We start from the raw sequence: 72,089 nt of genomic DNA on the forward strand, positions 1-72,089 counted from the left end.
GGGCTGTTTTGGGTTAGTTAATTAAAAACTATGATAAACTTTGATTTAAAAGTTGTTATTCTGAGAAAATGATTTTTATTATGAACATGAAACTATATCCAAAAATTATGGTTAAACTCATAGTGGAAGTATGTTTTCTAAAATGGTCATCTAGACGTCGTTCTTTCGACTGAAATGACTACCTTTACAAAAACGACTTGTAACTTATTTTTCCGAATAGAAACCTATACTGTTTTTGTTTAGATTCATAAAATAGAGTTCAATATGAAACCATAGCAATTTGATTCACTCAAAACGGATTTAAAATGAAGAAGTTATGGGTAAAACAAAATTGGATAATTTTTCTCATTTTAGCTACGTGAAAATTGGTAACAAATCTATTCCAACCATAACTTAATCAACTTGTAATATATATTATGTAATCTTGAGATACCATAGACACGTATACAATGTTTCGACCTATCATGTCGACACATCTATATATATTTCGGAACAACCATAGACACTCTATATGTGAATGTTGGAGTTAGCTATACAGGGTTGAGGTTGATTCCAAAATATATATAGTTTGAGTTGTGATCAATACTGAGATACGTATACACTGGGTCGTGGATTGATTCAAGATAATATTTATCGATTTATTTCTGTACATCTAACTGTGGACAACTAGTTGTAGGTTACTAACGAGGACAGCTGACTTAATAAACTTAAAACATCAAAATATATTAAAAGTGTTGTAAATATATTTTGAACATACTTTGATATATATGTATATATTGTTATAGGTTCGTGAATCAACCAGTGGCCAAGTCTTACTTCCCGACGAAGTAAAAATCTGTGAAAGTGAGTTATAGTCCCACTTTTAAAATCTAATATTTTTGGGATGAGAATACATGCAGGTTTTATAAATGATTTACAAAATAGACACAAGTACGTGAAACTACATTCTATGGTTGAATTATCGAAATCGAATATGCCCCTTTTTATTAAGTCTGGTAATCTAAGAATTAGGGAACAGACACCCTAATTGACGCGAATCCTAAAGATAGATCTATTGGGCCTAACAAACCCCATCCAAAGTACCGGATGCTTTAGTACTTCGAAATTTATATCATATCCGAAGGGTGTCCCGGAATGATGGGGATATTCTTATATATGCATCTTGTTATTGTCGGTTACCAGGTGTTCACCATATGAATGATTTTTATCTCTATGTATGGGATGTGTATTGAAATATGAAATCTTGTGGTCTATTGTTACGATTTGATATATATAGGTTAAACCTATAACTCACCAACATTTTTGTTGACGTTTTAAGCATGTTTATTCTCAGGTGATTATTAAGAGCTTCCGCTGTCGCATACTTAAATAAGGACAAGATTTGGAGTCCATGCTTGTATGATATTGTGTAAAAACTGCATTCAAGAAACTTATTTTGTTGTAACATATTTGTATTGTAAACCATTATGTAATGGTCGTGTGTAAACAGGATATTTTAGATTATCATTATTTGATAATCTACGTAAAGCTTTTTAAACCTTTATTGATGAAATAAAGGTTATGGTTTGTTTAAAAATGAATGCAGTCTTTGAAAAACATCTCATATAGAGGTCAAAACCTCGCAACGAAATCAATTAATATGGAACGTTTTTAATCAATAAGAACGGGACATTTCAGTGTTGTGCTTGTGATTTTATACGTTCGTGGTCTAATCGCTTTGCATTCCTTAGAATGGCGACTGGAAATGGGATCGAGACGAACGATGCTAAGTTTAACGCTAGAGTTGCGGTCGCCGTTACGGAGCAAATGAGTGCGTTTCGAGAAGAAATGGATAGGAAGTATTCCGAACTTCAAAGTAATGGTGAAATGGAACGTTGTCTTAAGAGCTTCATGAGGACTAAACCCCCGATGTATGACGAGAAACCGGATCATTGGATAAGCACAACTTGGATCTCGGATGTCGAATGGTGTTTTCGTACTATTGATTGCCCTCCCGAGAAGAGGATAAGACTCGCTACTAGTTTGTTGCGGGGTAGGGCGAGGGATTGGTTGGATGGAAAGATTGACCTTGTCGGTGTTTATGGCCTTATCGTGGAACGAGTTTAAGGAGGAATTCTTCGAGGAGTTCCGGACTTCAGCCGATTTGTGGGAATTGCGTAATGAGTTGCGAAATTTGCGACAAGGATCTATGGATTTGAATACTCTCAAGACGACCTTTATGGCGAAGGCTCGTTTTTGCCCGGAGTATTTGGGGAATGATCGTTTGTTAATGGGGGATTTCTATCGGACCATGAATGATGACTTGAAAAATAAAATTAGTCGGGGTCAAGCGAAATTGTTTGCGGAATTATTCAACTTGACTAGAGGTTTCGAGTCGTATTCACGATCGAAGAAGGGTGAACCTTCAAGTGGGAGCAGGATTGTTTCGTATGGTGCTCCGAGTAAGAGGACTAAGGGTCCGAGTGTGAGCACGGGTGGTACACGGACGGGTATACTAGATTCTAGTGCATCTAGATGTTACAATTGTGGCATGAGGGGTCACAAGTCTTGGGAATGTTCGGTACCAAAGGGTGATGGCATGGTGTGCTTCATTTATCAAAAAGAAGGACATCGTAAGTCAGAATGTCCCAAGTTAGCGGGGATGGGTGCGGCAAGGAGACGTTAAGGTATGTTTCGTTTAAATAAATATGTCCTTTGACTATTTATTAAGTGCCGTTTGAGTTTGTGTTGTAAAATGCCTTGTGTTGTGCATATTGTTGTTATGGGTGACGTTCCTAATGGAAGTACCCTATGGTGACGTTTGATTGTTGGGCGAAGGGCGTAAGAATTGGTGCAACCAAGCGTTCCTTAGTATTGGGAAATGTTTCTACCAAGCCATGGAAATGGGTTTTGGTGTTCGGTTGTTAAGCGCGTGTTCGCTTTTGTGTTGAAGTTGATGAACCATGAGGTTCGATGGGTGGGATGAAACCCGAGAAATCGAGTGTTGATCTCGATGTATGTTGGTAAGGGAGTGTACGTGAGCGACATTAGGTGCCTCTTTCATACCTACTAGCGTGGTGTTCGACTCCGATTGTGTTGCGGTTACATTGTACTTGGGGTACCAGAGAGAAACCCTTAGGTACATGAGTGACCGAGTGAAATTTGACAAACTAAAGCAATTGGATGATTGCGATTGTATAGTTTGTGTAATTAGTGGTGCACTTTTTGTTCGAAGTGTTTAAGGATTGATTGAAATCCTTCGTGTGCTCAAGGCTGGAGCAAGATATGGTGATGGGTCGTGTGAGCCCAATCGTTTGTAAAGTCTACCTTTGGTAGCATTGTACGGTTGTACGAGTTGTAGATATGGAACGTAGTTCCAAGTGGGGGAGTTACACTCCCGCACGAGGAAGTTTTAGTGTGAGATTTCAGATGATGCTTTTGGTAGATCCGGAAAATGTTGTCGAGACCTGGTTTTGGTCGATTTGTGGTAGATTACAATTTCGGATAAATTGTACTTATGGTTTGAATTTGAATTATCACCGAGGTGGTAATGTGGTAAATCTCGTTGAGAGATAATGGATGTGTTTGGTGAGCAAGGTGAAATCCTTCTGTTAAGGGAGGTGTGTGTCGGATTCTCTTCTAGAAAATTATTATTTTGTGCCTATGTTTGATATAGGTGGTTCTTGCTCGATTGTGTGAATGGTTAGTGGTATCCGTCAGGGTTCACTATAGTGTAGCAGAGCGCGATGTTGCACTACTCGTTGTTCGAGGCCAAAAGTGCGTATGTGATTGGTGAAGCATGACCTTCGGGGTCCGCTAACTTCATCATGGTATGTGATTGGTGAAGCATGACCTTCGGGGTCCGCTGACTTCATCATGGTATGTGATTGGTGAAGCATGACCTTCGGGGTCCGCTGACTTCATCATGGGTGTAGTGTTATATCGGTGGAGCATGACCTTCGGGGTTCGCTGACTTCATCCGGTGTCGAGATTTGGGAATGTGGGTCGCGTATAGTTTTCGGCCAGCCTTCATGATGTGTGATCTATCGGTTGTTTTATACACCGATGGTGGGGTCGTAAGGACCATGTCGTTGGATCTATTGGTTGTTCTATACACCAATGGTGGGGTCGTGAGGACCATGTTGTATGATTAGTGATGCGATAGCCGTGTTTCGCTCACCTGTTGCTACGGGTGTGACGATAGTCGATTTTGTAAACCTTGGGTTAGCGTTGCCATGGTCGTTTTGGGCGCTAACAGTTTTAGCCGTTGCTTGTAATGTTGTACGGTAGTTGCTTATTGGTCGTATTGCGCATTACAAGGGATGTTTAGTGATTGGTGTTATCCGTAAGGATTCGCTTCTATTCGGTCTTCGTCGGTTTAGATGGTTAACTTTATTTGGATGTGCGGTTGTTACTAGCGAGGTACTTGGTATGGTATGCTAAGGGTTGATATCTCGGTTAGAGATTGGATGAGTTTTCCCGATGCGAGGGAATTGAGTAGGGTTTTAGTGCTCGGATTGTGGTTTTGATAAATCGCGGGTGACGATTTAGTTGTTAAGGGTAACTCTTTGAGGAGAATTGTCTAAGGGATCGTTGTAGACTTCGGTTGTTGCGGGTATTGTACATCTCGGGATGTGAGCAAGTGTGTGATATGTCATTGGATTAACCTTCGGGTTAGTGAAATTGTGGTAGAAGTCGATTTGAAATGCATGTTCGAGGACCATTGAGTGTGGGTCCATTTGGGTTCGTGACTAGGATCACGAGGATGTGATCGAATTTAAGTGGGGGAGAGTTGTAACACCCCGTTTTCCTCGTATATGAGTTATAGGTGTATTGTGTATGTACGATAGGCGTATGAAGGGTTCGGGACATGTTTGGGTGTTGAGGTCTTGTATGCAAGGAAATGAGTCAGACCACGTTGAACGTCGCGGCGTGACAAAGGAGGCCGCGGTGCGGCATTTAACTGGAATCTAGATCAAAATCTTGATAAAAAATGATCCCAGAACTAGGCAAATGTCGCGGCGCGACATTTAAGGCCGCGGCGCGGCATTCTGGGCAAACTGGTGCCGGATTTTTGTAATATTACATGAGAAGCAAGGACATTTTGGTCTTTTCACGTTTGAGCCAGATTTGAGGCTTTAACCTCATCCACTCATTCATTTTCCTAATTTCATTTTCCTTTTCTTTTCATTTTTCTCTCAAAACTCAAACACCCATTTGATTTCAAAGGGATTTTTGGAAAGGAAGAAGCGGGATTTGATATCACACCCCCAAATAGGGCCTGGGGTAATTGTGACTAATTATATCAAATCACAGTTGTATAAACGAGAACGACTCTACATGAGACGTTTTGTTGAGTTTTGCAGGGGAAGATAAATATGTCTTTAATTGATATGATATGTAATGAAGACTCCAAGCAAAGCAAGCAATCATCATCAAAGCAGTAGATATACAGCGGAAGCAATATTTAAGTACCTGAGAATAAACATGTTTAAAAAGTCAACACGAGGTTGAGTGAGTTCATAGGTTTGTCATAAATAATGATTTCAGTAATAGTGTTAGACCACAAGATTTAGTTTGTAAAGTAGATCCGCAAGATCCAAAAGTTGATCTCCCGCAGGATCAAAAAGTTATGCCAGTGCGTGATATTTAGACTAAACGTTGTTTGCCCCGTGACAAGTTGTTATGTCCTTGTCGTTTAATTTCATTATCAAGTAATACAAAGACTTAGTCAAATGTATCGGGGACGTTACTCCCGATAGGCCTATCCCCAATAATTAAGAATACCGCAGCAATTAAAAATATCACTGTAGGGACTTAGTCGGACATAGCCGGGTATAGCATAGTTTAATAGTTGGTACTGATATTTAGACTAGACTTTCAAGTTTACCCCGTACAAGTTATCGTTTATACTTGTCGGTTGGGGACTTGCTGGTCATAGCCCAACATATCACAGTTTAATAGTTGGTACTGATATTTAGACTAGACTTTCAAGTTTGCCCCGTACAAGTTATCGTTTATACTTGTCGGTTGGGGACTTGCTGGTCATAGCCCAACATATCACAGTTTAATATTTGATACGTGTAAAACAGCTATAAAAGTTGCGCATGTATTCTCAGCCCAAAAATATATAAAAAGGGAGCAGATGAACTCACATTAAATAGCAGTTGAAGTATTCCACGCAAGAAGGAAAGTAAAGCAAGTAAGTGATCTGGATATCAACTAGTAGTAATTCTTCAAAGAGAGAATGAGAGAAATTTTTGGTGTGAGTTTGAATGAGAAATGAGGGGTATTTATACTTGAAAAAATTAGGTAAAAAGAATAAAATAATTAAAAGAAAAAGAAATATTTTAATTTTTAATGGGATTTTAAAATTCAAAAGTATTAAACGTTAGGTCATGGGATAATGCACAAAATAAAATAATAAAATTAGTTTTCCATTATAATTTTTAATTAAAAAGTAATTTATTTATTTATTTATTTATTTTATTAAAAAAAATCATTTATTTTAAGGATTTATATATATATATATATATATATATATATATATATATATATATATATATATATATATATATATATATATATATATATTTAAAATAAACAAATTGATTTACTACTTTTCCAAGAATATTTGTCAATATTTTTTTTATTCATAATAACAATACTGATAATAAAGATATTAATTATTGATATCTTGTTTAAAAAGGATATTAATAATAATAATATTAATATATCAAATTAATGCGTAATTATTTACAAATAATTGTTCGTGAATCGTCGGAATTAGTCGATGTTAAATGAAATCATATAAAGATTTTTGTTTAAATTTTGCCGGAAATTTACGGGTTGTCACAGTATCCCCCTGTTAATAGAAATTTCGTCCCGAAATTTAGTTGTTGCCATCAGTCGGCGTTGTTTGTAAACAGGTGAGGATATTTTCGTTTTATTTGGTCTTCACGTTCTCAGGTATACTCGGGGCCTTTCGTGAATTCCAACTAATAGGATATTGTTTTGTTTCTAGCGTTTAAATCTTACGATCCATAAATTCTACGAAGTGCATTTTATTATTAATGCGGAGGTTATCTAAAGGATTTAACAAGAGTGTCATTGATTAGGTTTTCCTCAGAAAGAGATGATGACGTTATACAAGCATTTCAATATACATGAAATGTGTGATGAATAATAGTGAACTTATTTAAACCTTGAGCGTTTATGCCACAATATTAGGGTAGACAAAATAGAGAGGAGTTCATGAAAATCATAATCATGAAATTTGATAGAGATCGTCATTCTTTACAACAAGAATGATGAATATGAGTTGAAAAATAGAGTTTTATCGACATTAAATAATATGGATAAAACGATTCGATTATAGAAAGAGTATAAATGAAACTATCACAAAAGAGTGAAATGAGGAAATTAAATGTTCACCTTAACTTTTGATATGGTTAAAGTTGATTTCCAGAATTCAAGGGATTTAAAGAAATCATCATAATCTTTATAAGATTTGATTCTCCGGTAATTAAGAAAATTAGGATTTTCTTTAATTAAATGCGGTGAATTGTCTCGATTGCTGTGTCTAGAAATTCGCTATAAATTAGCTTCTTCTGTTTCATTATCTTCACCACTTCTATACTTTCTTCCTCAATTCATACTTCCAAAAGGTTTCGTAATATGCTCAATCTAGTTCTTGTTCTTGACCTTATATTGGTTATCGCCACAATCTTCCTTCTTTTCCAACTCTCACCGGAGGAGTGTGTTTACTTCTATTATGCTCTAGGATTTATCGTGTTTTTAGTTCTCCCGTGTCTTTATATTGCTATACGCATTGATATACACGGTTTGTAATTTTGGTATTGTTATCAGGCTTTATATTTTCCCCTATTTGTCGAAGCTCTTTGCCTTTTTATTCTCCTCTCGACTCTAAGTAAAGCGAGTAATGGTCCAGAATTTGTAGGTATGAAGTTTCGAATGAACATAATGTTCTAAGCAGGAAGGAACGTAATATCATGATTTAATTTGTTATATTACAAGAATTACTGAGGATAGAACTATCAAGAATATATGTTCTTGATATGTTCAGAGATTAAGTAGAATGTAAGAGTCGTGTAACATGGCAAATGATGATTAATAAGTCTATGAATCATCATCTTCCATTAAAAATTTAGCATGACTTACTGTAATATAATCACATTGGCCTGGCGTCATTATATTATACTAACTCATGTTTAATTCCCAACACTTCTTCAGAACATTTATAATTTAAACTTGAATTTTACATAATATAGAAACTAAAATAGTTTCCTTTATTATGTAACAAAGATATCGCAAAGAGATAATTTATTGCGGACAAGAATAATTATGAAGATATCTTCAGAAACATCGAGGATATTTATGACGAAAGATACGATGATATCTTAGAATTTTCTAAGATCAAATGATAATGAGGAAAGTTCTTCTGTAAGGATTTAAGATAAGTAAGGAGCAGGGTAATTGCTAATGATTTCAGCAGATACTAAATCATCTAGATTCTTTGAATACAGGTTTAGTCCTTGAGATTTGTCCACAGCTTCCTTCATGTTTTGCTCAATCCGTCTTTCAATACCAGATTTTCTTTTGAGCTTTTCCAACGCACAATTCTTTATTATCAAGCTTCTGGTCATTAAGACCATCTACGGCCTTTGCTGCTTCATCGGCATTATTAGGGTTAACGAATCTGAATCGTTGGTTATAGTTCTAAGGTGTTTTCAAGAATTTTGAAGAATGTACAATATAACATATTAATGTGAGATATAAATATTTCTCGGGTATTACCTACCCGTTAAAATATTTTCACTATCAATAGTTTGTATAACAGAATATTTAATTACAATCTTTATGATAATATACGTACATATATATTTTTCTTCAGATGTAATCATGAATTTAATGAGTTAATATAATATTAAACTCATTTGATTTGAGGTTGGAACAAGAATAAATAATCTCCAAAAACTTTTAGAAACTACATATTCTCTGCAGAGTATTTCTTCAATGTAGTTATGAATCAATACTTCTTCGTTTGTTGTTACAGGTATTCCTTGGTATCTATGGTGCGTATGATGTTGATGCTCGTGGCATAGACTGTGATGTTGAGGCTTATGATGCGAATGTTGTTGTTGATGAAGCTGATGGTGCTGATGCTGTTGCTGATACTGATGCAACTACTGGTGCTTATAATGCTTACTGTGTTGATGATGTTGGCGGTACTGTTGAGGCTGTTGCTGATTCTGGTAGTGCCGTCGGTGCTGGTGATGTTGACGATACTGCTGGTGGTGTTGCGGTTGCTGTTGGTATTGCTTGTGGTGTTGATGATGTTGGTGGTACTGATGGTTCTGGTTATGTTGCTGGTGTTGCTTGTGGTATTTGGGTAGTAGGTGTGAGCCTAGCTTCCAAATCGTGCACTGTTTCCTCCAGGGTTTCTACTTTATGCTCGAGTCTATGGATTTGTTCTACCCATTCCTCCGTAAGGTTTGTCAATTCTTGATATTTAGTTCGAAGTCTTCTAACTTCTTCTAATAACCCTATCTGGTTAGAGTTCGGGAGCAGAGGACGAATATTGTCTTGGGCTACATCGAGTTGACCTTCGAGGCGGAAAATCCTTGCGAAAAGAGTGAAAACGGTATTGCGAACAGGTTCGCCGGTAAGCGGATCGAGTACTCCGGCGTTTGGTGGTAAGTTTGGCTCATGATAAGGAGTACCTTCTTCATTTCTCCATAGGGTAAGTATTTTGCTAACCCATCCCCATTTTCTGAAGAAATCACGGTAATTGATCGGTGGGTGTGTTCCCGTCACGCTACATTCGGAGCTAGAGGAACTTGAGGAATCAGGTGAGAAATCCATTTTATGTGTTTGGAATAGGGTTTGATATGAAATGGGTGTCGAATATTGAATGATATATTCGTCTCCTTGAATACGTATAGATAGCAAAAGATTTCTGTGATTTACGGAGGAAATTTAGGAAAAGTTTTAGACAAAGTCTATTAAGATAGATATAATAAGATATGATAAGATATACTCCACGTATGCAATAATGGCAGTATGACGTGCGCATTTAAATGTGGTGGCGGAATTGGATAGTACTTAGGAAAGTGAGCAGAGTTCTTAGGTTGGCTCGGCATTCTAAGATAAGTAAAGTTTCTAAAGTATAGTGTAGCATTTAACAGTTAAAGGCAACAAGTAAAGGCACTACGGTCAAGGAAAGTTGTAGTCCTACATTGCTAAGGTACCTAATTGTATAAGGCACACATAAAATGCAATCCTGGTTCTCTACAACAACCTGCTCTGACACCAATCTATCACACCCCCAAATAGGGCCTGGGGTAATTGTGACTAATTATATCAAATCACAGTTGTATAAACGAGAACGACTCTACATGAGACGTTTTGTTGAGTTTTGCAGCGGAAGATAAATATGTCTTTAATTGATATGATATGTAATGAAGACTCCAAGCATAGCAAGCAATCATCATCAAAGTAGTAGATATACAGCGGAAGCAATATTTAAGTATCTGAGAATAAACATGTTTAAAAAGTCAACACGAGGTTGAGTGAGTTCATAGGTTTGTCATAAATAATGATTTCAGTAATAGTGTTAGACCACAAGATTTAGTTTGTAAAGTAGATCTCGCAAGATCCAAAAGTTTATCTCCCGCAGGATCAAAAAGTTATGCCAGTGCTTGATATTTAGACTAAACGTTGTTTGCCCCGTGACAAGTTGTTATGTCCTTGTCGTTTAATTTCATTATCAAGTAATACAAAGACTTAGTCAAATGTATCGGGGACGTTACTCCCGATAGGCCTATCCCCAATAATTAAGAATACCGCAGCAATTAAAAATATCACTGTAGGGACTTAGTCGGACATAGCCGGGTATAGCATAGTTTAATAGTTGGTACTGATATTTAGACTAGACTTTCAAGTTTACCCCGTACAAGTTATCGTTTATACTTGTCGGTTGGGGACTTGCTGGTCATAGCCCAACATATCACAGTTTAATAGTTGGTACTGATATTTAGACTAGACTTTCAAGTTTGCCCCGTACAAGTTATCGTTTATACTTGTCGGTTGGGGAATTGCTGGTCATAGCCCAACATATCACAGTTTAATATTTGATACGTGTAAAACAGTTATAAAAGTTGCGCATGTATTCTCAGCCCAAAAATATATAAAAAGGGAGCAGATGAACTCACATTAAATAGCAGTTGAAGTATTCCACGCAAGAAGGAAAGTAAAGCAAGTAAGTGATCTGGATATCAACTAGTAGTAATTCTTCAAAGAGAGAATGAGAGAAATTTTTGGTGTGAGTTTGAATGAGAAATGAGGGGTATTTATACTTGAAAAAATTAGGTAAAAAGAATAAAATAATTAAAAGAAAAAGAAATATTTTAATATTTAATGGGATTTTAAAATTCAAAAGTATTAAACGTTAGGTCATGGGATAATGCACAAAATAAAATAATAAAATTAGTTTTCCATTATAATTTTTAATTAAAAAGTAATTTATTTATTTATTTATTTATTTTATTAAAAAAATCATTTATTTTAAGGATTTATATATATATATATATATATATATATATATATATATATATATATATATATATTTAAAATAAACAAATTGATTTACTACTTTTCCAAGAATATTTGTCAATATTTTTTTTATTCATAATAACAATACTGATAATAAAGATATTAATTATTGATATCTTGTTTAAAAAGGATATTAATAATAATAATATTAATATATCAAATTAATGCGTAATTATTTACAAATAATTGTTCGTAAATCGTCGGAATTAGTCGATGTTAAATGAAATCATATAAAGATTTTTGTTTAAATTTTGCCGGAAATTTACGGGTTATCACATTTGATCTTTGGCGTAGTTGACTAGGTTGTTCTCCTCGTTCTTAGCTACACGGTGATACTAGTGGTAAGCTCTAACTCCAAATTTCATTTTCGTGTTCATCATTCAAATTTGGGGCTTTTGATTGTATGATTCATAGATGGAACCCATTTAGTTGTTAATTGGAGATTAACACCAAGATTCGGGTTTATAAGTGTTAAAGGCGGGTTTTGGGTTGGTTAATGATTTAACCATGTTTAAGACTTGTAAATGGTGTACAATCACTAGCATTAGTGATTATTGGTGTTTTGGAGACTTTTAGGGTTTTCGTGGTTGACTAATTTTGACTAGAGTCAAAATTAGGGTTTGTTGAGGATTATGACCCGAATTTCGATTCGATGAGGTTTGTAAACTTAAAATGGATTAAGTTGAAGTATAAAACCGAGTTAAATATGTTTAGGTGTCAAAACTTGTAAATGGTGAGATTTTGACCTTATGGGTCAAAATTAGGGTTTATGGGCGATTTTGAGAACGATAAGTGTTTAACACTTGTGATTGGGTTTAATGGGCATATTAGGACCATTCTCACTTGTGTTAGTAATTATTGGATAGTTTGGGCGCGGTTTGTACTTGGGAGTGCATTTGGGTCGAAATTGCACTAAGTGTCAAATTGGGTTGGTTTGTAAATCCAATCTAAGTGTGTTGTTAAATTTGTGATGATGGAATAGGTACTTTCCATTGACGAGTTGCGGATTACTTGGAAGCATTCATCGAGGCGACAAGGTGAGTGTTAATATCCTATATGCATATGTATGTGTAGGATGGGTGCGGGTCGGGTGAAGAGGTTCTCGATTATAGAGCTCACTTCTCATATAGGTGGAATTGTTGGACTTGTGTATAGGTCCAATTGGCACGGTTGTGCGTTTTGGTTGACTACCTTGGCGAGGTGCACACTTTGTGTGTACGTTATCACATGGGTGTGTGATGTGGATTATATAACCCCAATGGCGAAGGGTTAATATTGTGAGTGGAATGATTATGCATATGTGTATATAATGTATTTACTTGTACGAGATTCGATGTGGGTTTAAGTTCGGGCGGTCGATACCACATCGGGTCAATATATGATATGGGTTTAAGTTCGGGCGTTCGATGCCATGTCATATATGTGTGTGGGCGTGTAGTGTGGGTTTAAAGTTCGGGCGTTCGATACCACATTACACGTGATGGGTGGGTTTAAAGTTCGGGCGATCGATACCACTCCGGGGTTAGTGTTATAATTTGTTGTGCACTAACGGTTGTTGGGAACACCAATGGGAAATTCGAAGTACCATTCCTTGTACTATTGGTTAACCATGGTTATTGTGTTGTAAGCATAAGCAAATTTATGTTATTCGAGATATATATATATATATATATATATATATATATATATATATATATATATATATATATTGTATACGTATAATGTTGTATTGTCGTGATGTAGCTAACCCTCTGGGTGTAGCTTATTGGCATTGTTTACATCGTCGTTGGTGAACTTATATTTTGTTGATGTATCTTTAGCTCGTTGCTTAGTGATCTTACGGTATGCTTAGACTAGCTTGCCTTTATGCTTGGATGCTCCAGTATGCGGTATTTGGTTATTTGTGTGGCGTGTCCATTTTATGCATATATATGTATGTAGTATATTCTCACTCACTAAGCGTTAGCTTACCCTCTCGTTGTTGATATTTTTATAGGTTCGCATGCTTGGTGGCTCGGGTAAGCTTGGGGATTAGAGATCTTGGCTAGGTTGCTTAGAAGATCTTGCTTTTGTATTCGATTAGGATTTGGGTAGCGTAGTCCCAAATCACCATGCTCGGTTTTGGTAGGAAACTAAACTAGTCGGGTCGTGTATGTCCGTTTGGACAATTAATCAATGTATTAAATGTTTTAAGGTTTATTAAACCTTCTGTTGTATTAAAGATGTTTATGGAAACACAATTGGGACCTAAAGTGTTATTTAAAGCATATTAAAAGGAAAAAATTTTATGGGCCGGTTTTAATACGGGTTGGGTCATTACAACACGACCATTACATAATGGTTTACAATAGAAATATATTACATCGACATATGTTTCTTGAATGCAGTTTTTACACAATATCATACAAACATGGACTCCAAATCTTGTCCTTATTTTAGTATGCAACAGCGGAAGCTCTTAATATTCACCTGAGAATAAACATGCTTTAAACGTCAACAAAAATGTTGGTGAGTTATAGGTTTATCCTATATATATCAAATCATAACAATAGACCACAAGATTTCATATTTCAATACACATCCCATACATAGAGATAAAAATCATTCATATGGTGAACACCTGGTAATCGACATTAACAAGATGCATATATAAGAATATCCCCATCATTCCGGGACACCCTTCGGATATGATATAAATTTCGAAGTACTAAAGCATCCGGTACTTTGGATGGGGTTTGTTAGGCCCAATAGATCTATCTTTAGGATTCGCGTCAATTAGGGTGTATGTTCCCTAATTCTTAGATTACCAGACTTAATAAAAAGGGGCATATTCGATTTCGATAATTCAACCATAGAATGTAGTTTCACGTACTTGTGTCTATTTTGTAAATCATTTATAAAACCTGCATGTATTCTCATCCCAAAAATATTAGATTTTAAAAGTGGGACTATAACTCACTTTCACAGATTTTTACTTAGTCGGGAAGTAAGACTTGGCCACTGGTCGATTCACGAACCTATAACAAATATGTACATATATATCAAAGTATGTTCAAAATATATTTACAACATTTTTAATACGTTTTACTGTTTTAAGTTTATTAAGTCAGCTGTCCTTGTTAGTAACCTACAACTAGTTGTCTATAATTAGATGTACAGAAATAAATCGATATATATTATCTTGAATCAATCCACGACCCAGTGTATACACGTCTCAGGCTAGATCACAACTCAAACTATATATATATTTGGAATCAACCTCAATCCTGTATAGCTAACTCCAACATTACTGCATATAGAGTGTCTATGGTTGTTCCAAATAATATATATACATGGGTCAATATGATATGTCAAAACATTTGCATACGTGTCTATGGTATCCCAAGATTACATAATATATTAGAATACATGTATAATACAATATAAGTTAGTTAGGATATGATTTGTATAGATTTGTTAAACATTTCCCGTAGCTAAAAAGATCAAAAATATCCAATCTTGTTTTACCCATAACTTCTTCATTTTAAATCCGTTTTGAGTTAATCAAATTGCTATGGTTTCATATTAAACTCTAATTTAAGAATCCAAACAGAAAAAGTATAGGTTTATAGTCAGAAATTTAAGTTATATGTCAATTACTAAAGAGGTAGTCATTTCCTTCGAAAGAACGACATCTTGATGACCATTTTGAAAAACATACTTTCACTTTGAGTTTAACCAAGATTTTTGGATATAGTTTCATGTTCATATGAAAAATCATTTTCCCATAGGAACAACTTTTAAATCAAAGTTTATCATAGTTTTTAATTGTCTAAACCAAAACAGCCCCCGGTTTCACTACGACGACGTATATCCGATTTTATGGTGTTCATCGTGTTTCCAGGTTTTAAATCATTAAGTTAGCATATCATATAGATATAGAACATATGTTTAGTTGATTTTAAAAGTTAAGTTAGAAGGATTAACTTTTGTTTGCGAACAAGTTTAGAATTAACTAAACTATGTTCTAGTGATTACAAGTTTAAACCTTCGAATAAGATAGCTTTATATGTATGAATCGAATGATGTTATGAACATCATTACTACCTCAATTTTTCTGGATAAAACTACTGGAAATGAAAAAAAATGGATCTAGCTTCAAAGGATCCTTGGATGGCTTGAAAGTTCTTGAAACAGAATCATGACACGAAAACAGTTCAAGTAAGATTTTCACTCGAAATAAGATTGTTATAGTTGTAGAAATTGAACCAAAGTTTGAATATGAATATTACCTTGAATTAGAAAGATAACCTACTGTAAATAACAAAGGTTCCTTGATCTTATATGATTACTTGGAATGGATTAGAAAGCTTGGAAGTAGACTTGCAAACTTGGAAGTATTCTTGATTTTTATGAAACTATACTTATGGAATTTATGAAGAACACTTAGAACTTGAAGATGGAACTTGAGAGAGATCAATTAGATGAAGAAAATTGAAGAATGAAAGTGTTTGTAGGTGTTTTTGGTCGTTGGTATATGGATTAGATATAAAGGATATGTAATTTTGTTTTCATGTAAATAAGTCATGAATGATTACTCATATTTTTGTAATTTTATGAGATATTTCGTGCTAGTTGCCAAATAATGGTTCCAACATGTGTTAGGTGACTCACATGGGCTGCTAAGAGCTGATAATTGGAGTGTATATACCAATAGTACATACATCTAAAAGCTGTGTATTGTACGAGTACGAATACGGGTGCATACGAGTAGAATTGTTGATGAAACTGAACGAGGATGTAATTGTAAGCATTTTTGTTAAGTAGAAGTACTTTGATATGTGTCTTGAAGTCTTTCAAAAGTGTAAGAATACATATCAAAACACAACATGTATATACATTCTAATGGAATCGTTAAGTCTTCGTTAGTCGTTACATGTAAGTGTTGTTTTGAAACCTTTAAGTTAACGATCTCAATTAATGTTGTTAACCCAATGTTTATTATATCAAATGAGATGTTAAATTATTATATTATCATGATATTATGATGTATGAATATCTCTTAATATGATATATACATTAAAATATCGTTACAACGATAATCGTTACATATAAGTCTCGTTTCGTAGTTCTTGAGTTAGTAGTCTTGTTTTTACATATGTAGTTCATTGTTAACACACTTAATGATATATTTAAATATCATTTTATCATGTTAAATATAGTGTATCAATATCTTAATATGATACATATATATTTAGTAGACGTTATCATAACGATAATCGTTATATATATCATTTCGAGTTTCTTAACTTAGTAATCTCATTTTTTATGTATATCACACATTGTTAATATACTTAGTGAGATACTTACTCATCATAATCTCATGTCAACCATATATATGTCTATATATACCACAACATGTAGTTTTTTACAATTTTGTAACGTTCGTGAATCGCCGGTCAACTTGGGTGATCAATTGTCTATATGCAACTTATTTCATTTAATCAAGTATTAACAAGTTTTATTGCTTAACACGTTGGAAACATTTAGTCATGTAAATATCAATCTCAATTAATATATATAAACATGAAAAAGTTCGGGTCACTACAATTCGGGTTAAGGTGCAAGAAGCAAGGTTGTTCATCTAGTCAACGACAACATTTTGGTGGTATTGGTAAGTCTCAACTCCGAATTTCATTTGGTTGAATTGATATTCAAGGTAGGGTTTGAGCTTATTTAATTGTGAAACCCGTTTAGATGACGAAGTGGGTTTATTGTGGCTAGTTATTTTGGATACTTGGCGGGTTTTGGGTTGGTTGACGTTTTGGCCATGATTAGGCTTTGATTTTGGGTGTAATCACTTAGTTTAGCGATTATGGAAGTATTGGAACCCATTTGGGTATGTTTGAAAGACTAGTTTTGAATTGGGTCAAAATTAGGGTTTATGTGTCAAATTGGGTAAGAGAAGCGTTTAACACTTGTGATTTGGTTTAATTGGTGTATTAGGGCTATTTTCACTTGTGTTAGTGATTATTGGTTAGTTTGGGCGTTTTTGAGACTTATGTCAAAATGGGTTGACGTTGATGGGTTAAAATTTGTGATGACACTAAATTGGATTAAATAGATGTTAAACGCTTTTGTTAAGTGTTAAATGGTGTGTTTGAATGAAAGTAATCATGGGAGGTAATTTTGGGTTAAAATGATATTTTAACATAAGTCAACCGTGGTCAAAAGCAATATGGGTCAATATTGCACGTGTTAGGTTTTTGGTGTAATTGGCGTTTGAAATAATTACTACCTAAGTAGTAATTTAGTGCTTATACCTCGGTTGGTCTAATTGGTGTCGTGTATAAATTGGGTTAGTTTGTACTCATTTGAATGGGTCGGAATTACCACCCGAAGTGGTAATTGGTGAAGTCCACCTTAGGTGTCTAAATGGTCAGATCGTGGAGGTAGGTATAAACCCTTGGTTAAGGGAGTTTGCGTCGAATTCTCTCGAAGGGAATGTATATTGATTATGTGTATACCTATATGCGTATTATAGGTAAAAGCTTGCTCGGTTGCGTTTGGAGGCGATTTACATACATGACTGTGCAGGCATTTCGAGGTGAGTGGAATAATTATGTGTGTACGTATATAATGTATTTATTTGTGTAGCGTGAAATGTGGGTTAGTCGCGGTGTTTAAGCCACCACATTGTCATGGGAGTGAGATTGTCGCGGTGTTCAAGACACCACTCATTAGTTTGATTGACACGTGGGATAGTCGCGGTGTTTAAGACACCACATTGTCATGGGGGTGAGTTAGTCGCGGTGTTTAAGACATCACCCGAGAAATTAGTAGTACGCGGTGTAAGTACACTAATGGATGTTATGAACTCCGACGGTCTTTCGTGAGTACCGTTCCCTTGTACGATTGGTTAACCATGGTTGTATGAAATTTTGTATTGGCATATTTAATTGTGAACTATATGCTATTGGTATTGCTAGCTTATTGTGAATTGCGGATATTAGTTATGCATAATGTTTGCATGGTTGTCGAATTGCTAGCATGTATGCGGTATTGTGTAAGTGATTGCAAGTAAGTAGATTATATATGTATATGTATAATTATTGCATTCACTAAGCTTTGTGCTTACCCCTCTCGTTGTTTACCTTTTATAGGTATCGTGATGCGGAGTTACCTAGTTGCTAGACTAGGATTGATAGACGTTGCTTAAGCTTGGAGGATTAGCTTTTGGAGAATTAAATGCGGGTTGGGGATTTGTTAGTCCCCGGAATTATGCTCTTGGTATCGGGTTGGGTTGTAGAGTCCTAATCCGTCAAAATATGTAAATGGGTCAAAATTGGCACTTTCGTGTAATTATGGGTCGTTGGAGTCCCAAGGGTCGTAATGTACTTTTGACGATTAAAACTCGGATTATTTAATGTTTTGAAAGTGTTGGATTTGGTTTGGGGATTTGTGAATCTCGGTTTGGGCGAAACGGTTTGTTATGTTTTAAAATAGGCTGCAGTGTTTTTCCCAGCTTTAGCGCGCGCCGCGCGTAGGCCTGCGCGCCGCGCAAATGGCCGTATGCTGGTAATTAGTTTTGTTGTCAACTACTGACCTTGTTTCATGTTGTAAAGCGCGCCGCGCACTCAAATGCGCACCGCGCATTTGGTCTGGCTAAAATGATGCTGTTGTTTTTAAAAAAGAAAAAAAAGGTCGTGGTTTCTCGTGTTACGTTTTGGGGTTGTTACAAACCAAACGGCAAAAGCAGACAACTAATATGTTAAACCGAACAAACAACAAACCACTTAAAAGGTGAGTAACAGTTAACATTGCTAGCTAATATAAACAAGGCTAAACTCTTAAACCCTAAACTCCGGAAACACTTATACCATTCACGACAAAACACCGAACCATTAGGGAAACGTCGTAGGCCGCTGCATCCTCGAAATCATAGAACATAAACAATCAGACCGCATCGAGCCTTCACAAACCACCACGATGATCAGACCTCCAATGAAGTGGCGTAGGCATGACAACACCATAATTATTAGGGTGGTGGAACTTTAGAGGGTGAGAGGTTTTCAAAATTTAAAGAGAGCAATTTTTAATTATTATATTTTATATTATTTATATAAAATTTAGTTTCACTAATACATCTTAACTTGTGCCCCTAAGGTATAAATTAAATTATCCCTTACAAATTTTAAGAATTAGAATACAAATTATATATTATAAATATAAATATAAATAAACAAAAAAATCGAAGGAAAAACTAAACATATACAAAGAAGAGAGACGAAACTCGGGCCCAAATTAAACAACAAAAATCGAAGAGCCGAGCCCATCAACTAAACTAAACTACAACCGAACAAAAGAACAAAACCCCCCACCAAGCAAAGCCAGCAAAGCAAAGACAGCTAACCAAAGACAACAAACGAGCAAAAACATAAACACATACAAAATAATCACCCAACGAACAAAACCAAACAAGTCAAACACCATCTAAGAAGCAACTTTTCAATTCGGCCAAGTTGACCTTAGTCTTTTTCGAGTTAGCTTTAAACTTCGAGTTAATCAATTTATCTTGTACTTTAAAAAGCATCGAAATTCTTCGTAACCTTTTCAAAAAACCGAATGAAAAATTCACATCCTACTTGCCCTTGCCATCACCGCCTTTAAAATTGATTTGAATTGAATTAAAACTTACTACCGAACGACCGTTAAATTGAATCAAACGAACATCTGTCAATTAAACCATGATACATAGCACGTGATACCGACTATATGTAGGGGTGTTCGTTCAGTCGGTTTTTGGTTTAATTGGTGTAATCGGTTTGGTTAAATCGGGTTTTCAGAAAAAATTTTGAGAACCAATAACCGATCCAAATTTGATAAAACCAAACCAATCCAACCAAATAAAAATCCCGATTTGGTTCGGTTCACTATTAAACCAAATTAAAAACTCAAAGAACTAACAATTGATCAACATGTCTGCTAAATAAACATTAACACTCACACACTGTTGTAAACGGCGTCCGTTGCTTCCGTTTCGACGCCCGTTGCGGCGTTTTGGTGACTAAACCGTTTCGACCCCGTCCCGTTTTCTTATAAGCCGGTCAACGGTCAAAAGTCAGGTCAAATTCAGGAAAAATTAGGTCAACGCCGATCAAAAGTCAGAAATTCTGTTAAAATCAGTCATAAGTCGGTCAAATCAATCAAAATTGGCTTAATTTAGTATTCTATTTTGTATTATATTAACGCTAATAGCAATTATATGTACAAACTTGTCAACGAAGGTTTTTTAGCTCTATAATATGTGTAAATATATATTTATATATATAAAAGTCAACATTAGTCAACATCCGTTTCGACCCCGTCTCGGCCCCGTTTTTACCGTTGCGACGTTTTGAGGTAGCTACCGTTTCGGCCCCGTCTCGCGTCTTTTTCAACCCTCACACTAGACTAATATAAATCACTTATTCGTATTTCTTGATGAAACAATATACACTATTAATTAGTTTTCTTATTCTACATATTTATTAAATAGTTTTCATATATTTTACATAATTTTTAAATAGTTTTCATATATACTGCATTTGATATGATAGAATTGGTTTGGGCTATAATTAGTAACACTGATTTCATCAATAGCTTTATTCTTTATAATATAGAATTTATAGAATTGAGTTAGTGTTAGCGATCATATTCTTGTTCTTTGATGACATGTTTGGTTAGGATATTATCATACATATGCAAGAAATCGTGCTCCGTACATGTATAATATATAATTTCAAGTTTATCGTAGAACAAAAAGTTTTATATAGGTTATAGTAAAAATTTAAGAATATACGTAATAAAACATTAATTATTGTGAAAGTTCGGTTTTTCGGGTTAAAACCGTGTTTATATTTTTAAATCAAAAACCAATCCAGAAACCACTTTAAAATTCAGGTGCCACCAAAAAACCAAACCAAATCTAAATAAGCCGAACCCATTTCATCCAAAACATTTGGATCGGTTAATTTTTCAGGTTGAACCATTTAATTAACACCCCCTAAGTATATGCATTGCCCAATCCACCTTACGATATCATTCCTACATCAGCCTTAGCAACGGCCCTACATAATCTCAAACTAACAAATTAGGGTTCTTCATCTCATCCGTTTAAACCCTAATTTCCCAAATTCTTACTAATCGCTACGCCTTTGATTCCCAAAACCTAGGGTTATCAATACGAACATCCCCAATTACATACTTTCTCAACAATTTATACTTGCTATTCATATTATCGTGTAATGATCACCCGTTGACATTAACAATGGATTTCGATGGAGGAAAACGAGTCTTTAATCGATTAGGTCCAGCTCAACAACAAAACGATAATCGAAACCAGAAGGTATGTTATCGTTGGAGAGCTGGAAACTGTAATCGATTTCCGTGCCCTTTTTTACACCGGGAATTATCGGCGCCGGTTAATGGAACGACGTCGTCTAAACGGCCTTACGGTGGCGGTTTTGCGATGGATGATCAACGATCAACGGGGGCACGGCGTGGCGGTGGTAATACGTGGGGACGTGGTGGTGGTAGAGGCAATGGTATAAATAATGAATTTAGTAAAATTAATAATAATAGTGTCAATAAGAAAGAGAAGATATGTAATTTTTGGGTGAAAGGAAATTGTAGTTTTGGAGATAAATGCAGGTATATACATTCATGGTCTACTGGTTGTTTTGGTATGTTGACTCATCTTGAAGGTCACCAGAAGGTATATATGTGATTGTATGCGTATGTGTGTATATATTTCATATTAAATTTGATATCCTTTGTTGCTTTTGATTTTAACAATAATAGTAGTGTTTTTGTTGGTTAATATGACAGATTGTGAGTGGTATCACGTTACCGGTTGGGTCAGATAAGTTGTATACAGGGAGTAAAGATGAGACTGTGAGGGTTTGGGATTGCCAGTCTGGACAGGTTGTTACATGTATACCTGATTATGTATATTTGATAGGGCAGAGTAACTGAATTTTACTTTTTGCATTGTATAGTATTGTTATTTGATCTAATAAAGATTGACAAGATAAAGGTTTGTGGATTTTAATATATATTGTGGTTTTTTGGTTGTTGTAGTGTGCAGGGGTTATTAACGTTGGTGGCGAAGTAGGCTGTATGCTTAGTGAAGGTCCTTGGATGTTTGTTGGCTTACCAAATCTAGTCAAGGTAATTTTGGAGTCAACTCTAAAGTAACTCGTTTTCTCATGTTTATGCCTTAATTTGATGTTTTAATTGTTTTGCTACATCATTTTAGGCATGGAATGTGCAAACGAATGCAGAGCTGAGTCTTAGTGGACCTGTTGGGCAAGTATATTCTTTGGTTGCAGGCAGCGATTTACTTTTTGCGGGTATACAGGTACTTTATCCCGAAAATGTTTCCGGTTCTTGTTATCTTTAGCTTACTCATTCAGTTCGCATAGGTTACATTTGTTATTTTGGTTAAAAAAATTATAAATAAATTAGCTGTAGTTGTGTCTTGTTTTATTATACTTGCCGTTGGTTTGAAATTATTATTGTTGATGAAGGATGGGAATATATTGGCTTGGAAATATAATACGGTCACAAACTGCTTTGAACCAGCTGCTTCACTTCAAGGGCACAAATCGGCTGTTGTGACACTAGTCGTTGGAGCCAATAGATTGTACTCTGGTTCGATGGACAATTCTATACGAGTGAGTTCATGTTTACATGGTATCTTGTTATGATTTTCCTTATGTATTATGTTTTATGAGGGCAATTACATTTTTGAGTTGGTTTAATGTATTAGAGGTAGCAAGTTTTCTCGTTTTTGGTTATAAAGGTTGATATGGGTAATACTAGTGTCTAACGGGAATGGGTCAAAGTCACCCAAAGTTCATTTAAAATTTTCAGAACCTTCTAGTTATTTATCTTCTGAAAATAAGATTGTTATTGTAACAATAAAGTTGTTTGTAGTCATATCTAATTCATAATTACGAGTTTACGACATTAAATGTAAACTTAATTGACTAAAAAGAGAAATGCTTTAGCGAAGTACAAGTCAGGATATACTTTGTTTTTAACATGTCAAATATTTGGCCAAATTGGAATGGGAGCATTTGGAAAACTCATCTTACGTCACACAATGTGTACTTCGAATGCATAAAACGACCTACGTTACTTATCTAAAAACTTCGGTGTCATTTTTTAATTTATTTCTTTAAATATGTGTAACACATTGGTTATTTACCGAACTCAAAAAGATGTGTGTTTGTGTGAATCGAGCAGAAACAATTTTGCACTGTACTAGAAAGTTATCCATATGAACCATTGCCTGCCCTGCCCATATTACCACCTCTACTTGCTCCTAACTAGCATTTTATCTTTTGTTCTTTTTTTGTTGTTTTTTTAGTTCTTGACTTTTTTATTTGCATAACTTGGTTTCAGGTCTGGAACCTTGAGAATTTACGGTGTCTACAGACGTTGACAGACCATACATCTGTTGTTATGTCTGTTCTTTGTTGGGATCAGTATCTTTTATCATGCTCGCTGGATAAAACTATCAAGGTTTGTGCCATCTTATTATAATCAGTGAACAAGGCTCATATTCTTTCTTCTAATTACTAATCTCTTTCGTATGCATACAGGTGTGGGCAGCAACAGACAGTGGGAACTTGGAAGTAACTTACACACATAGCGAGGAACATGTATGCTACCAAACTTTTATTAGCTCGAGACTGATTGCATATGCGATGTTGTTTATATTCCTTGTTGTATCATGTAACGAATTTTCTATTGGATACTTCAATATTGCATGTCTTTGGTATGGAGTATTAGCTTTCAAGTCATCTTGTTTATATATGAATTGTGCGTATATAAAGCCTTAGTACTATTTTTTGTATCGTTAGCATGCAATTTTTGCTTTGTTTGGCACTAAGATAGGAACTGATACGGTTTAAACCAACCAACCAACTGTATGTTTTTCTGTCCTTATTAGAACAATTAGTAGTTTTATTGTTTGATTAAGTATCTAGTTCTGCTTAATTATTTTATAATTTTAATCACTAACTAACTATATTATGTAAAGGTTGCTTTAAGTGAATTTCATCATCACCGACTGAACACTGTCTTTTCACATCAGCTATAAGCCTATAACTATAACTGATTTTTAAAGATGCTAACAAGTGTGTATGGTTACAAAGTTGTTAATTGCGTTTTTTTCCTTTTTGATGTAGGGTTTGCTCGCTTTATGTGGGATGCATGACTTAGAATCCAAGCCTGTATTGTTGTGCTCTTGTAATGACAACTCTGTTCGTGCTTATGATTTGCCATCGTAAGCGTTTCATCATTTTTCTATTTAAAGCTTGGTAAATAGTAAACACCATCATTATTACTGATTCACATAACCGATTTACTTATAAATTAGACTGATTCCGTTTATGTTTCATCTCTATCTCTATCTCTATCCTGTTAACATGTTAAACAAAAAAAATCTCAAAAATTTACTTTTAAAGCTTTATAGTTTTAAAAGTTTTTGACTTTGTAATCATTACGGTAGAAGGGTTTCTCCATAAAATTTTACTCTAAAGAATCAAACAATCAGACACTAAAAATCGAGTAATCATATCTTTAACTCCCATTATGTCTTAATATATTTAAAAACTGGACCATAGATATCTAAAGAAAAAACTAACTCTATCCAATCATCCTAATTCAATTACTGTCTTGTTTGTATATTAGGTTTGCCGAAAGGGGGAAGATATTTGCAAAAGAAGAGATACGATCTATACACGGTGGGCCTAATATTTTTTTTACGGGAGATGGAACCGGAGAGGTTAGAGTTTGGCAGTGGTTGGCTAACCAATCTGCCACCTCAGCTTGATTAAATAAGATAATCTTTTAATCTGTAGACGACGACAATTATATATACTTTTTTCCCTGGAGATGTAACTGGCGACGGAGTTGGACTGTCGTGTTTCAGCTTCAGGACCCTCTCCATGAGTGTGCAACTAGTGCGGTTAATATCTATCGTTATAAAATTTGTATTATTTTTTGGAATGCCTTCTATTAGTTGTCATAGTAATAATTGTTAACATTTATTCTTATTTTAGCCCCTAATATTGCATGCCTTTGTAACTTTTTTCTTCTCAGTTAAAGATCAAATTGTTGTTCAGTAAAAAATCTCATGATAGCTTCGTGCAAAATGTAATAGTGGAAGCGCGATCTTCGTAATTTATGTGGTTTCGAGTGTTGAGTGATCTTTGCTTTTATGTATATACATTCTTCGCTTGAAAATGGCGTGAGGCTTTTAATCTCTCTCTTCTTAAATTCCACTGGCGATTTTATTAACAGCCCGGACTCTCTTTGGGCTACGCTTCTATAAGCAATTTATGGTCCAAATGTGGGTTCAGATGAAAGGGGGTTGTATGACAAACGGGTTATGGAGTGACATCTTTAGAACCATTAAATCTTTATATCCGAATGGCTTTATTTTTAACTAGGAAGTGGTTCGGAGGGCCCACTTCGTTGGGTCCAGGAAAAAAATTCATAAAAAAAGATAAATAAAAATTCAAAAAAAGACGAAATAAATGATGTGACGCTGACATCATCCGGTGGTTACTATTCATTCCTCATGGCTATTACGGAAATGGATCTTCTACAAGATATCGGAAAGATCTTTGATGCGGTTCAATCTATTATTTCGCCTTGAATCTGATCTTAATTGCTTGATATCACATCGATATAATGATGCAGATTGGACCTGGATCTGGCAGCGTACTCCTTGTAGCATTTGTGAGTTAGTTTGAAGGACGAGAATTTATCTTGATTGCTGCTTTCTTCCTTCGTCTTATCGCACAACTCGATGGTGCAAATATCTTTGGCGAAAGGTAAATATATATTTGTTTGAAGACTCCTCTTAAATCGTCTTCCTACTAGTTATAAGAATCTTCAAATGAGATCATGATCTATGATGAAAATAATATCGAGTATAGACGGTTGGATCATGTGGGATTCATTAGAAAAAATTAGTATTTCGCACAAAGTGTTCGATAAATTAGCTGATTAATGCGCTAACGAAACTACAACACGCCAACACTGAAACGAAGACACCTTTAGTTCAAATCTACGGTCCACGAATCAGGTTTGATAGTGGGCTGGCGTTGGCTTTCAATTTGAATGATTATGGGCGTTTGTAGCTCGGTTTTTGGATGCTGATTATGTTGAAAAGGATCGATTGAGGTATACTGCTTGAAACCGATAAACAATTGTAGTAAACCATTGTTAAAAACCTTCATTTGTATTCTAAAAGTTGAAGAACTAACATAATTGAAGTGCTAAAATTGCTGAAGAACATGGAACGACTTCGTATTTGGTTACTTATAATTGATGTTGAAACATCTAGACACACAACTTCATAACGAAATTTCGACTCAACATGATTATAAGTTCAAGATTCTATTTTCGAACGATAAATTGCGTATAAAGGGAGTCCATTGTCCATGTGAAGTGTGAACATGGTTCTATATGTAGCTTCCTTACTTTCATCCACCAGTTGAAACTTGAAAAAGAAAACAAGAAAAGCTGCTATCATCTTCATCTGTCTGTATGCAAATTCTTTGCCTAAGCATATCCTTGGTCCACCCTAAACAAACAAATTCGGATTTAACTAAAACGGGCTTATTGATCGAGCTCGTGAGAGTAGTAAAATTCAATTTCTACTTACTTGAAATGCCGGAAACTTGAATGGACTTTCAGGCTTAAAAACACCATCATGGAGCCATCTTTCGGGTCGAAATACGTCTGCATCTTCTCCCCAAATGTATGTCATTCTTCCCATTGGATAAGGCATATAGTTAACACCGTCTCCTTTTTTTATTTTAAAACCATCTGGTAGAATATCATCTTTTTCTGCACATTTTCCATTCTGAACAACCAATTTTAATAGAATTAGATGTGGCAATTTCACCAAATCTGATTACAAATTGGTGAAATTGATTTGCATTATCTCAAACTAGTCAAATGAAAATTGGATACAATGGAAAAAGTCAAACAAGTTCTCCAAAGTTCGTTTTAAATGCATATAACCTTCAAAACTGTATCTCTATATTATTTTCATTGAGATAGCATTGATATTTGGATTTTTCTAACGACAACCTTTAAGGGTACCATTAATGTACATTAATATGTTGTACATTGCGGTTAATATTGACTTTTAATGACAGTTATTGACATGTATAAGTTTTTTGTGCATGTTAACGACAACCTAAGGGCTGTCGTTAGAATTTTATTGTTATTTATAAAAAAAATTATAGAATGAAATAAGGTGTTTGTAAGTCGATCCATTATAAAATAACTCAGTTTGACAATGACCATGTTTAGAGATATGACCCAAACCCGCCTATCTTGACACCTTTAAGAACAAATCTAGTCCCACATGCTCAATGTTACCAGAGGAACGGGAGGATAGAGTCTGAGAGTCTCGGTTAAAGTTGCATGAAGGTAATGCATTTTGTCTAGGGACGTTTCTGTTAACTCGAGTGAGAACGCATCGATAGAACGTGTATACTCGGCTCCAGTGGCTTCTTTTACTTCAAGAGCAACTTTTTCTTGAATCGAAGTGTGCTTACAAAGTACATAAAAGAACCAAGTGAGCGTGTTTGCTGATGTACCCTTCCCAGCACTGATGAAACTAAGTACAATGTCTCTCAAGTACTGATCGCTCAACTTTACGGGATTAATCTCGCTTTCGGTCATGAATCTTGATACCAAGTCGTCTTTACCTCCCTGTTTTCGGAAGAAGAAAAAAACCTCGAGTCGTGCCAAGATAAAACTTCTTAAAAAATTAGGATTATTCTAACAACAGCCTTAAGGGTTGACGTTAACGTGCATCAAAGTGTAGTACAAAGCAGTTACATATTGCCTTTAATGTAGCGGTTATTGAAATGTACAATAATTTTATGCACGTTAACGACAACCCTGAGTGTTGTCATTAGAAAAAAATTCAAGTTTTTATTATAAATATTGGGCAACTCAAAAGAAGTGTTTGGTAAACACTTTCCGGCCTAAGTTATTTAGCTATTTGATCTCTTATGAATAATTAGTATGTCAAATATGATTACCAATGTGCTCGTTTATAGGAGGGTTTCCTTGCTTACCCCCAAAAAAAAATATGATTACCAATAATATTCTTAATATGATTTAACAAGTTTAATGCATGCACACTACACTTATGTGACTTCAGCGTGTAAAAAAAGTTTCATAACAAGTTAAACTTTTTTACTTCACCGATATGAAACGTATAAGAATATCTTTAATTGGGAGATCATACTCACATCAAGTTTTTTGCTTTTCATCTGATTCCTTTTTTGTTGTATTAATTCGTACACAAAGCTATCGATCACTTTTACGTTTTTCTTTAGAGCAGCTTCTGATCCAATGTTAAAATACCTTTTAACCCTCCATAACAAATCAACAAATCGCCTGAAGATGATGGCAGCTGACTCCTCAAATGCTGTCATAAATCGATTACTAACTTCATCTGTACCAGATAAAGTATCAAGATCAAACCCAAATCCCACCTTGAATATCGAATCTAAAGTGGATTTCATCAAAGGATCCTGTAAAATTAAACAAAGCTATGATCTTGCTACAGCTTCATCAAATTCTTAGAGTGGCAACTTTGACCCGTTTACTTATGACCTGATTTGGGTTGTTTTAAATACCTGTAGAGAAATAATTTCATTATGAACAACTGATTCTGAAATCTTTTTCACCAGTTTAGCAGTGTTGAACCTGAAAACTGAAGTACTAAAATCTCTAAGATTCTTAGTTGAAAACTCATAACTTGCAAGCTTTCGTTGATGACGCCACATATCTCCATCTGCTGCAAAAATCCCATTACCGAAAAGATCTCCCATTATCCCTTTATTTATATCTCCCTGTAAACACCAAATTAAGATACAAATAAATAAATATTTCAGTTAATTATATGTCACTCAAAAAGAGCTAACACCAACCATAATATACCTTGGGGTAGTTCGAAAAGTTGGATTTAAGAATGTGTTCAACGTTAATCGGATCAGCAACATATACTTGACTGTGTGTAAGTGTGATAAAACGAAAAGTGTGGTGTTTCCTTGCAATCAATGTCATATAGTCGAAAATATGGTTAAAGTGTATCAGCACACTGAAAACCGAGCCTACTAAGGGTGGCCGATGATCATTAGATATAAATTCTTTGAAGTATAGTACTACAAAAGACAAGAGTACAATCACAAATAATATTATGAGGTTAATAAGTAATAGCATGAAGGTTGTTGAAAAATAACTGCTTGTGGCGAGGAACAAAATGGTGGAAATCAAAAAGAGAGTTTTCATGTAAGAAATTTGAGTAAACACTTTTGGTTGAAAAACATATGAATGGGAAGTAGACTGTCTTAAGGACTTGAGATCGAGTTCATATATTATGATATTATTTCTTTTAGATTCTTACTTTTGGATTTTAATAAAATAACAAACCACCTAATCAACAATGTTATTATTCGTAACAACCAATGCCAATCCAACATAGGTTGCCAACATTTTGACATTATGGGTTAAAAGATAGTAGAATTCATGTACTTTTTGGTCGGCCAGTTAATACCTTAAGACAATTAGAAGAAAATGAATAAGCGGCCAAAGTGGATTTGAAGAGTTAACATCATCTTACCATTGTCATAAAGTTCGATCCTTCGAACCATCCGAAGAGAACTGCGCGTTACCTATTACCTATTACCTATATTATTAAGAGAAGTGCAAATTACCTATTACAGTACTAATATTATTTAAAAACTCAACATTAATAATTCTCATAATATGAATATTACCTGGATACACGGGCGAAACTACGTAGGGGCAGGGGCACCGCCCCCAGTAGATTTGAAATTTTCAGGTTATAATTTTGGATTTTTTGATCTCTTCTGGTGGATTTGAAATTTTCAAGCTTAAAATTTGATTTTGCCCCCAAAAGTCTGCATATTTTGCCCAAAAGCCTTCAATTTTGCCCCAACCTAAAAGCCCATGACCTAAATGGTGAAAATTTTTCGCCCCCAGTTAAATAAAATTTCACCTCCAGATTAAAAAAATTCGCCCTGGTGAATTTTTTTTCTAGTTCTACCACTGGATATATCATTTTTTGTCATTAACTTGACAATTGAGCATGCACAAATACATTATTTATTGGCTCTGATGTATCATGGTATACATTCATCTCTTTACTTAACCCATACAAAAGACTCTTAATCTCATCCATCATGACATCACATGATCCTTTTACCGAAAACTCATAATTGATTCCATCAACTTCAATCATGCTACTGCCTGGTGTATCCTTCTTAAGCCCTATTTCATCCATACGAGCCCTTGTATCCTCCAACTCATCAAATTTACCAGCTTTAGCTTGTATATCACATAATGTGACATAAAAAGCATGATTTAAAGGGTCCAAATTAATCAAACGTTTAGCCACTTTTTCTCCAAGCTCTATATTCCCATGCATTTGACACGCCCCCAGTAGTGCACCCCACACATAAACATCTGGATCCATCGGCATACAATCAATAAGCCTTTCAACCTCATCAAAAAGTCCTCCTCGACCAAGAATGTCAACCATACAAGCATAATGTTGAACCGTGGGCTCAATCGAATAAACATTTTTCATTAAATTGAAATACCAACGACCCGTATCTATTAACCCTAAGTGACTACACGCTGTTAACAATGCACCAAAAGTTACTGTATTAGGTTGCAGCCCACACCCAACCATCTTGTCAAAAAGGTCAAACACCTCTTGACCATAACCATGAAGAGCATACACCGAGATCATTGATGTCCAAGCCAAAACGTCTTTTTTTGCACTACCCATAAAAACCCTTTTCGCCATACCCACATTACCACATTTTCCATACATGTCAACCATCGATGTGTTAATCACGACGTCACACTCTATCCCGTTTCTCAAAATGTAACTGTGCACCCACTTACCATGATCGAGCCACCCTAACGATGCACAAGCCGAAATTACACTAGCTAACGTGATCTTATCAGGGTAAACCTTTTCTTCCTCCTTTAAAAAAAGCATTTGATCAAATAATCGAACAGCCTCTTTTGGCCTACCGCCTTGAACCATTCCAGTAATTACCGAGTTCCAAGTAATAGTATTTCTGTTATTCATCTTATGAAACAGATCAAACGCCATATCAAACTCCCCGCATCTTAAACACCCAACAATAATCGAATTCCAAGAAACAACATCCCGTTCAGGCATTTCATCAAACACCTTCCGTGCACATGTCAACACCCCAAAACCAGTATAAAAACCAATCATCGAATTTCGAACGTATACATTATCTTGAACGCCAAACTTAACAGAATGAGCATGAACACTTTGACCCACAATAAAATCAAGTCTATTAACACATTCCTTCAATAAAAAGGGAATAGTAATACAATCTGGCACGATGTAATTCAACAACATTTGCTTGTACAAAGCCAATGAATGTGGTTTTTCAAGCGCGTTACTTGGATTACTAGAATACGCTCTTATCATGGCGTTGTATATGAACAGATTCGGGTCATCGGTTACTCGAAAAACACGAGAAGCGTAACTGAGTGACCCAGATGATGAAAGTGTGCAGAAGAAAATGAGACGTGAAATGAGGAAAATGTGATCTGATTTTGATAAGTAGGGTGATGTTATGATTTGAGAATGAATTTGTTTAATGTTTCTCATATTCTTGCAATTGTCAATCAAAAAGGCTAATGATTTCAAATGTTTACGATAATCCATGATGCTTGTTTGAATTATGCAACCTACATTCATGAAAAAGTGCGTTTATTTTCTATTTCTACTGTATCTTAAATCTTAATCTTATTTTAGGATTTAGGATTTCACTATTTTTATAACAAAAGCTTCTCGCGAGACAGAAAGCTAGACTAAAATCGAGCTTGACTAGTTCAAAATTATATAAGTTATTCTTATTATTTTTTTAACTAGGATCACTAGAGGGAGGGGACTAAACCACCAATTGTGATCATCTCCCGCTAGACTACATCACAACTTCATAATTAAAAATATATATAACTATTATTACATAATTAACAATTATAATTTATAATTTATAATTAATTATATACGTAGTAGTATATTTTTGTGAAATACTATAAATGAAATGCTCGTTTAAGCTTGCAAGCTTGTTCAATCTCTATATAATAAACTCCGGCTCTAACTCATTTACTAAACATGTTAGAATGTATATTCAAGCTCGGGCTGGCTCTAGTTCGGTTTAGTTCATCTCGAATCGAACTTATAACAAGCCGAGCTTGAGTAGCTCAATACAATTTTGCATCTAGTACTTATATAATTCTAGTACGTAGATTGTAGTGAATTTATCAAATTCAATAGTGTCACAATGGTTTATGGTTATATTAGTGCTACCAAATCTGCTTGTTAATTGGTCTCCACAATCCCTGCAATGTAATTCTGCAAGATTCGTTTCAAATATTTATTTATTTATTATTTTTTTTTCGTAAAAATCCCAAATCCTATGTATATTATGCGAAAAATAGATTGAATGTCATTATCCCTGTCCTTGGTAATTACTAGTCTCTTTTCAGTTAGTTAGCAAGCAGTTAACGCTTGCATATTTTGTCACATACATGTTAACTTAATATATTGCAAATTTGCAATGGTTTGTATAGGGTCTACCTTCATTTGATCAGTCAATAGATCATAAGATCTATCAATCAATCGGACATACTCAGGTCTGAGACAATATTGTACCTCAATTTGATATTTTCGATCTATTTTAATTTAAATTATTATTATTACTGTTTCTCGCCAAAGAAATTAAATACAGGCTACAGGTCAAGTACCAGCAGAAAAACACAAGTGTAACATTAAACATTGATAAAATAAAATCATGCAAGTATCATAAAAAGGGGAGTGATTTTTACACTTGTGTATACATGATGCAATAATAGTCTTGTTGGTAGTAGTAACTATTTTGGCGTAAATATCACTTATTATAGGAAAAACCCGTCAACCTCTCGTCCTGCTATGACCTCTCGATAGATAGAGACTGCTTCTTGCATCACTTTAGCTTCAGACAGCAATTTACTTCGCTTCTTACCAGATGGATGGGTAGAAAGGTAATTTTGCAATGCAGAATCACCCGCTACTTGACCCAACTTCTCATATACCTTTGGTGCAGCACGTGGATCATATCCGGCTGAAGCCATCAACAACACCCCTATGTAATCAGCTTCAATCTCCATTCTACATAACAAAACACACATTTTCCATATAATTAAAAAAAAAAAAAAAACACTTTTTCAAAATAAAGGTTTCACTAAAAATATCTGAAATTATCCACCGTTCAGATTTTTTTTGCGGATTTGTAACCACATATGAAATAAAAAATTTGGTTGAACAAAAGCAAGCTACATTAGCACTCAGCTTGACTATATAACCTGTTCACTTAATCGGGTCATGTTTTCTGATAATATTTAAGTATGTATCATGATTATTTAAAAACAAAGTTCAAGTACAATTATCTAAACGGGTTGAAAGTCGACCAGAGTTTTACGTTTACTGCATAATACTTTTTTGTTGTCAAAATTAACGTACTAATTGTTTATTTAACCAGCACCTGGATTGACTCATTACCCAATCATACCATCTTGCAACATCTAATGAAAATCATGCATAAGCTGGTGACTAAAATGCATGAACAAAAGTTGTCAGATGAAATAAACCCCATAAAATTATAGCATACCTTCGGGAAAAAGGAAGCTTAAGCAGAAGACTTGACATGGTGTTTACAAGATCCGGCATAAAAAACTGATATAAAATTAGTTGTCCGATTGTAAACCAAAGGTTCTTCGTAATCTGCTCAGCTGAATGTCTTGCCACCGCATGTGCAACCTACAACATGTTCATATGTGTAGCTAAAACACAAATACATAAAATCTTTGACTATTAACTAGTTAACTAGATATGTATAAAACAAACACGTAAAATCTCTACAATGGGTGAGTAAAAAACTTAAAATTGAGTATATGTCAACAACAAAAGGTTGATTCTAATAAGAGAAATTTCAAGAAATGAAAGAAATGCATCCTTTTTCTTGGACCTGATACGCAAATAAAACCTAGTGAAAACACTAATTTAATAATCCTTTCAACTACTTTCCACATCTTTATTCCTTTTTTACGGTCCAATTAAGTCATTTCTTAGCAACATAAGTTGATACAAAACAAAAAGGTGATGATCAATTTGTGATGCATAATGTACATAAATTAAGGGAGTATTGGGCGATTAAATTGATCATTGGGACTTCAAGTTGCGCTCAGCGTCTTAAATTGTTCGGCAAAAACTGATTTTGATTCAAAATTCCTGATCATTTCATGCCAAATTTGTTGAACTTAGAGAAGCAGTTTAGTCATAAGACGTCTGTTTATTGAATAAAATTAATTAATCACCCTAATTCGGTAAAACGGTCACTCTAACACAGCTACCTGATCCAAACAGACATATTTAGGTTATGCTAATATAACATGGGGCAAATAAATAAATTAAAAATATTCTCACAATAGACCACATTAAACGGGTCAAAAGTAGCCAAAAGTGGAATTTTAGAGTATTACTATATCATCCCAAATAGATTCAATGAACTTAAGCCTACAACTACAAGTTCCTAATGCACATAACGAACAAAATGTCAGGTCCAAAAAGGCACATACAGTATATACACATAATTATGCATCCATATAAACACTTCAACAAGCTAAACAAACCTCATGCCCAATTATAGTAGCAATCTCTTCGTTCGTTCTAAAATGCTCCAACAACCCCGTAAACACAACAATCTTCCCACCAGGCAAACAAAACGCATTCACAAGATGATCATTCACCACCAAAACTTCCCATTTCAACCCTTCTAAATGCCTAGTATCCGATTTCTCCCCTTTTTCTTTCCCCTTTTTCCTACTTTGATCAACCCACATATCATCAATAACCTCATCTTTACCCATCCACATATCACCTTCATTAGGCCCTTCACTCATCGCCATCACCGTTTCCTTCCCTTTACTCTCCGACGCGCCCCCACCCTCCGACGCATAATTCAAATCGGTCCAAACTTGCTCTTTTTTCAACCCTCGTTGCAACGCCTCGATTATATCTTTCGAAATCATTCTAACCCTAACGCTTTCAGGATGCATTGCAGGCAATATTTTTCCTTTAAATCCAGCTTTCATGCTCTGAAACTGAGACTCACCTATCATCTTCTCCACATTTTTCGACATTAAAATGAGATGCTTTCTTTTAGTATAAGGTACCATTTCAACATTCCCAAAATATATAGTAACACCAATTCCTGATCCTACTAGTACTACAATCAAAACATTTCTAGGGTTATCAACCCATCTTTTAAACCCTCGACGTTTAAAATGCTTAACACCTCTTGAATCAACATAATAATTTCTGTAACTAGTTCCAGTAAACCTAGAATTTGAGCTCTTGTTAACAGCTAGAGGTGAAAATGAAGTAACTTTAGGAACCCTAGAAATTGGGTAATTTGTAAACTTACTTGATTGATTAGCAATTGATGGTGGATTTCTGATTAGGGTTTTGGGGGAGGTGAGGTAATGGGAAATTGCGTCAAACCCTAGTTTTGATCTTCTATACCATGCCATTTTAAGAGATTTCTGAACGAAAGAAAAAAAAAAGAAAGGGAAATTGTTGTTAAATGAAGTAAGAACGGCGAGATGTTGGATTCAAGAAGGTCGAGTTTATTTCTAGAGGAATCTGGAATTTTAGATGAAGCTGAAGAAATGAAAATGGCACCTCAAGTGTACAGAACGACAATTACTCGTGTCATACTCCATGTACAGTATTCTCGAATCCGAATTTTGAATTATTTTGAGAAAAAATTACGTCGTTGGTACCTGTGGTTTGCTTATATTATCATGAAAGCACCTTAACTTTTTTCTTGCGTAGTTAGTACCTAAGTTTTGTTTAACCTGCGTGGTTGGTACCCGGACTAACTACAGTCAAGTTTTAATGGTTAACCCCTCACATGTGCCACACATGTGAGGGTATTTTAGTCATTTTATAATTTTTTTTTGTATAATCTAATTATCTATCTCATAAATCTGCTACGGCCTATTTCTTTCTCCTCTTTCTTTGTATAATCTAATGGACTTACACATCCATTGTCCAAATGAATAAATTGTCTGGAGTGAACAACACATAAAACAATCCATGTAACTTGATGCACTATAATCTCAAACAACAACCTCTGCTGAAAGAAACCCACATTGACACCCCTTGTAACAGCATTAAAGGAGTCGAAGACCAAAGGTAAAATTGGTGAAGAACACATAACTTCGATGATAAGCATATACAAATGCTTTTAAAGACTGACCATTTGAAAGCATGAGCATTTTGAATATATTCCTACAATTTACATGAAAATACATAAACATAACATAATTAAGCTTATAAAAAAAGAAAGAAAAAAAAACTAATGTTTTTAAAGACTAACGATTGACAGTCGCTTAAGTTCAACATGAACTTGAAACTTGATTTTTCGAATTCATTGTTTTAAGGCAACAATCTCTTCATGAAACCTGTTCCAATTCGTGATCCAAACGCTCGTTGATCAGTTTCAGAAACTGAAATCAACAAGATCTTTCGAATTTGATCTTTGACTTTTTTATTATGAACTTTGACTTTGCAATTGATGATCAAATCAATGAATTACGACCTGAAAATTAGCAGATATGATCACGATATGAATCCTACCAACACTACAATTTTAATTCTCGTTGAATCGTTCTAGACTGTCCCGTGCACCAACGCAGTTCGACTTTTCGGTTAGGTATCAACTCGATCTGAAAATCACTAAATCTAAATCTTTTAATCTATCCCGATGATTGTCGAACGTTCGTCTTGTGATGATGAACACTAATCTAGATTCAATTTGATGTTTAATCTTCAGAATAATGAACACCTAAATCGAGTTAGGTTTAGCGGTCTGAACATGAACATGCACGATGATTTCCTTTTGTTGTTATTATTAGATGATGAAAATAAACTGAGATATGAGATGAACGATTTGGCAAAGATTAAAGATTAAATTAAATTTGATATAATTAGGAAGAAGTGGTGATGATGTTTGATTGATGAATTGTTTTTGGATCGATGATCAGGTGTATATGACAACGAGATTGAATTAAATGGTTTAAGGGTGTGAAAAGATGAATATACCCTCACATGCGTGTCACATGGGAGGGATTAACCATTAAAATTTGACCGTAGTTAGTCAGGGTACCAACCACGCAGATTAAACAAAACTTAGGTACTAACTACGCAAAAATTAAAGTTAAGGTGCTGTCATGATAATGTAAGCAAACCACAGGTGCCAACGGCGTAATGTTTTCTTATTTTGAATTGACTTAATTAAGTCATTAATTAAGTCATTCGTACCTACAGTTTTATCTTTTTTTTCATCCTTGTCCCTAAAGTATTTTCGTTTCATCTTAACCCTTAAAGTTATGATATGGTTTTATTTAGGTCCCCAGTTAACGGATTGAGTTAACGACAGTTAACCATGGGGACAAAAATACTTTAAGGGTTATAACGAAACAAAAATACTTTACGGACAAAGATGAAACATAAATACTTTAGGGACCAATGGCGTAATTAAGTCAAGCGGGAACGATATTTTAGGGAAATAAATAATAATTATCCCGTACTTACTTATATACGGGGATGTCAACCGTAAAGGTGCATGATTGGTATTTGGTCTGTTACAGATGGTTGGCTCTTTGCTTGCATAACAACTCCCACCTGGCCTGCCTTTTGAGTTTTTTTTGTCAATGTCTTTTGGCTCTATTATTTGAGGCAACAACAATCGTCGATTTATTGGCAATTTGACTCCGCTTAGAGCATAGATTGAATCGTAGACAGACTTAAAATTCATGAAAATTTGATTCTACCTTTACGGTTGACATCCCCGTATATAAGTAAGTACGGAGTAATTGTTATTTATTTCCCTAAAATGTCGTTCTCGCTTGACTTAATTACGTCGTTGGTCTTTAAAGTTTTACCTTTTTTCATCATTGTCCCTAAAGTATTTTTATTTCATCCTTGTCCTTAAAGTATTTATGTATAATCTTTGTCCCTAAAATATTTTTGTTTTATTCTAACCCCTTAAAGTAATGATATTGTTTCATTTAGGTCTCATGGTTAACTGTCGTTAACTCAATCCGTTAACTGGGGACCTAAATGAAACCATATCTTAACTTTAAGGGTTAAGATGAAATAAAATACTTTAGGGGTAAGGATAAAAAAAAGATAAAACTTTAGGGACCAAGGACGTAATTAAGTCTTTTGAATATTGGATTATTCAAATTTGAATTCGAATATTATGAACGGAATAGCTGACTCTACTACCATAACCATAATAGTATATTAGCTGTTTGAAAATTTAAAAATAGATAATGTGTTTTTATGATTTTAATATTAGAATGAGATGATCTAGTAAATTATGTTGCAAATGAATGGTGTTTAAATTTGATTATGTGCTACAATATCACAATAATCAATCATTTGGTTTAGAAAATCATATATATAATGAGTAAGATGATTCAAGTTCTTTTTGGGATTGTTTATTTTTTTCATAAAGTAGTATGGATATAAAATAGAATAATTATATGCATTGATCCACTGAATGATAATTGTATTTACTTATTGTGCTGAATAACCTCTTAACCTACAAAATGAAGCCATGAACGCTTTTTTAGCAATCAAATTTATATACTCTCTTATAACTAACATTTTAGAAATAAACTTGTTACTGCAAGCTAAAGTTGAAGCAATCACAAACACATTTGCTAATTGTCAAAATTTAACTCATCATAAAATACAATCGCCTTATTGCTTCTTCCCTACCAAAATCTCAAAAATATTCCCAAATAACCAATAACAACAACAAAAACCCATCTTAATCTCACTCTATGGTCACGAAAGAAATTAATTTACAAACTATCTCTAACACAAAACAGTAAATAATAAACAAGATATACAAAACAATAGATCATAATCAATTTACAAACTCAAGTCTCGTGGAGCAACGAGTTGACCGAATTTCACAACGGAGAGCAGCAAGTAACGGTGATTTTCAGAATTTCACGACGCAGTGCAACGAGTGACGACGGTTTTATGAATTTCACGATGGAGAGCAGTAATTGACGGCGGAGATCTAGTTTTGGAGCGTCGATGGAGAGCATCAAGTGGTGGCTTTCGGGAGAAGCAAGTGGTGGTGGTTATGGTGGTTTAGGAGATAGATTGTGTCGTTTGATGTTTGAAAAGTTTGTGGAAGAAAGAAAAAAAAAAAAAAAGAAGAAAATGGTGGAACATATTTGGTTTTTACGAGAAGAAGAAGGGGTATTGTGGTAAAAAAAAAAAATGATTGTACGTGGACTATATAGGTTTTTGGAGTGAGCCAGACATCTCTCCATTTGGATGTGGTGACCCAATAAGTCCCAAGTAAACATGTACTAAAACTGACCGAATAATCCCTTTACACCATTAATCCCTATCAAGTTCTAAGGCCACTTGCAGCGTTCGGTCAGTGAGGGCCGCCACCCACCGCCACCGGGTAACAACCACCACCAGCAAATCGTGAAAAGACTGGCCAGTGGCTCCTGCAACGGGGGTAACGGCTGGAAAGCGGGCCCCATCAAATTATATTTTTTTCAACGGTTATAATTTAAATTTTTTCTTTCTTTTTCTTATTACTAAATTACATATTTCACTATATATACACTATCACATACTACACAAACTCACTCATACTACACTCTCAATCTCAATCTTTATTCAAACACAAACATACGATACCGCTCGAGTAGATTCATTTTTATTCGTATTTTTATTATTTATTATGTAACTTTTTTTTTATGTATTGTCTTTTATTTTTAATTATGTAATGTTTTTTATTTTTAATTATGTAATGTTTTTTATTTTTAATAAAATGTTATTTTTATTTATTTATTGTATTTGAATAATAATTTTAAATTGGTTAAAGTTTGAAATAGAGTGTATGATTGTGAATGTTTAGTGAGAGGAATGTGAAAGAAATGTTGAAGTGTTCGTGCTGATGTGGCGTTGATGTGACAGTGAAAATGTCTATTAAAGTTGTGAACGACTACATGTGACCTAAGTAAAGAGGCTAGAGTGATAACCAGGAACCTAGAAAATACCAACCGTTAAACCATAGCCAAATTCACAGCCAAAATATCATGTTCTTCCTTTCTAATGGAATCCATATTCAACCAACTTTGACCAAATCCCACACACACTTTTCTTTCATTTGGAAAGACACTGCCAAATTCTTGAAAAGTTAATTCTCAGAAGTTCATTAAATTTAGTTCGGATCAGAGAGGAATTTCAAAATAAGAAATATCGATACCTTCATGGTATACCTGGCAAACGGGTCGAGATGGGTCGAGTTGGGTCAAAGATCAAATGGGTTTGGGTCGAACGGGTTGGGTCGAGACCCGGGTCAGGTTGGGTCATGTCACACCCCCAAATAGGGCCAGGGGTATTTGTGACCATTCATATCATAACACAGTTGTATAACGAGAACGACTCTATATGAGACGTTTTGAAATAAACCTTTATTAATAAAACAGCGGAAGCATTAAGAATGTTTACATCAAATCCAAACTGAAATAGTAATAGTTTTAAAATGCAAAGTAAATGTAATGAAATGAAGACTCCATGCAGCATTCAATTCATCAAGTAGCAGTCATAGCAATCATCTTATTCGTCACCTGAGACAAAACATGCTTAAAGTGTCAACCAAAAAGGTTGAGTGAAGTTCATAGGTTTATATAATATGCATTAGACCACAAGATTTAGTTTAAGGTTGATTGATACCAAATATATCAATCTAAAAGTGTTGCTGCAGTTTGTAATATCGCGACTAAACAAAAGTTACCCCTTAACACCTTGTACTATCAGTGTCGTTGAATCATTATTATGTAACCAAAGACCAGAGGTCAAATGGTTAGAGACGTTACTCTCAATAGGCCTACTCACAATAATTAAGTTTGCATTTAAACGTAGCAATTGACGATATTACGGTAGGGATTTAGCATGAATCAAAGCATGACAGCATAGTTAATAATTTAGTACTTGTGTCTAAGTGTAAAACAGTTATAAAGCAAGCATGTGTCTCACCCCAAAAGTTATAAATAGTTAAGTAAACAGTAAAAGTGGGGCTATGAAAATCACCTTAAATAGCAGTTGAAGATAATCCACAAAGAAAAGAAATGACGGAAGTAAGTAACGGAGATCTCAACCTAGAGATATAACGTTTAGTCAGTTATGTTCTAACAGACAAAAAATATGTTTATTAATATAAGGATTGTATTAATAGTGACAATTTATAGTAAGAGTTTCTACTTTTGAAAAGTTTCCATTTAAAGCAGGTTTATAGTTTTAGAAAGTTTGGGTTATAATCCTCCACATTAAGACGTTGTACAACTTTGTCCAAACTTCGTTGCTATTAAGTAAGTCGGGATGACCATATGTAACCGGGGGTCAGGAACTTTCAGTTGGACTATAAGTCTACAACCTTTCGTTTAATCCAAAACCTTATTCCCATTATGGCAACCTAGACATCATCCATTTTACCGTAAATAACAGTGAATTCGTATAAGTCATACGTTATCTTTTGATCATAACCTTCACCCATTATGTGCGTATAGAAATACGACATGTTTATGTATTAATAATATGATATTAATAAGTTTATTGTTATCGTATTAATAATTCGATTATCCTTATTATATATATATATTATTGTATTTTATGAATTAATAAAGTATATGTATGTATAATATATATTATATTTTACAAGGTATATGTATAATATTAAATATTTATTATATATGTTAAATAAATATTTAAATATTTAAATGTTTATTTGCATATTTTTATATTCGGAATTAATGTAATTAATTACTTTATATTTCATATACATTATGTATTCCAAAAATAGATATATACTTCCCTAAATTCGTTTTTAATTTAATTAAATATCAAATAATTAAGTTATAATTTTTATAAGTTTCTTTAAGTTTATAAATCTGTAGAAAATTTTTATAAAAATATTATACCTTATGTTTATATTTATTTTGTATTTATCTTTGATTATATTTTCGGTTATTACATAATAAGAGTTAATTATGGAATAAATACTAATTCGACCCAAATAATTATTTTTATAATTTTTGCAGATCTATATAAGTTTTATAAACTCAGAAAAAAATTATATATATTTTATTTTTGCTTAAAAATATTTATTACGAATTTTACATTGTTTTTACGTTTAAATACTACATAATTCGTATTTAATTATAAATAATATTCCATAAATTATCAAAATTATTTTTATACATTATAATACTTATAATACTAATTATAACATATAAACATAATTTATATATATTAATTTCGAATTTATAAAGAATATACAAAAAATAAAAGCAATTCGATAAAAAAATATAGAAAATACCTCAAGAAGTTTCCCAATTTTGTGAGAGAGTTTTTTCAAAGATTTGATACAAGTTTTTATGAAATGGAAGTGGGTATTTATAGGGAAAAAAATGGTTGGTGAAAAGAAAAAATATAAATAAAATAAAGGTGCCAATTTTGACAAAAAATAAAAACATGTTAAAAATGTTTTTAATAAGTTTTTGTTTTGAAAATATTTAGTCAAAATTCATGGGATCATTATTTAATTTATAAAAAAAATCTCTTTTTTTATAAGCTAAAAAAATATATATAATGATTAAAATAACTTATCATTTAATTAATAATTATGTTACATATAGTTTTAAATATAATACGCATTAATATTAATATTAACTAAAGTTATTTTATATAATTAGTGTAAACTTTAGTTAACAAAAAGTGTCGACTAAAAATAAATATTTAATCAACGTCGAATTTAATTATATATTACGTATGGATAACAACCCTATAGGCAAATTAGTCAATTCAAGTATGGAAAGGCAAATTAGTCAATTAGTCAATTCTAGTTTAGGGGCGGGTAGGCCTAGAGGGAGGAGAGAAAATCGGGTTAGGATTAGAGTAGGTAGTTGGAATGTAGGGACCTTGACTAGCAAATCCCGTGAGCTTGTAGATACTTTACTTAAGAGTAAAGTGTACATTTTGTGTGTTCAAGAGACTAGATGGAAGGGTGAAGAGGCGGTTGACTTTGATGACTACAAGTTGTGGTTTTCGGGTTCTAGGGCAGCTAGAAACGGGGTAGGGATCTTTATAGGACCTCCTTATAAGGATAATGTTGTGGGTGTGGATAGGTGTAGCGATAGGATTATGTCGATTAGGCTAATTATCCAGGAGGAGACTTACATGGTCATTTGCGCATACGCACCTCATGCTGGTTTAGGAGAAGAAGAAAAAAGGCGCTTTTGGGAATCGTTAGATGAAGTTGTGAGGAGGTGCCCCGCTGACCATCGATTGCTTATTGGGGGAGACCTTAATGGACATATAGGAACTAATTCGGAGGGCTATGCGGGAGTTCATGGGGGCTTCGGGTATGGACTTAGAAACGAAGAAGGGCGCTCTATCCTAGATTTTGCTATCGCTCACGAACTGGTTGTTGCAAATTCTTTCTTCAGGAAGACGGAAGCCCAACTAGCAACTTTCCATAGTGGGGGCCATAGTACCCAGATTGACTATTTGTTGATGCGCAAAGGGGACCTTAGGGCATGCAGAGACTGTAAAGTCCTGACTACCTGGACCTGCTCCTCCCAACACAGATTATTGGTCATGGACTTATTTCTGCAGAGACGGGTTACCAGGAGTGGGAGACCCGCCCAACCTAGAATCCTATGGAAGAATCTGAATGGAGAGAAGGCAGAAACCTTTAAAGCTTCAGTTTTAGAAAGAGTTGAGGCAAGAGTTGAAATTTTTACTCTTGCTGACGCGGACGAGATGTGGAATAGTCTGGCGTCCACTATTAGAGATGTGGCCAAGGAATCCTTAGGTGTGGCAGTAGGAACTTTGAGAAGACATAAGTCTAGTAGAGAATCATGGTGGATGAGCGATGAGGTTCAAACCAAAGTCGCACTTAAGCAACTGAGGTTTAAGGAACTCAGTACTTGTAGGGAGGGGACACCCGAAGATGCGACTAGAGCAAAAGAGAGATATAAAGAAGCCAAAAGAGAAGCTAAGAAAGCTGTTGCACGCGCAAAAGAAAAAGCGTATGAAGATTTGTATAGGAAACTAGACTCCAAGGAAGGAGCAAATGATATCTATAGGATTGCAAAAGCTAGGGAATGTAGAAGGAGGGATATAGATAACATCAAGTTTATCAAAGATGAAGCGGGTCAAACCATAATGAAGGAAGATGAAATTAGAAAAAGGTGGGAAAAGTATTTCTCATCTCTTTTCATCAGTGGAGGATCCGAGCGTCGTGAGGATTTTCAAGACTTGATAATAGGACATTTCCAGAACAACTGTTTTTGCAGGAGGATCAACCAGGAAGAAGTAAGAGCGGCACTACGAAAGATGGGAAGAAACAAAGCTGTTGGACCAGATCAAATCCAGATAGAGGCGTGGCGATGCCTTGGTGAGGATGGTGTTAGGTGGTTGACGTGTCTTTTCAACAAGACGTTTAGAAGCTATAAAATGCCTACAGAATGGAGACTCAGCGAGATTATCCCCATCTACAAAAATAAGGGGGATGCCCAAATTTGCGGTAATTATAGAGGCATAAAACTACTTAGTCATACCATGAAGCTTTGGGAGAGAGTGATTGAGACTAGACTTCAGCGCGAAACAAATGTCTCAGAGAACCAATTTGGTTTCATGCCAGGCCGCTCGTCGATTGAGGCAATTCATATTATAAGGAGCCTTATGGAAAAGTATAGGGAAAAACAAAAGAGCCTAGAGATGGTCTTCTTAGACTTAGAAAAGGCTTATGATTGTGTCCCGCGAAAGCTGATTTGGAAGACCCTTAATGTTAGAGGTATACCTAGTAGATATATTAGAGCTATTATTGATATGTACGAAGGGGCGAAATCTTGCGTTCGGACTCCCGTTGGAAACACAGAGTATTTCCCAATAGAAGTAGGACTACACCAGGGATCGGCCCTTAGCCCTTTCCTTTTCGCTCTGATCCTGGACGAGCTGTCTCGAGGAATACAAGAGAGCATCCATTGGTGTTTGATTTTTGCCGATGATATTGTGCTTGTCTCGGAATCCAAGGAGGAGCTTAATAGAAGGCTAGAGCTATGGAGAGAGACCTTAGAACGAAATGGCCTACGGATCAGTAGACAAAAGACAGAATATCTTAGGTGTGATTTCGACAGGATCGGTGTTGAACAAAATGCTGGAGTAAATATCAACATTGGAGACCAGATCTTGCATCCATAAGATTCGTTTAGATACCTAGGCTCGGTACTCCACAAATCAGGGAGGATAGAGGACGACGTGACTCATCGTATTAAAGTAGGTTGGTTGAAGTGGAGAGCATCAAAAGGGGTCTTGTGCGACAAGAAGGTACCGCTTAAATTAAAAGGGAAATTCTACAAGGTGGCAATTAGACCTGCCATGTTGTACGGATCAGAGTGTTGGCCAATGATAAAGGCCCAAGAGAGAAGGATGGAGGTGGCTGAAATGAGGATGCTTAGGTGGACGTGTGGTAAAACCATGCTAGATATGATTCCAAATGGGGTGTTTAGGGAGAACCTGGGAGTTAGAAGCATCATCGACAAACTAAGAGAAGAACGACTTCGATGGTTTGGGCATGTGATGCGACGACCACGTTTAGCCCCGGTTAGGAGAGTCGAGGCACTCACGGTGGACGGTGTAAGGAGAAGGGGCAGACCAAAACATAGGTGGGAGGATAAACTAAGGCTCGACATGAAGGAGCTTTTATTGACCGAGGACATGACTTCGGATAGGGATGCGTGGAGGACTAGAATAAGAATAGTCGAGTAGAGGTTTTTAGTGAGTGGTATGTAGGTGTTGGTATGAGTCTGTGTTCCTACGTGTATACATTTTTTCTTATTTAGGAATGCATGTACGGGTGTGTATGTACGTATGCATGTTTTATGTTTGGTTGTATGTCTTGTATGTATGTTTGTATGTACGTATGCATGCATACCCATATATGTATGTTTTTACGGTTGTTTGTATGTAGGTTTGTTTAGGGTCGTCCGTGTGCATGATTAGGTTTGTCTTTATGTTTGTTTATGTATTTATATATATAGGCATGTATGGATGTTTATATGTATGAATGTATGTGTGTATACTTATGTATGCATAGATGGATACATGTATGGATGCATGTATGGATGCTTATGTATGTATGTAGGTATGTTTATGTTGGTATGTAATGTTTGTAGGTTTATGTCTGTATGTATATGTATGTTTATGTAAGTATGCATGTATGTATGTGTATATGTATGTATGTATGTATATATGTATGTCTGTTTTTGCTTCTGTATGTACATCTATGTATGTTTTTTTTTCACGACTGTACATGTCTATCGTTCTTCGTAGTGTAGCCTTTTTGCTTTTCTCTTGAGCTACGTATTGCACTCTCAGGTACGTATCTATTTATGTATATCATTATTTTATTATGTGTTTAGCCCTCTTGGTATGTGTTTGTATGTGCGTGCATGTAGGTATTATGTATGTATGTGTTATGCATCCATGTAGGTTTATGCATGTTAGTTCGTTTTTGTATGTATGTATGTTTTGTATGTTTGTGGGGTTTTATGTATGCATGTATGTAGGTTTTTGTTCATAGATTTATGTATGACTAGGCTTGTATCTACGTATATGGATTTGGATGTAGGTATGCCTATGTAGGTGTCTATGCATGTTTATGCATTTATGTAGGTACGTAGGTATGGATGCTTTCGTAGGTTGGTATGGTTATATGTATGTATGTGCGTATGTATGTTTCACGTATGTATGCAGGTATGCTTATGGACAGATGTATTAGGTGCCTCGCATCGTTCGGTGCATCTTGGGGCCGTTATGGCTGAGGACGACCTTCTTTGCTATTGAGCTTAGTTGGTTGTCACTTAGTTACGTGGTTTCGGGGATGTTTACCGTAAAGGTGCATGAGTGGTGTTTGGTTTGTTCCCGGTGGTTGGCTCTTTGCTTGCGCAACAACTTCCACCTGGCATGCCTTTCGAGTTCTGTTTCAGTAACCTTTGGCTCTATTTATTGAGGTAACAACAAGCGTCAATTTATTGGCGACTTGACTGCCGCGTGGAGCCTATATTGAACCCTAGGCAGGCTTTAGAACCCATGAAAATTTGACCCCACCATTTTCATGGCGTCTCTTTTTATCCCGTTTTTATTTGTATTACGTTTTTTTTTTTTTTTTTTTGGAGGTCCTCTCGGAAGCAATCTCTCTACTTTGGAGTAGAGAGGATGATGACTTCCTCTCTAGGTGGGTGGAGAATTTTTTTCTCAACTCGTGGTTAGAGGGACGACTTCTCTTCTATTCTAGGGTAGAGGAAGGATTGTCTACATCTCACCTCCCCCATACCTCGCATGCGCGGGATTGGGTACTGTTGTTGTTGTAACTATGGAAATATGAGGGTTGTTATAGGTCAAGACCCGGGTCGGTTGGGTCGGGCTAATAAAATTATTCTTAATTGTATTTTTTGATGTGTCTCTTCCGAACACGCGCCTTTTTAGGACCCCGTTTTTGATGTATTTTTTAGACCCCGTTTTTGCAACGAAAACACGCGTCGAAAACACGCCTCGAAAAAGGCGCGTCGAAAACACACGTAAAGAAAACGGGCGTCGAAAAACGCCGACACAAATTCGCAGGCCGAAAACGCGCCTCGATACCGGGCGTCGAAAACGCGCCTCGAAACCGGACGTCGAAAACGCGCCTCCAAAACGAGGTTCAAACCCGGCGAGTCGAAATCGGGGACCGAAACCGAGCGTTGAAAACGAGCGACGAAAAAGAGGGTCGAAACCGGGCGCCGAAACGGGCGCGAAAACGGGGTTCGAAACCGGAGGCCGGAAACGCGCGCTGAAAACAGGCGCCGAAAACAGGGTGCCGAAACCGGCGTCGAAAACGCTGTCCGAAAACGGGGGCCGAAACCGGGTTCCAAAACCGCGCGCCGAAAACGGGGGCTGAAAACCGGAGGCCGAAACGCGCGCCGAAAATGGGGTGCCAAAACCGGGCATCGAAAACGCGGTCCGAAAACGGAGGCCGAAACTGGGTGCCGAAACCGGATTCCAAAATCGCGCGTTGAAAACGGGCGTCGAAAACCGGGGGCCGAAAACGGGCGCCGAAACCGGGGGCCGCAAACGTGGTCCTAAAATGGGCGCCGAAAACGGGGTCCCAAAGCGGGCGCTAAAAACGGGGTGCCGAAACCGGGCGTAAAAAAAGGGTGCCGAAATCGGGGGCCCAAACCGGGCGCCGAAACCGGGGGCCGAAAACCGGTGGTCGAAAACGCGCACCGAAACCGGGCATCGAAACCGTGGGCCGAAACCGGGCGCTAAAGACGCGTGCCGAAACGGGCGTAAAAAACGTGCATCGAAAACGCGCATCGAATAACGCACCTCGAACTCGCGCTTTGAAATCAAATCTTTTGAATTAAACCCATTTGTGGACTCATCTGGGTCCTCGAGTAATTTTCTATAATGTGATTGGACCCATTTGGGTCTTGGAGTAAATTTTGATATTATGTGCTTGGACCCATTTGGGTCTGCAAGTAAACCCAATCAACTTATTTTTTAAGCTTTGGGTCTTGTTTGCCAGGTCTACTTCGTGGTTACAAATTTACATGGTTGCATAATGTGAATGCAATCTAGTCGTTGTACAAAACGCAGATCCAATCTTTGAAGTCCACTTAGGCCCCGTTTGGCTCGTGAAATTTTTTTGGATGTAATGGAATGTGTCAAAGGAATTGGAATCCGAAGGAATTGGAATTGATAAATTCCATGGAATGTGAAAAAATGTGTTCTATTTGACATGGAATGCAATTGAATTTCATTTTACAAAATAGTTAAAAAGTTATAAAAAGAATTACGTTTCTCAATTTTGTGTTCATTTTCAAACTCACTTTTTTCAACAAAAAAAAAAAATTAGATTCGCGATTAGAGAACGCGTGTCGAAAACGCGCGTTTTCTGATAGGCTGCAAAACGCGATCCGAAAAAGCGTGTTTTCTGACATGCTGTGAAAAAAGCGTTTCCGGCGCTGCGGGAACGCGCGTTTCCGGGCCCGGTGCGGGAACGCGCATTTTCGGGCCCGCTGCTAAAATGCGCGTTTCCGGACGCACTACGAAAACGCGCGTTTTCGCAGCGCGTTTCCGGATGCCCTGACAAAATGCGCGTTTCCAGACGCCCTGTGAAAACGTGCGTTTTCGCGCGCGCTGCGAAATCGCGCGTTCGGCGCGCGCTGCGAAATCGCGCGATTTTGGACGCCCTGCGAAAAGGCGCGTTTTCGGACGCCCTAACAAAACACGCGTTTCCGGGACACCCAGCGAAAACGCGTGATTCCGGACGTCCTGCGAAAAGGCGCGTTTCCAGACGCCCTGCGAAACCGGGCGTTTCCGGGCGCCCTGCGAACCGGGCGTTTCCGGGCGCCCTGCGAAAACGCGCGTTTCCGGGCCCCCTGCGAAAACGCGCGTTTTCGGGCGCCCTTCGAAAATGCCCGTTTCCGGAGGCCCTTCGAAAATGCGCGTTTTCGGAGCCCTGCGAAAACGCGCGTTTCCGGACGCCCTGCGAAAACGCGCGTTTCCGGAGGCCCTGCGAAAACGCGCATTTCCGGAGGCCCTGCGAAAACTCGCGTTTCCGGACGCCCTGCGAAAATGCGTGTGACGCCCCGTACAAAAATAACGTGTACGGATCATCAACAACATGATCATTACAAGGTCAAACACTATATGCTGTTTTAAAATAAGTTTGCATTCATAAAAAGGGTAACGTCTTTACCGACGTCAAATGTTTTACAAACGATAGTGGGCTTCTACGACTAGAAGCAATAACATAAGTGCGAGACTCAAAGGTCATTACAAATTCAATGTTCAAAAGTAACATAGTTTGTGAATGCAAAGTAAAAGTTTCATGCAGAGACATCTCTAAACGAAGCGGCGGGAGTCTACACAGCAAGTCTAACAGCGAGACTACTAGAGCGGAAGCATCAAAAGTCTAAGCACCTGAGAAATAACATGCTTAAAATGTCAACACGAATGTTGGTGAGCTATAGTTTAATCGTAACAGTAATCTAATGTAGGCTACGAGATTTCGTATTTCAAAACAGTATGAAAAGTATATGCTCAACCGTGGGCACTTGGTAACTAACTTAACGTAATATCACCCCCTAAAAGTACACTTGGCGAGTGCGTAAGATTACGAAGTATTAAACACCCGTTAAATGCTAGTGCGACTAGCCCCAGTGGGGATGTCAAACTCTATGGATCCATATCTAAGATTCGCGTTCACCGGTTCAAAAACTAATGACTAAACGTTACCGAGCTAAGGGGATAGTTTATGCCGTTATATAACCCACACATATAAAAAGTTTAAGTACTCGTGCCTAGTAAGTAAAATATAAAAAGCGCATGTATTCTCAGTCTCAAAAATAGTTGAAGTAAAAAGGGATGCTATAACTCACAGTGAAAGAGCAGTAAAAGTCGATACGAAAAGTAAGCAAGTAAATCGGTCCGAAAGGTCCTCAACCTAAGTCAAAAGTTACTAAGTCAATAATTCGTCCCCAAAGGTTTAAAAGTATGTAAGTTAGGTCTTAAGTATCATCATCATCATTATTCATCATCGTAAAAGCTAAGTAAGTTTAACAAGTATAGAGATCGAAACAATAGGCTGACTTTGATCAGCTGCTACGATCTCTTATGTAAATCGAAAAGACGCGTAGTTAGTGGTTATGGCTCCGTATGTGAGTCCTCTAATTGCTGACCAATTTCCAGAACCAAACTCGTCTTCATTTGACCGTGGCGACGGTTTAAGTGCGAGTAGGTCAGAAATTTCAGCACAACGTTACAAAGGTGTAGTGATTTTAAAAAGGCTATAAATCCTAAACCGTGTCTCGGATTGAGGCGAGTCTTAAACGAAAAGTCATCTACTCGAACCGAACTATCTGGAAATCAACTTTTACAGTAGCCTAGGTGTCATAACCCGTCCTTAACCATAAGAACGAGTTAGATAACGTATGATTTCATTGCGAGGTATTGACCTCTATATGCGACATTTTTAAAAGAACAACTGCATTTATTTTACATTACAAACCATAACTCTTATATTAATACAAGCTTTAGACAATATAAAGATGATTATCGTTTAGCGATAATCTTAGAATTACAAACTTTACATGTGATGATAACAATACGATTTCTAGCATATTTTACATTACAATTCCTCGGATATGCAGTTTTATTTTTGACACAAATATGCATACTCAAGATCTTGCTTAAATTCAACATGTTGCAGCGGAAGCTTTTAGTTATCACCTGAGAATAGACATGTTTAAAATGTCAACATAAAGTTGGTGAGATATAGGTTTAATGCCGGCAGCGGTATAAATATAGACCACAAGATTTCATATGTAAACATTTTAATAAAAATATTCTAAATGGTTGAGCACTTGGTAGCCATACTTAACATTTAATCACGTCGCATATTCCCTTTATTATGAAATCTTACTACACCGTACCAAGTGTAGTCACGAAACGAAGTACTGTGCAACCGTTGAATACTGGTCGTCCAGTCCGGTTGGGGTTGTCAGGCCCGATAGATCTATCAACAGGATTCGCGTTTACAGTACCGCTGTAAATAGTAGTTACCAAGCTACAGGGAAGTATGCCAGTGGTACAACTCAACGTAGAATATATTTTCAGTTACTTGTGTCCATATCGTAAAACATAAAATACATGTATTCTCATCCCGAAATATTTAGAGTTTAAAAGTGGGACTATATACTCACTTTCGTCTTGAAGATATATATATTTTGACTTGGTCTCCCGGTTGATATCACGAACCTATCCATATATAATATATCAATACCTTTTCTTTTTAAACAACGTCACATATATATTCTTGTTATACTTTTAATACTTTTTATAATTCCTTAGTCCGTAGTTAGCAGTTCGTTGTTAGTAATTCAATTTTAATGGTTCATATTTAGATGTTTAATAAACCCCCAATGAAATAAATAAAACCCCCAACGTATATGTATTGGTCGAGATTAATCTTGACCCACGGTACCGGTGTTGTCAAATGACGTGTTGCGTACATAAAGTACCGGTGTTGTCAAATGACGTGTTGCGTACAAACATGGGATCTTATGATTAATCTTCTCGTGTTGTTTACGGGTGATCCTGAACCATATAAAATTGAATTATGAGTACATATATATAAAATATCATGTTATCTTAAAAAGATGTGATTTATTTTAATTTTCTCCAATTAATCCCGAAGTTAAACTAGTCTTGGATAGCCAATTTTGTTTCGGTCATAGTTTCTTCGTTACAACTCCGTTTTCGTTGATTCAACTTGCCATCTCCTTGGATCGAGTTCCTCTTTAAGACTATGAACTGTAAATATCTTAGTTTGTATTCAAAATCACACGGCATAGGTGAAACTTTAGTGAAACTTATGAAGTTAAACCTTTTCCTTTATGTAGGCAACCTTAAATGATTATTTTTCTAAAAATACTTATACTTTGAATTAAATCATGAAATTTTTATGTGTTACCATATTCATAGTAAAAATCATTTTTCCAGAACATAAACCTTCAATTCAAAGTTTAAGATGGTTTTTAATTATCCAACCCAAAACAGCCCCCGGTTACACTCCGACGTCGTAAAAACAGTTTTTAAGGTGTTCTTTGAAAAACCAAGTTATACCTTGTTAAATTAGCATATATTTAAGTTATATTACAGGTCTTGAAGTATTTTAAAAGTTAAGTTAGAAGGATCTATTTAGTTTGCAAACAAGTTTGAAAACATTCAAACTATGTTCTTGTTGTTAAAATTGTATACCACAAAATATGATAGCTATATATATATGAATCGAATAAGGTTATGAACATAGATACTACCTCAAGTTCCTTGGACAAGGTTTCTGTAAAAGAGGAGTAAGAACCTAGAACCAAAAGGGTGATGGAATTGGATGAAAGATTGGAAGTAAGTTTGTGTTCTTGGAAGGATTTCTTGAAGTGTTTTTGTAAGGTTTTCTTATGAGATTTAAGTGTTGTTTTTGAAGCTAAATGATGGATAAAATGCTTGGAGATGATCAAGTATGAAGTTAAGAGTATTTTGAGAGAGAAATGGAAGTGTAAGTATGAGAAAATGGGGTGAAGAAATGGTGTGCATGCATAAAAACGTTTTTAGGTTATAAAGGAAAAAAAAGATACCTAACTTTGTTTTCTTGCTAAATAATTCATGCTACTTGACAAATGGTTGGTTCCACATGTTTCTTAATTATTTAAGGCTGCTAAGGAGCAGATTTTTATTGGTATATACCAATAGTAAATACATCTAGAAGCTGCGTATGATACGAGTACATATACTCTAGATATACGTATAGAAATTTTGTGAAAAATGGAATGAGGATTCAAATATAGCTATCTTTTGTGAATACACTTATATGGTTTTATGTATTTAAGTTCTTAAAAGTGATTAAATTCATTACTTATACGATATATGTATAAACATTATAGGTCATAAGTATTTAAGTCAAATAACGTTGCGTATGGTTATCGTTTTGAAAACTTAAGTTAGTAGTTTCAAAATATACATATAACTTATTGTTATTAATACAAAATGAGATATTAAAACATTCTTAGATCATGTTAAATATGTATATATACATATATATACACAAACGTATAATTATCATATGTTATATAGTTCGTGATATCATCGGTCAAACTAGACGGTCAAACGTTGTGTAAAACTCTTTTCAAAAACATAAATCTCAACAATTTGGATTGCTTATCATGTTGGTAAGGTTTAATTTATGTAAATATTAATCTTACAAGTATAGAATGATCGAAAAAGTGCGGGTCATTACAGTACCTACCCGTTAAATAAATTTCGTCCCGAAATTTTAAAATTGTACCTATTTTGCGTCATCGGGAAACAAGTGTGGATACTTTTGTTTCATTTGATCCTCTCGTTCCCAAGTAAACTCGGGACCCCTTCGAGCATTCCAACGAACCTTAACGATCGGTATGTTGCTCTGCTTGAGCCGTTTAACTTCACGATCCATGATTTCGATTGGTTCTTCGATGAATTGTAGTTTCTCGTCGACATGGATTTCTTCAAGAGGAATGGTGAGGTCTTCCTTTGCAAGACACTTCTTAAGGTTTGAGACGTGAAAGGTATTATGTACTCCGGCGAGTTGTTGCGGTAACTCGAGTCGATAAGCTACCGGTCCAATGCGTTCGATGATCTTGAACGGGCCTACATACCTTGGGTTTAGTTTACCCCTTTTTCCAAAACGTATTACACCTTTCCAAGGTGACACATTTAACATAACCATGTCACCGATCTGAAACTCTAATGGTTTCCTTCGAACATCGGCGTAGCTCTTTTGGCGACTACGGGCTGTTTTCAATCTCTCCTTGATTTGTACTATCTTCTCAGTCGTTTCGTGTATGATCTCGGGACCAGTTAATTGTCGATCTCCTACTTCATTCCAACAAATAGGAGATCTACACTTCCTTCCGTACAATGCTTCGAATGGCGCAGCTTTAATGCTCGCATGATAACTATTATTATACGAGAATTCTGCTAATGGTAGATATTTATCCCATCCGTTTCCAAAATCGATCACACATGCCCTGAGCATGTCTTCAAGAGTCTGAATCGTTCTTTCACTCTGCCCGTCGGTTTGCGGATGATACGCGGTACTCATATCCAAACGAGTTCCTAGGGCCTCCTGTAGTGATTGCCAGAACTTTGATGTAAATCTACTATCACGATCGGATATAATGGAAATAGGTATTCCATGCCTTGAAACAACTTCCTTTATATACAATCGTAATAGTTTCTCCATTCTATCCGTTTCCTTTATAGGCAAGAAGTGTGCAGACTTGGTGAGACGATCAACAATCACCCAAATGGTGTCGTATCCCCAGGCAGTCTTTGGTAACTTCGTGATGAAATCCATGGTAATACCATCCCATTTCCATTCTGAGATTTCTGGTTGTTGAAGTAACCCTGACGGCTTCTGGTGTTCTGCTTTGACCTTAGAACAAGTTAAACACTCCCCAACATATGTTGCAACGTCTGTCTTTAAATTAGGCCACCAATAACGTGTCTTAAGATCTTGGTACATCTTTCCAACTCCAGGATGTATCGAGTATCTTGTCTTATGTGCCTCGTTCAATATCAACTTCCTTAATCCACCCAACTTCGGTACCCAAATACGATTTGCAAAATATCGAGTTCCATCTTCCCGCATAACGAGTTGCTTCTCATACTTCTTCATTATTTCATTTCCTATATTTTCTTTAGTAAGTGCTTCTCGTTGAGCCTCTTTGATTTGTGAGTTGAGATTCATGCGAATTTTTATGTTCATCGCTCGAACTCGAATTGGTTCTCGTTCCTTTCTGCTTAAAGCATCGGCCACCACGTTCGCCTTCCCGGGATGATAACGAATTTCACAATCATAGTCGTTTATCAACTCGACCCACCTACGTTGTCTCATGTTCAGCTGTTTCTGATCAAAAATATGTTGAAGGCTTTTATGATCAGTAAACACAGTGCATTTAACCCCATACAAGTAGTGTCTCCATATCTTCAATGCAAACACGACTGCTCCCAGTTCTAGATCATGCGTCGTATAATTCCGCTCGTGAATCTTCAATTGTCGGGATGCGTATGCAATAACTTTCTTTCGTTGCATAAGAACGCAACCAAAACCTTGTCGCGAAGCGTCACAATATATTTCAAAATCATCGTTCCCTTCTGGTAACGATAAAATAGGCGCCTTAGTTAACTTCTTCTTTAGTAATTGAAATGCACTCTCCTGCTCAGAAGTCCATTCATATTTCTTCCCTTTTTGCGTTAACGCTGTCAACGGCTTAGCTATTCGGGAAAAATCTTGAATAAACCTTCTATAATAACCGGCTAAACCCAAAAATTGGCGTATCTGCGTTGGTGTCTTAAGAGTCTCCCATTTTTCAATGGCTTCAATTTTTGCTGGATCAACCTGAATTCCTTTGCTACTAACAACGTGGCCAAGAAATTGCACTTCTTTCAACCAGAAAGCACATTTAGAAAATTTAGCATATAGCTGTTCTTTTCTCAACAACTCTAATATCAACCTTAAATGCTGCTCATGCTCTTGCTCACTCTTGGAATAGATAAGAATATCATCAATGAAAACGATAACAAACTTATCTAAATATGGACTAAAAACTCGATTCATGAGGTCCATGAATACAGCTGGCGCATTTGTCAACCCAAACGGCATGACCAAAAATTCGTAATGACCATAACGTGTCCGAAAAGCAGTTTTCGGAATGTCCTCTTCTTTGACACGTAATTGATGATAGCCCGACCTTAAGTCAATTTTTGAGTACACACATGATCCTTGGAGTTGATCAAATAAGTCGTCAATTCTCGGTAGTGGATACCGATTCTTGATAGTTAACTTATTTAATTCACGATAATCTATACACATCCTAAAAGATCCATCTTTCTTTTTAACAAATAGAATCGGAGCTCCCCACGGTGAAGTACTTGGTCGTATGAATCCATGATCCAGTAATTCTTTTAACTGACTCTGAAGTTCTTTTAACTCGGACGGTGCAAGTCTATATGGAGCACGGGCAACTGGTGCAGCTCCTGGTACTAAATCTATTTGAAATTCTACAGATCTAAATGGAGGTAATCCCGGCAACTTTTCCGGAAAGACTTCAGGAAAATCTCTTGCCACAGGCACGTCGTTGATGCACTTCTCTTTTTCTTTCTTTTCGACTTTATTAACATGTGCTAGAATAGCATAACATCCCTTTTCTAAACACTTCTTGGCTTTCAAACAGCTAATGAGTTTTAGCTTTGAGTTACCCTTCTCTCCATAAATCATCACCGGCATTTTATCCTTACAAGGAATGCGAATTGCCTTCTTGGCACACACAACTTCAGCTCCTACTTTGGACATCCAGTCCATGCCGACTATTACATCAAAACTTCCTAATTCTACGGGTATTAAGTCAATTTTAAATGTTTCTCCGGCTAAATTTATTTTACAATCGCGGCAAATTTTATCGGCTTTAATTAGTTTACCATTAGCTAACTCAATCATGTACTTAGCATCTAGAGGTAATGATGAACAATTCAATTTAGCGTAAAAGCCTCTACTCACGTAACTTCTATCGGCACCAGTATCAAATATAATAGATGCGGATAAGTTATTAATGGTAAACGTACCCGTAACAAGCTCCGGGTCTTCACATGCCTCTTTAGCATTAATAACAAATGCTCTTCCACGTGCAGGTCCGATATTCTTCTCTGGATTCGGGCACTGGCTCTTATAGTGACCTTGTTTTCCACACCCAAAACAAGTAATGGTAGCCAAAGCAGTTCTATTTGCATTGGTGGCAGGAGTCTTGGTACCATTTGTATTTGTAACGAGAGCCCTACAATCTTCAGCAAGATGACCCTTTCGATTACATTTGTTGCATACCACATTACAGTAACCAGAGTGATGTTTGTGACATCGGTTGCATAAAGGATTTTGTCCTTTGTAACCAAAGCTTAAACCACTACCCGCACCTTGCGTGATTTCTTGTTTCTTAAAAGATTGTTGTTGGTTACCTCGATCATAATTTCCATTCCACTTTCTTTTGTTACCTGATACCTTCACATCAGTATTGGATACTTTCTTATCCATGATGACCTGATCCATTAGTTCGTTTGCCATGGTTATAGCTTCATGAATTGTCTTAGGTTTCGATGCTGTAACATTTGCCTTGACCTTTTTGGGCAAACCATCTTTGTACATTTCAATCTTCCGTTCTTCGGTTGGAACCAATTCAGGACATAGCAAAACTAATTCCATGAATCGCTGATTGTAGTTGGTGATTTCAGTACCAATAACCTTCAGACTTCGTAACTCATCTTCCAACTTCCTAACCTCGTTCCTTGGACAATATTCATTGATTAACATTGTTTTGAATTCTTCCCACGGAGTATCATAAGCTACATCTCCTCCTACAGCCTTCACATAATTTTTCCACCACGTGAGTGCACTATCTTGTAAAGTGCACGATACGTATTTGGTCATGTCCTTTTCAACACAACCACTGATTTTGAACACAGTTTCCATCTTTTCTATCCACCGGGTTAAACCGATCGGTCCTTCTGTTCCACTGAATGATGAGGGCTTGCAAGCTTGAAAATTTTTGTAAGTGCACCCCACACGAGGATTTGGGTTAACTGCAGCACCTCTTGCAGCCTCGACCCATAACATTCTGTCGTTCACTCGCTGATTGATGAGTTCCTGGATTTCTTGTTCCGTCATTCGGTTCAATCGCGCCATATTCTTCTATAAGAATGAAAAGAAAATAATTATTCACATGGAATATTATAGATGTAGTGTATATTTACAGTACATTATAGCTTATTAATAATATGAACCAGGTATTATTATAAAAGCCTTTTCTTCTTATTAGCGTTTTATAATTATATCTAGGGTAGTACCTACCCGTTAATGTCCATACTTAATAGCTTTGTACAGAATCAATTACTACCATCTAAATAATACTTAACCATGGAAAATTATTGCATTTCACACTTCACTATTTTACATATGCTTATCTTACATTGAACATTAAGCAAACCACACTAATAATATTATACAAAACATTATATGATCCCATGGTTTAATACGGCAGCGCATCGTTTGGTCTATTTTCTAGGACGTTTAGGTTCAAAGAATCGCTTAACGCTTATCCTGGCTGTCTGCCTATATTTTGGCTGTGGGACTGAAGAACTGGATGCCGGGATAGAACGAATAGGAATAGCGGGAATAGGGGTGGTAGTGTTTAGTGGAGTTGGTGCCACATCATCCTTATTAAACTCAGGATTTGAATTTTCTAATTCATTAGCCTTTCGTTTCTTTCCTAGTTCGAACTCTTCTTTTGTAATTTCCTGTATTTCTTCCTCGGGTTCACTTTCCTCCTCGGGTTCACTTTCCTCCTCGGGTTCACTTTCCTCCTCGGGTTCACTTTCCTCCTCGGGTTCACTTTCCGGGTTCTCTATAGTCGGTTCATCCGGAATTTGTGAGTCTTCCCCAAAGATATTATTTTCGTCATCGGATAGGTTAATGACTGGAACACCATCTGAAGATTCTGGTTCGGAGTCGCTGAATGTGATAACAAGTTTTGAGCCCGACATCTATCACACAACAACTAACCCATTAGTACTACATAATATTTACATATAAATTTTAACCAACAATGATAAGCAATGGTTTTTAAATCAGACCCGGTCAAAGTCCAGACTTACTAATGTATCCTAACGACTTATCAGTTAGACACACTAATGCAAACCTGGTTCGCTAAGACCACCGCTCTGATACCACATGTCATAACCTGTCCTTAACCATAAGAACGAGTTAGATAACGTATGATTTCATTGCGAGGTATTGACCTCTATATGCGACATTTATAAAAGAACAACTGCATTTATTTTACATTACAAACCATAACTCTTATATTAATACAAGCTTTAGACAATATAAAGATGATTATCGTTTAGCGATAATCTTAGAATTACAAACTTTACATGTGATGATAACAATACGATTTCTAGCATATTTTACATTACAATTCCTCGGATATGCAGTTTTATTTTTGACACAAATATGCATACTCAAGATCTTGCTTAAATTCAACATGTTGCAGCGGAAGCTTTTAGTTATCACCTGAGAATAGACATGTTTAAAATGTCAACATAAAGTTGGTGAGATATAGGTTTAATGCCGGCAGCGGTATAAATATAGACCACAAGATTTCATATGTAAACATTTTAATAAAAATATTCTAAATGGTTGAGCACTTGGTAGCCATACTTAACATTTAATCACGTCGCATATTCCCTTTATTATGAAATCTTACTACACCGTACCAAGTGTAGTCACGAAACGAAGTACTGTGCAACCGTTGAATACTGGTCGTCCAGTCCGGTTGGGGTTGTCAGGCCCGATAGATCTATCAACAGGATTCGCGTTTACAGTACCGCTGTAAATAGTAGTTACCAAGCTACAGGGAAGTATGCCAGTGGTACAACTCAACGTAGAATATATTTTCAGTTACTTGTGTCCATATCGTAAAACATAAAATACATGTATTCTCATCCCGAAATATTTAGAGTTTAAAAGTGGGACTATATACTCACTTTCGTCTTGAAGATATATATATTTTGACTTGGTCTCCCGGTTGATATCACGAACCTATCCATATATAATATATCAATACCTTTTCTTTTTAAACAACGTCACATATATATTCTTGTTATACTTTTAATACTTTTTATAATTCCTTAGTCCGTAGTTAGCAGTTCGTTGTTAGTAATTCAATTTTAATGGTTCATATTTAGATGTTTAATAAACCCCCAACGAAATAAATAAAACCCCCAACGTATATGTATTGGTCGAGATTAATCTTGACCCACGGTACCGGTGTTGTCAAATGACGTGTTGCGTACATAAAGTACCGGTGTTGTCAAATGACGTGTTGCGTACAAACATGGGATCTTATGATTAATCTTCTCGTGTTGTTTACGGGTGATCCTGAACCATATAAAATTGAATTATGAGTACATATATATAAAATATCATGTTATCTTAAAAAGATGTGATTTATTTTAATTTTCTCCAATTAATCCCGAAGTTAAACTAGTCTTGGATAGCCAATTTTGTTTCGGTCATAGTTTCTTCGTTACAACTCCGTTTTCGTTGATTCAACTTGCCATCTCCTTGGATCGAGTTCCTCTTTAAGACTATGAACTGTAAATATCTTAGTTTGTATTCAAAATCACACGGCATAGGTGAAACTTTAGTGAAACTTATGAAGTTAAACCTTTTCCTTTATGTAGGCAACCTTAAATGATTATTTTTCTAAAAATACTTATACTTTGAATTAAATCATGAAATTTTTATGTGTTACCATATTCATAGTAAAAATCATTTTTCCAGAACATAAACCTTCAATTCAAAGTTTAAGATGGTTTTTAATTATCCAACCCAAAACAGCCCCCGGTTACACTCCGACGTCGTAAAAACAGTTTTTAAGGTGTTCTTTGAAAAACCAAGTTATACCTTGTTAAATTAGCATATATTTAAGTTATATTACAGGTCTTGAAGTATTTTAAAAGTTAAGTTAGAAGGATCTGTTTAGTTTGCAAACAAGTTTGAAAACATTCAAACTATGTTCTTGTTGTTAAAATTGTATACCACAAAATATGATAGCTATATATATATGAATCGAATAAGGTTATGAACATAGATACTACCTCAAGTTCCTTGGACAAGGTTTCTGTAAAAGAGGAGTAAGAACCTAGAACCAAAAGGGTGATGGAATTGGATGAAAGATTGGAAGTAAGTTTGTGTTCTTGGAAGGATTTCTTGAAGTGTTTTTGTAAGGTTTTCTTATGAGATTTAAGTGTTGTTTTTGAAGCTAAATGATGGAGAAAATGCTTGGAGATGATCAAGTATGAAGTTAAGAGTATTTTGAGAGAGAAATGGAAGTGTAAGTATGAGAAAATGGGGTGAAGAAATGGTGTGCATGCATAAAAACGTTTTTAGGTTATAAAGGAAAAAAAAGATACCTAACTTTGTTTTCTTGCTAAATAATTCATGCTACTTGACAAATGGTTGGTTCCACATGTTTCTTAATTATTTAAGGCTGCTAAGGAGCAGATTTTTATTGGTATATACCAATAGTAAATACATCTAGAAGCTGCGTATGATACGAGTACATATACTCTAGATATACGTATAGAAATTTTGTGAAAAATGGAATGAGGATTCAAATATAGCTATCTTTTGTGAATACACTTATATGGTTTTATGTATTTAAGTTCTTAAAAGTGATTAAATTCATTACTTATACGATATATGTATAAACATTATAGGTCATAAGTATTTAAGTCAAATAACGTTGCGTATGGTTATCGTTTTGAAAACTTAAGTTAGTAGTTTCAAAATATACATATAACTTATTGTTATTAATACAAAATGAGATATTAAAACATTCTTAGATCATGTTAAATATGTATATATACATATATATACACAAACGTATAATTATCATATGTTATATAGTTCGTGATATCATCGGTCAAACTAGACGGTCAAACGTTGTGTAAAACTCTTTTCAAAAACATAAATCTCAACAATTTGGATTGCTTATCATGTTGGTAAGGTTTAATTTATGTAAATATTAATCTTACAAGTATAGAATGATCGAAAAAGTGCGGGTCATTACACTAGGAGCCTAATCAGACCCTGAAAACAGTAAGAAAGTGCTCTGGTGGGATTCTTGGTGCTTGATGCTCATTACGGTTCTCATCCTTGATGCTTGTAGCTTCAAGTGTACAACTCATTGATGTGTTAGCATCACTTTGACCAAGGTTCAACCATCAACACACAAGAGTCAAGACTAAGATTCAAAACACAACTCATGTGAGAGTTGAGCAAGGCGATGAACCAAAGTTATATCAATTTTCTTAGTTTCAACACAAGTACAAGTTCTATTAAGCTACAATCTTTGAATCAAACTAAATGAGCAAGACCTTAAGCTAGAGAGCTTAGATCTTAACTAGATATTAAAGATCTTAGACCAAAAAGTCTAGATCTCATGTTCTTGATGAAACCCTAAGTCATAACACTTAGACTTTCAACCTTTACACAACCATAAGTTAGGAAACTTAGATCTTGTAAAGTAAGTGATTGATAATGCTAAAAACGAACATATATTTCATAGCATTATTCCTCAAGAAAGACAAGCTTTTAGTTGCAATTGTTCTATTTACAAGTGATATTCGTTTGTATAATAAAAGGTGAAGACAAAAGACAGATTCGACGAATTGAAGACGCAAACGACCAAAAAGCTCAAAAGTACAAAAGACAATCAAAAAGGTTCCAATTATTGATAAGAAACGTCTCGAAATTACAAAAGTACAAGATTCAAAACGCAAAGTACAAGATATTAAATTGTACGCGAGGACGTTCGAAAATCCGGAACCGGGACCAGAGTCAACTCTTAACGCTCGACGCAACGGACTAAAAATTACAAGTTAACTATGTATATAAATATAATATAATATATAATTAATTATATTAATTATATATATATAATATATATATATTAAAAACCGTCGGCAGAGAAAACTCCAAGGACTGAGCTGTAATTTCTATCTCCGCGACTCGCGGAGTTTGAAGGGGATTTTGCCGCGAGTCGCGGAGCCCCAAAAATCAACTCTGGCTATAAAGCCAACCGAATTCTGATCAAAAATCATCATCTTTTCTTCCTCATTCATACGTAAAACTTATATATATATATATAATTTATATTTTAATTTTAATTTTAATTCTAATAATAAGGGTATGTTAGCGAATGTTGTAAGGGTGTAAGTCGAAATTCTGTCCGTGTAACGCTACGCTATTTTTAATCATTGTAAGTTATGTTCAACCTTTTTATATTAATGTCTTGTAGCTAAGTTATTATTATGCTTATTTAAAACGAAGTAATCATGATGTTGGGCTAATTACTAAAATTGGGTAATTGGGCTTTGTACCATAATTGGGGTTTGGACAAAAGAACGACACTTGTGGAAATTAGACTATGGGCTATTAATGGGCTTTATATTTGTTTAACTAAATGAAAGTTTGTTAATGTTAATATAAAGATTTACAATTGGGCGTCCCTATAAATTACCATATACACTCGATCGGACACGATGGACGGGGTATTTATATGTACGAATAATCGTTCATTTAACCGGACACGGGAATGGATTAATAGCCACTAGAATAATTAAAACAGGGGTGAAATTACATTCAAGGGTAATTGGTGTAATTGTTAACAAAGTAGTAAAACCTTGGTTTACACGCAGTCGATAACCTGGTGTATTCATTAAACAAAGTATTAAAACCTTGTTACAATTCGAATCCCCAATTAGTTGGAATATTTAACTTCGGGTATAAGAATAATTTGATGAGGACACTCGCACTTTATATTTATGACTGATGGACTGTTATGGACAAAAACCAGACGGACATATTAAATAATCCAGGACAAAGGACAATTAACCCATGGGCATAAAACTAAAATCAACACGTCAAACATCATGATTACGGAAGTTTAAATAAGCATAATTCTTTTATTTCATATTTAATTTCCTTTATTTTATATTTAATTGCACTTCTAATTATCGCACTTTTATTTATTGTTATTTAATCGCATTTTTAATTATCGTACTTTTTAATTATCGCAATTTTATTTTATCGCACTTTTATTATTCGCAATTTCATTATCGTTATTTACTTTACGCTTTAATTTAAGTCTTGTATTTATTTTATATTTTACATTAGGTTTTAACTGCGACTAAAGTCTTAAAATCGACAAACCGGTCATTAAACGGTAAAAACCCCCCTTTTATAATAATAATATTACTTATATATATATTTGTATTTTTAATAAAAGTAAACTAATATAGCGTTGAGCTTTGTTTAAAGATTTCCCTGTGGAACGAACCGGACTTACTAAAAACTACACTACTGTACGATTAGGTACACTGCCTATAAGTGTTGTAGCAAGGTTTAAGTATATCCATTCTATAAATAAATAAATATCTTGTGTAAAATTGTATCGTATTTAATAGTATTTTCCTAGTAAAATATAATCTATTTTATATACACCTCGCAGAACATCAAGTATTTTTGGCGCCGCTGCCGGGGATCTATCTTAAACGCCGGAAGCGCAACGCTAATATAAAAAAAAAAGAGTTTTAGTTAACTTTTATTAAAATTCGTTTTTGTAAAAATATGTTTTAATTATTCAAAAATATAAAAAGAAAAACAAAAATATAAGTATTTTTAAGATTTTGTTAAATATTTAAGTTTTATAAGTTTCTTTATTTTTATTTTAGTTTATAATAATATAAATTTTATTAAACATCTTTTAATTATATAAAAATAGAAAACAGAAAATAAATAAATAAATAAATAAAGAAAAAACGCGTCGAATAATTAAATCTGTCAGCTGAATTCTGAAACCCCGCGACTCGCGGGGTTTGATGCAATAAATGCCGCGACTCGCGGAGACCATCTGACACACGGACAAAAACCCTAAATCTGCATTAATTACGGGTTATTTTTAATTATTATTATTATTTAAACCTAATTATTATTATTATTATTATTAGTTTTATTTTTATTTTTACTTTTTATTTACTTTATGTATTTAGTATTAATTAGTTTTATTAAATTGTAAAATTAGTAGTTTTATTAAATAAATAATATAAAAATAATATTTTTATAAAAATTGTACTTTTTACAACTTTTTGTATATTTTTATATTTTGTCCCTTTTTAATCGTTGTAGCGTAATATTTGTATTTTTAGCTCATATTTAATTTTAAACTTAGTTTTTGCTATAGTTATTTTTACTCCTAGATTTTTAGGCTTTGCCGTAGAATTCCTTAAGTGCTTTTTCTTTAGACTAAGATTTAGGTGCTTTAGAATTTTGTGACGCCTTTTTAAGTTTTAGTTTCTTTTTAAGTTATTTCCATTTGGGATTTAGTTTTTCCTGTAAGCTTTAATATTTTTAGACCTTTTACTATGTATCAATTATCATTCCAATTAGTAATCTCAATTTGCGATTATAATTTTAAGTTAGTTGTAGTAATAAGGTTAGGTTAGTCAAGTATTTTTAAGTTTTTATAAGTTTCTTTTATTTTTCCGTCACCTTTTATTTTTCAACCAATTTTTTTTTCTTTTTCGACCTTTTGCGACGAACTCTTTTTCTTTCTTATTTCTCGCTATTCTAGTTTTAGGACATAGAATTTTTTCTACTTCTTATCTAAATTTCTTAAAATTACGAAAATTTATTTTAAGTGGTTAAATTGATAGACATCAAAATTTTCTGGTTCGTAGTAATAGTTGGATTTGTACGTGGACCGGGTTATTGGAGCCAAACAGTCCTCAATTATATTGAGACCAAACGAATCCTGCCCCTCTGCTGCATCTTTTGGCTATTCGAAACGTGGGCAAAATCAGAAAAGTCTATTGATTGGATAACTTATTATAATTTTTCTTTCCTTTTTAAAAAAAAAAAAAAAAACTAATAGGATATTCAGTGAATGCACCGAGCAAGACGTTCACCACCTTTTGTACGTTCACCACCTGTAACTCGATCAAGACATCGTTTAACAAATATAACCGCCGTTGATTTTTCTTTAGAATCGTCATCCAGTCAACCAAGTACTTCAGTTCAAATTTCCGATAATCCATTTTTTGAACCCGACCTCACAATTGAGAATCCGGAGAATATTCAGGAACGGTTCGTAGATCCTGAACCACTAAACTTTCCTCCGGAACCATCAATCATTCAAACAGAGATTGTTGAGGAACGAACCATTAAATCAGAATCATCTAGTGATACCGATTCTACAAATTCAATTATGGAGAATCTGGAACCTTTAAGTATGGAAGACCGAATGAGAGCTAAACGCACTGGCCAAGGTCACGCAATTACTCATCCAGACATTAATGCGCCAGATTATGAAATCAAAGGACAAATTCTACACATGGTGACTAATCAATGCCAATTTAGTGGTGCGTCGAAGGAAGATCCAAATGAACATCTACGTACCTTTAATAGGATCTGCACACTATTTAAAATCCGAGAAGTGGAGGATGAACAGATATATCTCATGTTATTTCCCTGGACTTTAAAGGGAGAAGCCAAAGATTGGTTGGAATCGTTACCTGAAGGGGCGATCGATACATGGGACGTTTTAATTGACAAATTTCTTAAACAATTCTTTCCTGCATCTAAAGCCGTAAGACTTCAAGCAGAAATTGTTACGTTCACACAGAAGCCAAATGAAACTCTATATGAGGCGTGGACAAGATATGGAAAGTTGTTAAGAGGATGTCCGCAACATGGTTTAGACACCTGTCAAATAGTACAAATATTCTACCGAGGATGCGACATCACTACAAGAAAAGACATAGATATAGCAGCTGGTGGTTCTATTATGAAGAAAACCGAAACTGATGCTTACAAAATTATTGATAATACTGCTTCCCACTCACATGAGTGGCACCAAGAAAAAGATATCATTAGATCATCTAAAGCAGCTAGAGCCGATTCTAGCCATGACTTAGATTCCATTTCGGCAAAGATAGATGCTTTCGAGAGACGAATGGAAAAGATGACTAAAGATATTCACTCAATACGAATTAGTTGTGAGCAGTGTGGAGGACCACATTTGACAAAAGATTGTCTCAGTATTGAATTAACAATGGAACAAAGAGAGAATATTTCATACATAAACCAAAGGCCTGGAAATAATTATCAGAATAATTATCAATCGCCAAGACCGATTTACAATCAAAACCAGAATTATAACCGAAATATTCCATACAACAACCAACAAGGTCCTAGCAATCAACAAGTATCCAATAATACTTATAATCAGCAAAGACCGAATTTTCAAAACAAACCACCACAACAAACCGATGATAAAAAACCAAATTTAGAAGATATGATGACGAAGCTAGTTGAAACTCAAACGCAGTTTTTCACATCTCAGAAACAAACCAATGAACAAAATGCTCAAGCATTTAGAAATCAACAAGCTTCTATTCAAAATCTGGAACAAGAAGTAAGTAACCTAGCAAGGTTAATAGGTGAAAGAAAACCGAGAAGTCTACCTAGTGATACAAACGCTAATCCCCGGAATGAAACAGCTAAAGCTATTACCACAAGAAGTGGTACAACACTTAAACCACCTGAAATACCTGTAACTTCTGATGAAACTATTCCTACTCCACAAGAACCACAACCTGATCAAGATAAGGAAAAAGAACCGGTAGTTGAAAAGGTTAATGAAGATAACACAGTTAAGGATAAACCTTATGTTAAACCATACCAACCACCACTTCCTTACCCGAGTAAAATGAAGAAAGAGAAACTTGAATCCGAGCAATCCAAATTCTTGGATATGTTTAAACAGATAAATGTAAATCTTCCTTTCATTGATGTGATTTCAGGAATGCCAAGATATGCTAAATTCTTGAAAGATCTAATCTCAAATAGAAAGAAAATGGAAGAACTCTCGGCTGTTACTATGAATGCTAATTGTTCAGCAGTGCTGTTGAATAAGATACCAGAAAAACTATCTGATCCAGGAAGTTTCACAATTCCATATTTTCTGGGTAGTCTTAGTTCAATAGAAGCATTGGCAGACTTAGGTGCTAGTATAAATCTAATGCCGTATTCACTATACGCTAAACTAGACCTTGGAGAATTGAAACCAACAAGAATAAGTATACAACTAGCCGACCGATCAGTAAAATATCCTAGAGGGATAATGGAGAACATGCTAGTTAAAGTTGGTACTTTAGTATTTCCAGTAGATTTTGTTGTTTTGGACATGGAAGAAGATTCTCAAGTTCCTCTCATATTAGGAAGACCATTCTTAAACTAGGCTAAAGCAATGATAGACGTGTTCGGTAAGAAACTGACCCTAAGTATAGAGGATGAGAGTGTTACCTTTTCAGTTGATAGAGCAATGCAACAACCACAATTTGCAGATGATACATGTTATTATATTCAAACTATAGATGCACATGCAGAATTATTAGAAGAATTTCCAGAATTACAAGGGACGGGAGAATGTTCTTTAGGAGAAGGTAGTGAACCAATTGATGAAGCTGAAATGTTAGCTACACTTATAGCTAATGGATATGAACCAACAATAGAAGAAATTCAAATGCTAAAAGAAGAAGACAGATATCGATATAAATCATCGATAGAAGAACCTCCGAAATTAGAGTTAAAGCCACTTCCAAACCATTTGGAATACGCTTATTTACATGGCGAATCTGAATTACCCGTAATAATATCGTCTTCTCTTACTGAAAATGAGAAATCACAACTCATTTCTGTGTTGAAAGCTCATAAACCAGCCATTGCATGGAAGATTCATGATATTAAAGGAATAAGTCCTTCGTATTGCACACATAAAATCCTTATGGAAGAAGGTCATAAAACGTATGTGCAACGCCAACGAAGACTAAATCCTAATATGCAAGATGTAGTTAAGAAAGAGATTATTAAACTGCTAGATGCAGGTTTAATATATCCAATTTCTGATAGTCCATGGGTAAGCCCAGTTCAATGCGTGCCTAAGAAGGGTGGCATGACTGTCATTACAAATGAGAAAAATGAGCTTATTCCTACTAGGACTGTAACAGGATGGCGTGTATGTATTGATTATAGAAAATTAAATGACGCCACCAGAAAAGATCACTTTCCCTTACCTTTCATAGATCAAATGTTGGAAAGATTAGCCGGAAATAGTTACTATTGTTTTCTAGATGGATTTTCCGGTTATTTTCAAATTCCAATAGCACCCGAAGATCAAGAGAAAACCACATTCACGTGCCCTTATGGTACTTTTGCTTACAAACGCATGCCATTTGGACTTTGTAATGCCCCTGCAACCTTTCAAAGGTGTATGATGGCGATTTTTCACGACATGATAGAAGAATGCATGGAAGTATTCATGGATGACTTTTCAGTCTTCGGTGATACATTTAAATCATGTCTAGTTAATCTGGAACGAATGCTAATTAGATGCGAACAATCAAATCTAGTACTTAATTGGGAGAAATGCCATTTCATGGTTAAAGAAGGCATCGTTCTTGGACATAAAATTTCAAAAGAAGGAATTGAAATTATAAATATTTGAAAAATTAATATAAGTTTGATATGAATTTATTAAGTTGGTGTGAATTTTTAATTTTTAAAATATGAATTTTTAATTTTATGCATTTCAAATATATTTCATAGCATTATTCCTCAAGAAAGACAAGCTTTTAGTTGCAATTGTTCTATTTACAAGTGATATTCGTTTAAATAATAAAAGGTGAAGACAAAAGACAGATTCGACGAATTGAAGACGCAAACGACCAAAAAGCTCAAAAGTACAAAAGACAATCAAAAAGGTTCCAATTATTGATAAGAAACGTCTCGAAATCACAAGAGTACAAGATTCAAAACGTAAAGTACAAGATATTAAATTGTACGCGAGGACGTTCGAAAATCGGGAACCGGGACCAGAGTCAACTCTTAACGCTCGACGCAACGGACTAAAAATTACAAGTTAACTATATATATAAATATAATATAATATATAATTAATTATATTAATTATATATATATTATATATATATATTAAAAACCGTCGGCAGAGAAAACTCCAAGGACTGAGCTGTAATTTCTATCTCCGCGACTCGCGGAGTTTGAAGGGGATTTTGCCGCGAGTCGCGGAGCCCCAAAAATCAACTCTGGCTATAAAGCCAACCGAATTCTGATCAAAAATCATCATCTTTTCTTCCTCATTCATACGTAAAACTTATATATATATATATATATATATATATATAATTTATATTTTAATTTTAATTTTAATTCTAATAATAAGGGTATGTTAGCGAATGTTGTAAGGGTGTAAGTCGAAATTCTGTCCGTGTAACGCTACGCTATTTTTAATCATTGTAAGTTATGTTCAACCTTTTTATATTAATGTCTTGTAGCTAAGTTATTATTATGCTTATTTAAAACGAAGTAATCATGATGTTGGGCTAATTACTAAAATTGGGTAATTGGGCTTTGTACCATAATTGGGGTTTGGACAAAAGAACGACACTTGTGGAAATTAGACTATGGGCTATTAATGGACTTTATATTTGTTTAACTAAATGAAAGTTTGTTAATGTTAATATAAAGATTTACAATTGGGCGTCCCTATAAATTATCATATACACTCGATCGGACACGATGGGCGGGGTATTTATATGTACGAATAATCGTTCATTTAACCGGACACGGGAATGGATTAATAGCCACTAGAATAATTAAAACAGGGGTGAAATTACATTCAAGGGTAATTGGTGTAATTGTTAACAAAGTAGTAAAACCTTGGTTTACACGCAGTCGATAACCTGGTGTATTCATTAAACAAAGTATTAAAACCTTGTTACAATTCGAATCCCCAATTAGTTGGAATATTTAACTTCGGGTATAAGAATAATTTGATGAGGACACTCGCACTTTATATTTATGACTGATGGACTGTTATGGACAAAAACCAGACGGACATAT

General features: G+C 35.3%; 4 protein-coding genes across 4 annotated transcripts; 1 reads left to right on the forward strand and 3 right to left on the reverse strand.

Moving 5' to 3' along the window:
* The first annotated feature begins 21,648 nt into the window (after window positions 1-21,648).
* LOC139840043 (zinc finger CCCH domain-containing protein 48-like) lies at window positions 21,649-25,783 on the forward strand. The gene is made up of 9 exons (XM_071830266.1): window positions 21,649-22,348; window positions 22,462-22,557; window positions 22,714-22,803; window positions 22,892-22,993; window positions 23,163-23,309; window positions 24,043-24,162; window positions 24,243-24,302; window positions 24,831-24,928; window positions 25,336-25,783. Exons 1-9 carry the CDS (start codon window positions 21,902-21,904, stop codon window positions 25,475-25,477), a joined length of 1,302 nt encoding a protein of 433 aa, XP_071686367.1. The 5' UTR covers window positions 21,649-21,901; the 3' UTR covers window positions 25,478-25,783.
* Window positions 25,784-26,951: 1,168 nt separating this feature from the next.
* On the reverse strand, window positions 26,952-29,973 carry LOC139839922 (cytochrome P450 704C1-like). The gene is made up of 6 exons (XM_071830136.1): window positions 29,623-29,973; window positions 29,319-29,534; window positions 28,929-29,213; window positions 28,045-28,380; window positions 27,320-27,520; window positions 26,952-27,238 (listed from the first exon to the last, which is right to left on the reverse strand). The coding sequence occupies exons 1-6, from the start codon at window positions 29,971-29,973 to the stop codon at window positions 27,044-27,046; spliced, it is 1,584 nt and encodes a 527-aa protein (XP_071686237.1). The 3' UTR covers window positions 26,952-27,043.
* A 333-nt stretch (window positions 29,974-30,306) lies between these two features.
* LOC139840803 (pentatricopeptide repeat-containing protein At5g66520-like) lies at window positions 30,307-32,422 on the reverse strand. Its single transcript, XM_071831047.1, has 2 exons — window positions 30,462-32,422; window positions 30,307-30,370 (listed from the first exon to the last, which is right to left on the reverse strand). Exon 1 carries the CDS (start codon window positions 32,420-32,422, stop codon window positions 30,776-30,778), a length of 1,647 nt encoding a protein of 548 aa, XP_071687148.1. The 3' UTR covers window positions 30,307-30,370; window positions 30,462-30,775.
* Window positions 32,423-33,516: 1,094 nt separating this feature from the next.
* LOC139840270 (mitochondrial metalloendopeptidase OMA1) lies at window positions 33,517-36,507 on the reverse strand. Its single transcript, XM_071830534.1, has 3 exons — window positions 35,431-36,507; window positions 34,410-34,558; window positions 33,517-33,910 (listed from the first exon to the last, which is right to left on the reverse strand). The coding sequence occupies exons 1-3, from the start codon at window positions 36,328-36,330 to the stop codon at window positions 33,658-33,660; spliced, it is 1,302 nt and encodes a 433-aa protein (XP_071686635.1). The 5' UTR covers window positions 36,331-36,507; the 3' UTR covers window positions 33,517-33,657.
* Window positions 36,508-72,089: the final 35,582 nt, after the last annotated feature.

Source organism: Rutidosis leptorrhynchoides, chromosome 4, assembly GCF_046630445.1.
Source record: "Rutidosis leptorrhynchoides isolate AG116_Rl617_1_P2 chromosome 4, CSIRO_AGI_Rlap_v1, whole genome shotgun sequence".
NCBI classification, from domain to species: domain Eukaryota; kingdom Viridiplantae; phylum Streptophyta; class Magnoliopsida; order Asterales; family Asteraceae; genus Rutidosis; species Rutidosis leptorrhynchoides.

Coding starts and splice junctions, on each gene's coding strand:
- LOC139840043 (XM_071830266.1), top strand. CDS start 21,902: ATGGATTTCGATGGAGGAAAACGAGTCTTTAATCGATTAGGTCCAGCT. Junction 22,994..23,162: donor TACTTTTTGCGGGTATACAG/GTACTTTATCCC, acceptor TTGTTGATGAAG/GATGGGAATATATTGGCTTG. Junction 24,303..24,830: donor ACACACATAGCGAGGAACAT/GTATGCTACCAA, acceptor TTTTTGATGTAG/GGTTTGCTCGCTTTATGTGG.
- LOC139839922 (XM_071830136.1), bottom strand. CDS start 29,973: ATGAAAACTCTCTTTTTGATTTCCACCATTTTGTTCCTCGCCACAAGC. Junction 29,214..29,318: donor ATGAAATTATTTCTCTACAG/GTATTTAAAACA, acceptor TTAATTTTACAG/GATCCTTTGATGAAATCCAC. Junction 27,239..27,319: donor TCAAGTTTCCGGCATTTCAA/GTAAGTAGAAAT, acceptor TTGTTTGTTTAG/GGTGGACCAAGGATATGCTT.
- LOC139840803 (XM_071831047.1), bottom strand. CDS start 32,422: ATGGATTATCGTAAACATTTGAAATCATTAGCCTTTTTGATTGACAAT.
- LOC139840270 (XM_071830534.1), bottom strand. CDS start 36,330: ATGGCATGGTATAGAAGATCAAAACTAGGGTTTGACGCAATTTCCCAT. Junction 34,559..35,430: donor CTACTATAATTGGGCATGAG/GTTTGTTTAGCT, acceptor AACATGTTGTAG/GTTGCACATGCGGTGGCAAG. Junction 33,911..34,409: donor AAGCTTCCTTTTTCCCGAAG/GTATGCTATAAT, acceptor TTTGTTATGTAG/AATGGAGATTGAAGCTGATT.